Consider the following 72,089-nt stretch of genomic DNA (forward strand, 5'->3'; position numbering starts at 1 on the left):
TGTCTCTTTCTCTTGCATCCTTTCTCTTGTCTGTAGCCATATTATGTATTGCTGCCATGCGTAGAGTACCTTTAAGGCTGCCACCCTTCTCTGAATGCGGCAGAGCAAAATGTCAGAAACTATTAATGAGCATAAGGTCCAATTGAGTATGGTAGCCCTGTTTGAGTGTGTGTTTCTGGTTGTAAACCACTGTAACCTTGTTTCACATTGGAATTCAACCAATTTCACAATCTGTCATCAATTGTAGATTCAATAATTTTTCGGGGTACTCAAAATCAGTTCAGTTTCTAGTTATGCATATCCAAGTGGGTGAAAGAGAAAAGAGGTATACTGTACATCGGCTTGTTGAGATCTCTGTCGGCATTGAACACATCTGTGCTAAAGATACAGCAGAGTACTCACCAGCACTCACCAGAGTGCTCTGCAAAAGAATTGTGAATGATATGTATTCGTAATAAGTAAATTATGGAGGATATTGGATGGTGCATTTCACTGCCTTTCTGTTTAGTAGATTGCCGATGACTAATGCACTCTGTGTCATTCATTTAATGCACTGGACTTATTATGTGATGCAGATCAACCATTTTCAGCTGCTTTGTTAATGATCCCTCTTCCATCATAAGGTCAGAAGTGAAAATGTTTGCTAATGATATTAATTTCCATTCACATCCTCTTGATAAATGAAGCATATTGCACTTGCACGCAGCATGACCTAGGTAGTGGAATGCTGGAAAGTCTCAGCGGCATCTGTGAAGATCAAAGGCGCACGTCAATGTGGCCCTGCATGAGGGCTGCTTTTGCTCTGAATTCTATCATCTGCAGTCACGTTTCATCTAAGACCTAGGCAATTTTCAGATATACGCTGATAAGTGGTAAAAGGTGCCATAAGATGTTGTCCCTAGCAAGAGAGAGTCTAACTACCTATCCCGAACATTCAGTAACAATATTGTAGGAGCCATGAGTTCTGTGTTGTGTGATTATTATGTTTATTATGATAACTGGTCACATCAGTGGGGCTGCGGTAAAAGCAAAGGGAATAAGTTATGTATTCTTGCTTATTTTGTGGCAGTTTGTGTCTTCGGGTCAGTGGAGTTAATATCTTTGCTGACTGCTGAGACAACACTCAATAATGCTCAACTTTATGTTTTCTCATTGCTAATAAAGGACTGAAATACGGAGTTTGACTTTTGGAGCAGTCATTGGAGTGATGGGTGTTTCACGTAAGTATCAAAGATCTGTGGGGTCACAGGCAATTGTTCTCTTCTGATTTTGGATCATTTGTTGCCGATACAAATATCTCTCCTGCATCAGATGGCCGCTTTCTGTGAAATTCCTCCAAGTGATCAATGAAGCGTCCCTTTTTTAACTTGAACTAGACTTGAATCAGGTAGCAAAGATGCAGGGAAGATAATGAACCCAATCTTCTTTTATCCATGCAAGTGCTACTAAGATTAAGGAGGGAAGTTCAGTGTAGATGTTTAAATAATGGTTACAGATGGGTGAGTGAAAAAGAGCCAATGATATTGTGGATTTTACACTGCTTCAGTTAGTAATATCCAACCAATGTAACATCACAGAATTTGTTATACTTTAATGTTATGACGCAATTGTCTTAGTCCATAAACTCTAATATAGCAATTCTTGACTTTGCCAGTCCCTGAGCAAAAATCTCAGCCAAAAACAGCATAATGCTACCAAGCAAGAGAATGCCCAAGAATTTCCAACATGTTGAGCCACATTTTTAGAGGTCGATCAATCGAACTTTAATCTGAAATCCAATTGTTTTGTCGAGGCTTCAGGAAATTCTATTGCAGTCCCCTATGACACATAACTGCACAGAAACACCTGGAAGTAGGCAGTAACATCACTTGGTGTGAGTATGGAACAGTATGAGATTTTTTAGCATGATTCTGAAGTTAAGGAGCATCACACATTTCAACTACTGGAGTAGACCGAGACTCATTCCTTCATTATTTAAACTAATGTCAACCTATCAGCTATTGATTAAGTCTGTCAATGAAGATTCTGCTCCATATCTTCATTCTTAATTCTTTCCTGTTCCCAGATTCCCAACAACATTCCATCCCCAATCTTATTCCCACTCCACTCAGAGTCACATGCCAACCTACCTCAAATATCCTAACTCTTCACTCCGGCTGCCTCACTCACACTATTCACTCCCCTAAATTACTGCCTGTCACTCCTCTCCCTGTCCAATCTTTCACCATTATTCTCAACAGCTTCTTTGACCTAATGGATGTGGAAACCATAGAAATGGTGCAGAGGAGATTTACAAGGATGTTGCCTGGATTGGGGAGCATGCCTTATGAAAACAGGTTGAGTGAACTCGGCCTTCTCTCCTTGGAGCGACGGAGAATGAGAGGTGACCTGATAGAGGTGTATAAGATGATGAGAGGCATTGATCATGTGAATAGGCAGAGGTTTTTTCCCAGGGCTGAAATGGTTGCAACAAGAGGATACAGGTTTAAGGTGCCTTGGAGTAGGTACAGAGGAGATTTCAGGGGTAAGTTTTTTACGCAGAGTGGTGAGTGCATGGAATGGGCTACTGGCAACAGTGGTGGAGGCGGATACGATAGGGTCTTTTAAGAGACTTTTGAATAGGTGTGTGTCAGGAATGGACAGGAGGAGGAGTATAGGAAACTGATACAGGACTTTGTGATATGGTGCAACTCAAACTACCTGCGTCTCAATATCACCAAGACCAAGGAGATGGTGGTGGACTTTAGGAGATCTAGGCCCCATATGGAGCCAGTGATCATTAATGGAGAACGTGTGGAGCAGGTTAAGACCTGCAAGTATCTGGGAGTACAGTTAGACGAGAAGCTTGACTGGACTGCCAACACAGATGCCTTGTGCAGGAAGGCACAGAGTCGAATGTACTTCCTAAGAAGGCTGGCGTCATTCAATGTCTGTAGTGAGATGCTGAAGATGTTCTATAGGTCAGTTGTGGAGAGCGCCCTCTTCTTTGTGGTGGCGTGTTGGGGAGGAAGCATTAAGAAGAGGGACGCCTCACGTCTTGATAAGCTGGTAAGGAAGGCGGGCTATGTCGTAGGCAAAGTACTGGAGAGTTTAACATCGGTAGCTGAACGAAGGGCGCTAAGTAGGCTACGGTCAATTATGGATAACTCTGAACATCCTCTACATAGCACCATCCAGAGACAGAGAAGCAGTTTCAGTGACAGGTTACTATCGATGCAATGCTCCTCAGACAGGATGAAGAGGTCAATACTCCCCAATGCCATTAGGCTTTACAATTCTACCTCCAGGACTTAAGAACTTTTTAAAGCAATTAATGCTTTTTGAGACGGTAATTTAGATGCATATCATATTTTTTTTACTGAGTTAAGTATTGTATGTAATTAGTTTTGCTACAGCAAGTGTATGGGACATTGGAAAAAAAGTTGAATTTCCCCATGGGGATGAATAAAGTATCTATCTATCTATCTATCTATCTATCTATCTAGGTACATGGAGCTTAGAAAATTAGAGGGCTTTGGGTAACCCTAGTAATTTCTAAGATAGGGACGTGTTCGGCACAGATTTGTGGGTCGAAGGGCCTGTACTGTGCTGTAGGTTTTCTATGTTTCTATGTTAGCTTCTCCATCTCTGTTAATATTTTGTTTACCATATGAGGGATGAGCAGTTACAGGTTCCTGGGTGTCAATACCTCTGAGGATCTATCCTGGGCCCAACATATTGCTGCAGTTACAAAGGAGGCACCACAGCAGCTATACTTCATCAGGAGTTTGAGGAGACTTGGTATGCCACCAGACTCTTGCAAATTTCTACAGATGCAATGTGGAAAGTACTCTAACCGTGCATCACTGTCTGGTGTGCAGCGTCACTGCATGGGAAAAGCTGCAGAAAGTTGTAAACTCAGCCAGCTCCATCATAATCACTAGCCTCCCCATCAGCCAGGACACCTTCAAAAGGCAGCATCCATCACTAAGGGTATGCCCTCAAGGAGGTACGGGAGCCTGAAGCCACACACCCAATATTTCAGGATCAGCTTCGTCCCCTCCGCCATTGGAATTCTGAATGGACAATGAACCCGTGTACAAAACCTCACAACTGCCTTGCTCTCTTTTTGCACCACTTATTGATTTCCAGTGCCTTGAAGAAGTATTCAGCCCCTCAACTATATTCTTATTGTCCCGTCTCATTTTATAAATTTAAAATATATTGAAGTAGGATTTTTTCAGCTAATCTACAAAATATTGTACATCATGTCAAGTCAAAAGAAAAATTCCAGAATCTGTCAACAACTTAAATAAAAAATAAAATTGTGAGGCTGAAAAAGTCTTTGTAATTATTATGCTAACTTTTCTCAAGCGCAATACTGTACGTTACTTTACCAACTTACCAATTTGTTGATGTATAAAATTGGAGGATCGCCTGTTTTCAATGAATTCATAAGCTTAAATAACCCCTTTTTCTGTAAGGTCCAACAGTATGGTAGATTTCAACAGAGCACACCAAAATGAAGACAAAAGAATACTCAAGACAAGTCAGGGCAATGATAATAGAGATGCACAATCTGGGAAAGGGTACAAGGCCACCTCAAAGGGTACTGAACCTACCTTGGATCTCAGTGCAGTCCGTTGTGAAAAAGTGGAAAAGTTATGAAACTACAACCCCACTGCCTAGGTCAGGCCACCCCACCGAATTTAGTCACCGGAGAAGAATAGCATCTGTAAGGGAGGCTATTGCAACATCAGCAGTCACTCTGAGGGAGCTGCAGAAGTCAGTGACCGCAACTGGAGATCAAGTTCATGGCTCCACAATCTCAAAGGCCTTGCACAGAAAGGGTATGTGCAGAAGCGTGGTATGGAATAATTCTTGGCCAAAAAAAGAGTATCATTGCCCATAAAGTCTTTGCAAAGCATCACTTACAAGATACTGTAAAAATGTAGAAAATCTTGTGGTTGTATGAGACTAAAGTGGAACTTTTTATATCTGATGTAAATCTAATACTGTGCATCAGCCAGGTAACACCTACGGTAAAGTATGGTGGAGGTAGCATCATGCTATGGGGATGATTTTCAGCGGCAGGCACTGGAAATCTGGTCAGGATTGATGGGAAGATGAATGTTGCTAAATACAGAGAGAGATCCTGGATAAGTGTCTGCAGAAGGTGTAAACTGGGGAGGAAGTTCAGCTTTCAGCAGGACAACAACCCAAAGCACACTGCCAGAACAACCATGGAGTGGCTTCAGATGAAGAAAATTGATGTCCTTGAATGGCCCAGTCAGAGTCCTGACCTTCACCCGATTGAAATCTCTGGTAAGACCTCCACTTCCCAACTAACCTGCCACAGCGTGAGCAATTTAGCAGGGAGGAATGGGCAAATCATTTTCCATCACATAGGGCAAAGCTAGTAAAGACTTATCTAAAAATACTACTGGCTGTTACGGCTACAAGAGGTGGTTCAACTAAGTACTGAGCAAAGGAGGATGAGTACTTTTGAACTGCTGACATTTCAGTTTTTTAATTTTTACTTTTTCATGTTTTACAATTTCCCTGTTTTTGGGCACTACTGTGAAAAAAGGAGCATGTGATTCCCAAGTAAAGATTCTCAGTTAAATTGATCAACATCTCTGGTTGTAATACTCATTTATGTGAATAAAAGATTGAGGGCTGAATACTTTTACAAGGCACTGTGCATGTGTGTGTATATATGTAATATGGTAATTTATAGCTTTTTATTATGCATTGCCAAGTCAGCTACCGCAAAACAACAAATTTCACGACATACGCCAGTGATATTAAACTTCATTCTAATTCTGGTTCATTGCAGCAGCATAGACTGGCAATTGACTTGTGTAAGGGTCAAAATTGTTGTTTCAAACACTCTGGAAGTGATGTATTGGAATGTTAGCCCCCTCCCCAGAACCAATTGAACATGTATGCTTAAATGTTGAAGAATCTCTCATCCCAAGTTTCCACAGATGATAAATTTAATAGTAATCATAGTTAGCAAAAATACCTGATAAAAAAAATGGGGCCTAAATGGGTAGAAGAGTTTGAAAACTTTTTTTCTGATTTGCCTCTATCTTACTACTTACAATCTTTTCTAATATTTGCAATGTGTTAACTTTACGGCAGTAATACAATTCAATAAATAAAAAAAATATATATTAAGTATATATATATGTCTATTAAATAGTTAAGTTAAAATAAGCAAGTCAAAATAAATAAAAAAGTAGTGAGGTAGTGTTCACAGGTTCAATGTCCATTTAGAAATCAGACGGCAGAGGAGAAGCTGTTCCTGCTTCACTGACTGTGCCCCTTCAGGTTTCTGTACCTCCTTCCCAATGGTAACACAGTGAAGAGGGCATGTCCTGGGTGGTGGGGATCCTTAACAATGGATGCTGCCTTCCTAAGACACTGCTCCTTGAAGATGCCTTGGATACTACAGAGACTGATACCCATGACAACTCTGACAAAGTTTACAAGTTTTTGCAACTTATTTTGATCTTGTGCAATACCAGATCGTAATGTAGCCAGTCACAATGCTCTCCGTGGTACATTTGTAGAAGTTTTTGAGAATTTTAGTTGACAAACCAAATCTCCTCAAACTCCTAATGAACTATAGCTGCTGTCTTACCTTCTTTACAGCTGCATCAAGGTCTTTTACCATTATGCCTTTGAGAATAAGCATATATCTACTTTTTCATTAGCATCTTGATTTACTTAAATTTAATTCTTTGATGCATTGGAGATTTTGTTTGATGATGTGCTTGCTTTACAGCATTTCTCTTAAACAGGGACTTTTAACTTACAGAAGAGAAAAGCATCATACACCTGATTTCATCTTAAATGTCTTTATTTGGCCCTAAAATTGGAAGGTTTATGAATTGAATACATGAGGTATGCAATGAGGTTCAGTCAGTCAGTCTCATTCAATGACATATTACAGAATATAGACCTGGAAACTTTCACAGATTAACTCAAATGTTAAAAGGGAAGAATGATTTAATTGGCTGTGATTGATTTTGATTATCTCATACTTCCAAAGACTCAGAACTGACAAATTACTGGTGTGGAGCAGGTCTTCAAACATCTTCAAATAGAACTTCATGGTAGATGAGACCTTCAACAACTTCAAACCAGAATACAAAATGTTTGTTCATAAAACACAATAAATTAAATGTAATTCTGTGAATTTTAAAAATAGCTTTTAAGCACATCAATGAAGTGTTAGCTCTGCTCTGGAATTTTCTCATCAATGCCATTGATTTAAAACGTACTAGATGGTAAAAGTTTATTTTTTTTAACCCCAATCAAAATTTCATTTGAGCAATCCTTGTTCTTCATTCTGGATCAGTCGAATATCGTACTGGAATTATTGAATATTCCATTGGGTGATGTGACTGCCTTGTTAACTACTGAAATGTGATTCCGAGATCAGCTTTAATGATATCAATACTTGCAAATAAAAACACAGAATTTTGTGTGTCTGCATCACCAAGATGTGTTTGTTCATACAGAAGAGGCTGATTTGTAAATATCACCTTCATTTTGGGTTATGTTCATTCACGATGAATGATATCAGAATATGCATTTACTACTGAGGAAATTGATTCTTATTGGCACTTTGTCCAGGTCAATAATAGGATGATTACACACAAGATCAGTCAGTGAAACCCTGCTGTGCATTTGTAAAAATATACACTCACTAAAAAAAAACTGCATGTATTCATTTACAATATAACTGATTAACATTTAAACAATATTACAGATAAAATTATTAATCTAATATAAAAAACTGTTCTTTTAATGCAATAATCCCTCTGCAATGAAATATTCCATTCAAAGTAGTATAAAATATGTTCATTAATGACAATAGTTTTTTTGGATTTCTGGTTCTTTGTTATCATTTCTGAAATCTCCATGCACTGTAACCACATTGATGTTTAACTATTGGCTAGCAATGGTCACGTGAGACAAGAGCACAGTGAACTCCAGTCCTGCAAGGCTGTTGCTACCCAATAGTCTTGCTAGCAGCAGCTCCAGTATAAGCAGGTCAGAATTAGCTGGCATCAGCCTGGTTAAATCCAGTATATAGCAGCATGACAAATCCTAACTAATAGCACTGGAAAAATGATGCTTTTGGAAATCTAATCAGCTTTCTAGCTTGAAGGCCCTCAGTGTTGAAGTAATCCCACTGAAATTACTGCATGGAATAAATAAAGGTCCTTCTATGGAACCTATCAACTTCCACCTTAAATACACTCCAGGACCTGGCCTCCACAGATTCACCACCCTCCAGCTAAAGAAATTCCTCCTCATCTCCATTTAATAATAATAATTTAAAACCTTAACTAGTCAGGGCATGAAAGGTTATGGAGAGAAGGCAGAAGCCTGGGGTTGAGAGGGAAATGGATCAGCTATGACAAAATGGTGGAGCAGACTCGATGGGCCGAATGGCCTAATTCTGCTCCTGTGCCTTATGACTGTCACACTATGGGTTGTCCTGGGCCATTCCCATTTATTCACCTTCAGCTCTGAATTCAGCAAAGAGCCAAAATTTAAGAGAAAAAAATAAAATCCCATAGTGATCAAATGAAATCTATGGAATGCCCCAATGGCCATTTCCCTCAGATTTTGCCTTCACCAGGTCTAAGGGAATGAAAATAAAATAAATAATAATTTAAGGTAACACAACTATGAACCACGTTAAAGATAATAAAATACTGCTGATTTGTATGGATGAACAGTTTGTACGTGAGTATGGAGCAAGGTGAACTCTTGTAGAAGTTTAGCCATGAACCCACTGAGTTAATGGGACACATTGAAGGTGCCATCTAAGCCACTACAGATTCTGTTCCTTGTCTTTTCATTCCCAACTAACTTCAAGTGAACAGCTGAGAGGGAAAGAGGATAAAAGCAAGGACATAGAAACACCTTTTCTAAAAAAAAGACATAAACAGGCAATTTAAATCAAGACACAATAAATTGCAAATGCCAGGAATCTAAAATCAAAACAGAAATTGATGGAAATACTCTGCAGTCCAGGCAGCAGTAGTAGAAAGGGAAACAGAATTAAAAGGAACAATAGCAGAGACTACCTGGCCAGGAGTATTGCAGCACTTCCTGATGTTATATTGACATGATGTGGAAGCATTATGCTATTACAGCACCAGCAGTCTGGGTTCAATTCATGAGCAGTCCGTACGTTCTCTTCGTGACTGCATGGATTTCCTCTGGGCGCTTCGGTTTCCTTCCCCATTCCCAAAAATATGGGTTAGTAGCTTAATTGGTCACATGGATGTAGTTGGGCAGCACGGACTCGTTGGGCAGGAAGGGTTGTTACTCAAAATTTTTAAAAAATGGTAAAAGATTGGTTTCTATAAATGATGGCACAGGTTATGGTGCTGTTCTTTGTACCACCGGTGAAAGTGGTGGGAGCTCAGTTGGTAAATGTTCTGAATGGTGAGATGTGGCGAGTGAAATGCAAACTCTCAAAGAGCACCCTGTATACACCAGGATGATAAAGAGCACATACCACAGTTATTCCTCCTTCTGTTTGTCCAGGTCTAACGCTGCACAGCCATTCAGAATTTCATTCTAATCGTGACCTTAGGTAACGTGCTTCCTGCTTACAATATCTCTTTAACCGCTGCACTAATCTACCCTGAAGCACCAAACAGCTCCATTGTAAATGCAGCATAAAGGGGAAAGAGCAGGGAAAGGTCCAGCATTCTTTTTTTTAAAAAGCAAAGTTTTGAAAAGAAAAAGATACCAAAGACATCAGTCAGTCAGAGGCTGAGGCACCTTCAGTAACATAGTGAAGACAGGCAATAAGTTTTCAGTCTTGTGCTTACAACTGTTTTGCCCTTCGATAAAATTGTCCATTTTATTGTACACAAATACTATAAATCTCTGTCCTGATAGACCAAGTACCAAGACTCTCCAACCATGATGGGGAAGAAAGGCATCTCATCATGGTAGCAGTTTCAAAAGAGAAATAATTTAGAAAATGCAACAATTTTTTGCAATAAACATGCCAATGTAAGATACTCTGTACAGCTACATAAAATTCAATCCTATTTACAAGAAATGTGATTGCCAGAAGAGGACAATAATACAGGCATTGTAAACTCTGCTGGTCACATAGTCAAGAGTCCTGAGGTCATAATATGACAATCTTTCTTCCTCAGGTACACGGCACATTATTTACAAATATTGCAGAAGACCTTACTTTTCATCACTCAACAGGTTTTGGAACCCTGGTAGAGGAATTTGAGATAATGCATGAACTTTACAATTACCAGCAGTTCAGCACCTAACACCAACACCGCTTTTAATTGTGTGGTCTCTGCTTAGACGCAATGTTGATGCTCACCGAGAATCCCGGTTCCATGATACAAGCCAACTAAGAATATTCCTGCCTTCCATAACCCTCAGAAAAACAAGGAAAGGTGTTTCTGCTGAAACATTTTACAGCTTTGACCCTGGCTGCTGTACCATTGGGAGATTGATCTGCTATTCTAATATCACCTGTCCCCCGCCCCCCACCATTCCTCATAAATCGCTAATCTGAATCTCTTCACTATATGGAGCAAAGCTCAGAGAACCCCCGTAGTAGGAAAAGTGTAAAACTGGAGTGAAAAGTAATTGCACTCTTGGTCTGGTTGTTGCCCCTTCTCATAGTGCAAGAGAGCAGTGAATGGGCAAATTAACAAAAGGCAATTACATGCAAACTCCAATTATGTTCTGTGGAGGTCTCCAATAGCAACTGTAATTAATCTTAGGTCACAAAAATATTGGCACTAATAACCAGAAAAGGAAGTGTGACTGCCAAAAAATTTGGATATGGTACTTAAAGAAATGTTCAGATACAAATCTGTATCTATGCTATAACTTTCTGCAGGGTATAAAACAGTAAACCAATTATTATCTGGATAACCGTCGCTACAAACAGCTGGGCCAGCTGTTCCCAAGCTTGTCCATTCACACAGTAAAATTAATTCAATTTTCTACAAAGAACAGTTGCTATGGTAATTGCTCGTGAGACTAATTGCTGTGTTTATAGGTGAAAGTGGATACAGTTACACAGTTGGAAGATTGATTTTGCTATTACATTGCCAATCGTGTATGGTGCTCCAGATACACTTCCCTTTTTAAAAAAAAGCAAAGCAGTTTGAACTATACATACAAATCATTTTCGGGGCATTTGCAATTAACTGGTCAGTGGATTATTAGACCAGGCTGTTCCCTGAATACACACCCCGTTCTGTAGACTGGTAAACATTAGAATGATAAAACATTTACTTTGATGGCTATTGACTTATCTTGATGCAAAGATATTTTTAAAATGGGATATCAGGTCACTGCATCGTTTGAAGAGCTTTGCACTGGATTCCAGGCATTCCAAAATTGGTACGTCATTCTGCAATTTGCTTATTGTAGAATTTCCATTTCAATAGAGGCTACATATGTCTGGTTGAAATATTCTACAAAGGCTAGGTAAACCAATCAGGTAAAGTACTCTACCTTCTCCAAAGTTTGGTTTTCCTGCAGAGAGCAAAAATTGAAACTTATTAAGAAACTTATTACACCAAATGATATGATCTTATTAGGTAACAAACAAGTGTAGTGAATGGTGCAGCTAATAATATTATCGCCAGATGATAGTTTTGATCCTTTGACCAGAGATGCAAGTCCAGGATTTTCCAGCAAATCTTTAACTTCATCTGTTCCAATCATGGAAGCTCTTTCTTGACAAGTTAGATTCTGTTCCAAATAACTTACAGTTGCTGGTGTGGTTCAGTTTATGCTCCTTCACTACTATACATTATCAAGCTGTGATACACCACCTCCTTTGATAATGTCACATGGTAAAGAATTAATAGAATTGCCACAAAAGGTGGTATGATGTTTCGATGACAGGGAGCTCTGCTGTTACCCGATGCCTGAATACAAATATGGCTTTTATTGCTAGTCATCAGTCTCAAAAGGCAAGAATTGTGATAAGTCTGAACCGATGAAGGCATTAATGGTTTTAAATTCCTCGCCACACCGCCTGCGTTACTTCCACAGAAGGACATTTCATACCTTTCAGGAAGAAGCAGGTCTTGGGGAAAAATCAGTCTCAATCCAGTTTCCGACCTTCCCCAGTGTACGACCTTGGTAAATTACAGGGCAATTAGCAACGCTGAGCCAGTTGCAGAATGACATTTTCCTCAAGTCCTGCTTCGAGTGTTACAATCACGGTAGTTGAGTAAGCACGGGTCTTCGGACAAAGGTTCGTGGGCAAAGACAGAGTCATTAGAAGAACATGTACTGTTGCTGTCCTCGCAGGAGGGAGAATATTGCTCAAAGGGAGTCGAGAGGTCCAAATACTGTTGAAGGAAAAATTTGGAAAGACATTTCATCAAAAAGCATCACATTTTTTAATAAACCCAGTTTACCATAAGATTGAATTATCATCTGATTTCTAAGCAATTAGTTAAGATGAAGGCTTGCTTTGCTGTAAGGGGAACTGGGTGAAGTAGTTGGTTAGTACATTCACTTTTTATACTTTGGGTTTGAGCTCTTGTGCTGAATTGTGCAGAAGATTGCAATGATCATGTAATAAGTTCAGTCAGTTGCAATCCAATTTTGAATGGATATCAACTTGCAACAAAACTCCCAAAATTAAGATAAACTTGCACTATCTGGCAATCCCAAGAGAGGCAGCTAAAGGAGTGGTGTGGTCAAAGGAAGCTTTCATACTGGTGTATCAGAAATGAAGTCACAGTTCTGGGACATTGTTAGGGATCAAAATATATCAGTGAGGAATTATGATAAAGCTTCATGAATCTGACTTGGGAATGAGTGTATTTTCAATTATGGCTATCTCCACCCTCTTTTTCATGTAAGATCAGAGAAAAAAAAGAGAGTCAGGAGCACCCTTCTGCTTCAAATTTCCTTCTGTTTGCCATATTTAATTTGTATTATAACATTACACTTACTTGGCTTTTAACCACATACAGCATTGACATCTATCTCAAGCAGATAAAAGATTTTCTTTGTGTGGTAATCTGGCAAGTCATGGACTATCCAGGTTTCTGATCCAAGAAATTTTAATGTCCTAATTCTGATGTTAAACTATTCAGAAACCAAGGGGGCCAGAAGGAAATGTGGATGGAGGAAATATGAACATATTGTCAGTGCACTGACCTCATCTGATATAGAACTCAAGACCTTGTCAAGCTCTGCCACCAGCTGTTTGAATGTTGGTCTTTGGGAAGCCACTGCATGCCAGCACTCCCTCATAAGCAAATATCTGAAACAGATATATAACAAGTGAGATTCAACGACAAAAGTTTCACACAAATTACATATAATACCACAGATATTCTAAGAGTGAATTTGCTATGTTTAAAAATCTTAATGAGACAAAGTAAGTAGTTCCAACAATCCTCAGACAAAGTCCTGACAAAGGGTCTCGGCCCGAAACGTTGACAGTACTCCTCCTATAGATGCTGCCTGGCCTGCTGCGTTCCACCAGCATTTTGTGTGTGTTGTTGTTTGAATTTCCAGCATCTGCAGATTTCCTCGTGTTTGACCCTCAGACAAAGTTAGGCATTTAAAGGTGCCCCAGACAATCCAATCTATCAGTTTGTGCTTTAAACTTTCAGGACCCTCAAGTATACAATCAAGGCCCTGACACTTTGAAAGAATGTGAGAAATATATCACAATGGATTTGGCTGTAATTACCTTCAGTTAGCTGACATTAAGTGTTTGCTGCTGGAACATATTCAGGGAGAACAAATTCCCTAGCTCTTTATTGACGTTTCAAGGATATAACATTAAACATTCATAGCTAGAAGTATCACATCTTCTTTAACTTCTCTTCAGTCTGTTGGTACCAGGGTGAATTTTATTCTGCTGGAAGGGAACAATGCTCACAGCCTATTTTCTAAAATAACTAATGTCCAAAAGCGAGAAAGCAAAGGTTCGCTGATCTGCGGGGGCTACGTGTATAAATCAGCCAGATGCTGATGAGTAGCTTACAGTTCATGTGTACAGTTTGACGGCTTGTCCATTCGATGGCCTTCTTTGAGGAGTTTGAAGAGTTCCTCCACAGGGATTCCTGGATAAGGAGAGCCACCTAGTGTGAAGATTTCCCACATCAAGACTCCAAATGACCATCTGCATCATAATGAGAAGCAACAGCAAAAGATTAGCTGATAGGACCAACAAAAGTTTGCAATACCCATCTATGAAAGTGATGAGGATATCATCCGAGTTAGTACATTTTTTATCATCCAATGCAAATTGAAATAAACATTATTTTTACAAGAACACAGGATAATTATGGAGAGAGTTATTTGTTCAATCCAGATTCAGTTTTGCTTCCACTATTTGATCTTGATTCCACACATTGAACACTTCCTTTGTGAAGGAATTGTTGCTAATCCTAAAAATTCAGGTCTTCAGTTAGAATCCAAAGTGAACACATGTTAGGATTTTATCCTGTTCAGGTAGTTTGTTAAATACTACTGCATATGTCCTCTGTTTTTGATCAATATTTTGAGTTCCATTATCAAGTGGACCAATACCTTGTTCAAGATTGTTATATTTATGGTGATGGTGACATTGGGTCGTGAGAGGTGAGATATGGAAAATAAGTATTTGGGTGAGGTCACGCACTTACACCCAAACAAATTAACTGTTATTCAACCTCTCCTGCCCCGTGCCCCCTTCTTTTAAAATGTCTACCTCTATCTATTATCCATCTGCCTTTGTCCCAAACTTTCACCCACTCTCCTTCCCAAGGTCACTTGATCTACCCATCATCCCTAACCCTCCACAATCCATCCATCACCTCTGGTTCCCCGTCCCACCACTCCTTGTGGTAAACTATGTATACCTGTCTGGATACGCCCCTCTGCTGACTGCTCCTGTGGCTCCTCCCACAGACCCTTGTATAAAGGCGATTGGAAGCACTGCTCCTCCCTCAATCTCCAGGATGTCGTGGTCTCGTTTGCTGCTAATAAAAGCCTATCGTTCACCTCCCGTCTCCAAGAGTTATTGATGGTGCATCACTCCTCCTCTGCTATCTTTCAGTCCTGATGCAGGGTTTCAAACCAAAGCATTGACAATTCCTTTCCTCTCACAGATGCTGCTCAATCCACAGAGCTTTCAGCACATTATTAGTTGAACCAGATTCTGTCATTTGCAGTTTCTAGCACCTCCAAAAGTACTGTTATGGTTTATTCCAATAGTTTAAATATTCTGGCTACTCATAACATTTTCCTTCATGTGTTCCATACAGTTCCAATCAATTGAAATTGAAACAGATGTTCCAATCAATTATACTTGTAGATGTCACCATCCTTTCCTGTACTAGATCTATGACACTGGGATTGGTCTCGTGGGGCTTCTTTGCACCATCTATAATGCTCAGCCATTTCCCTTGTTCCACAGCAAAGCACTTAACACACACACCCAAGGTGTAGCACTTGAGATCATAGAAATTCACTGACCTTGGTGAGGACTGAGAATGCAATCTGAGTGTGGGACTCCTCAAACTGTTTGATTTCATAGAAAATTATGTGAAAGCTAAATATTTTATCTATTGTTTTTCAGACCGCTGGAGATAAATTAATCAGCTGTACACTGTTGGGAGACTTTTACACTGGGAAAAATGAGCCAGGCGAACAAAAATCCTGCTTTAAAAGGATTGAAGTGATCCCTGTCATGGTGGACATCTGCCGCTGACGGCTGTGCATGGGTTGCAGTAAAGTCACATAATCCAGTGTTAAAGAGAAGATCACTAACAGGCTATACTTGGCATTCCTGCCCTTAAGATGGAAAAGGGCGTGTGGCTTTTGTTTTGAGTTTGTCTTTAACTTTGTACAGAATATTTCCTCCATGACCGTTAGATGATTGGTAAACATTGCTGAACATGGCACTCCCTGTGGCAGGGCAGGACTGCTAGGGATTTTGCTCATAGCACGTTGCTTGTGTAGACATGATTGAGACGTGGAATGAACACCAGCCCATGTGACAGTCCAGTGCTAAAGAATCACAGCATGTTGAGGTTATGTTTTGCAACTCCAAAACATTAAACTAATTAAAAGGAAAAGATGGGAGTCTGAAATGTGATTCTAACTTAGTTTTACTTTAAGTGAGGTGCCCATGCGTCATGTGGTAGCATCATAACGCATGCCATTTATGTACTTTTACATATAACCTGTAATGAATTACGTAAACAAAGAATGCTTAATCAATTTATTTATAATATTACTCAAATATTACTGAAATATTAAGTACACAACAGTTGACTACTGAAATAGGTGAATTAGTTTCAGATAGGTAGTGGTTCTGGCAAACCTTGGCTTCAGATCTTTATATCACAGCCTGACAAAGCCACGGTTGTATTTCTAGGAATTATTTTGACTTACAACTTCCATATGTGTTATCTGACCTCAACAAATGCATTTAGGCCAAAATCTCACTTGTTCTTAGTGATATTAAATTTGATGAGCAAACCAACCTACTGATCTCTTCTTCAGAGTGAAATAAAATGGAAGGATCCATGATATTGTTCTGTATAAAATGACCAGGCCATAATCCTGGTGATGTTTCAGGATTTGATGGTTCTTGAATGATTGTTCACTGGAAGCATGGGTTTCTTGGAGAGTTCGTAGTCTCAAGCAATATGCTAAATACTACGACACGGTATCCTGAAGTGGTCCGTTCAATTGAAGTGAATTCCATGGAGTTTATTAAAATATAAATATAATGAAGGTTAAATAGTAGTTTTAAGTAAAGAACACAAGATAATATTTTGACATTGTGTCTAACTTTGTCAATCCATTTAGTGCAGGGTGTAATGACACTGCTGGCAGGCTTCAGTAGGTAATCAACACTATAGCTTTCTTGCACAGCCTACTCAAATTGAGAAAGGGAATCTAATACCTAAAGAGTACTTAAATATGATCAGTACTTACACGTCACTTTGGTGTGTATACACTCTATCAAATAAGGCCTCTGGCGCCATCCACTTTACTGGCAAGCGACCCTGGAATGAAACATAAAAGCCATTGTCAGTGAGTCTTAATGTTCCCCTTTGACAAGTTCAACGTACTTTCAAGTTAACCTCCATGACAAACTGTCAGCTGCGGGCCCAAGTACTGAGGTTTCAAAAAGCACAATGAACTGTGTGCACAGGAATTACCCAGAGCAAATTACTTAAAGTGACATTATTATTATTATTTTTTTTTTTAAAAGGACTTTGGATATGTTTTATGTAGCGATACAGTTTGGAGCAGCCCCTTCGAGTCACGGTGCTCCTGCAACCCCGATTAACCCCTGCCTAATCACAGGACAACTTGCATTGACCAGTTAACCAACTCGGTTTGTCTGTGGACTGTGGGAAGAAACCGAAGGACCCGGAGAAAACCCATGCCTTCCACGGGGATGACATACAAAGACTCCTTACAGAATGGCGCCAGAATTGAACCCTGAAACACCCGAACCGTAATAACGCCGTGCTAACCGCTGTCAGGGCAAATGGTGCTCCAGCAGTTATCCAAGGACACAGCAACTCTTACTAAATAATGAAAATTAAACTAAGGTTTACAGCCTTGGGAGGACCTGGCAGTAGTCAGTTAAACATGTGAATCTTATAAATGGGCCAGAAGGTTTGGCATGGACCATGATGATTTATTTATTGAGGTACAGTGTGGACCAGGCTCTTCGAGCCAGGCCACTCAGCAATCACCCAATTTAATCCCAGCCGAATCACAGGGCTATTTACAATGACCAATTAATCTAACGACCAGTACCTCTTTGGAGTGTGGGATGAAAGCCACGTGGTTGAGGGGAGAACGTACCAACTCCTTACAGACAGCGGTGGGAATCGAACCCAGGTCACTGTGACTGTAAAGCGTTGCGCTAACTATTACACTACCGTGCCGATAATGTTTGAAAAGCTTCACGGTAAGACTTTACATACATTTTTCAGGGCACAGTCTCCTGCAAAACCAATTCCTTAAGAAAATTTATGACAGAGGAGCCCATCCAAAGAGTTCATTTTATTTATTTATTTATTATCAAAGCATGTATCCACATACAACTTGAAATTCATACTCTTGTGGCCCATTCCTTTATTTTCCTCCCACTGCACTCTTATTCTCCCTCATGTGTTTGATTCTTTTGCTACCACCTACTCTGGGAATAGCTTGCAGTGGCCAATTAACCTATCAGCAAATCTTTCGAACGTGCGAGGAAACAAGAGCACTAAGTTCCCACACGGTCACAGGGAAGACTCCATACAACAGTTCAAGATTGAACCAAGACTCCAGAGCAATAAGGAGGCAACTCTAACTACTCTGCCACTGTGAAAACTCACAGGACTGCAAAGGCTAAACAACAGAAGCCGTCTGCTGAATGAACTCAGCTGTCTGTGGGGGATGGGGCTGGGGAGAGAAGAGAATGTTGACAATTTGGGTCAAAACCCTGCGTCAGGAATTCTGCTGGTCTTCGACCAGAAATTGTTGAAATTTCTTTTCCCTTCACAGATGTTGTTCAAATGGCAGAATTCCACCAACAGATTTGCTTCCTTCAGCAAATCGTCCCTCCATCACTACGCTGTTCCTCCTTTTCCATATACCCTCCATCCAGAAGAAATGCTCTTCTTGCGCTGTGTCGACAGCAGTTGATTCATTTCCAATTCAGTATTTTGCGTGTAGCTTTGTAAACTGCTCAATGTGCAAGTCCCACAGTCCTCAGCAATTCAGGATTTTTGTTTTCTGCAATCCTGTCTATTTACAGGTTTTCCAGAGAAATCCCAAACCATTTACCTCTTGTCAGATCTCAGCAAGTTCCTCTACAATCCCCATCACCTCACTTAAACATTAGTCAGACTAAGTGAAGGCCAGGGGTCTAGCAGTAATATTATTTACAGAATACGCTTACTTAGTTACAAATAAAGATCTGCATCTAACTGCAGTTGCCGGAATGGATAGCTACTTACATTTGTGGTTTTCTTGTAATAGTCAATATTGTTCACACCTCGTGCCAGACCAAAGTCTGCGATTTTCATGACATTGTCTTCAGTTACTAACACATTCCTGGCTGCCAAGTCACGATGGATACACTGCAGAGAGAATTAAAACAATCTGCTAAGTACGCGCACATCTGTGTCACAACGGATGCTTTTGTCAGGACAAGTAAACAGTTGGGGGTGAGGTATTAGAGAGACAGTCAGTAATATGCCAGCCTCAGACAGTTCTCTTTAACACGGCACACTGCTGTTTGACTAGTTGGCAACGTGGACACTTTCGAAGATGTTTCATTGGCAAGATGAGTTTTTAAGCTGTCAGCGCAGCAGCAAGCTTTCAGCAACCAGATGAAAATCCTGCCATGGATGGCAATCTCATAAGCCCGAAAATGTTAATCCCTGCCCTTCATAGCTGCTCTATTGTAATGTGAGCCTCATTCCCCTCTGCTTGTGAACGATGGATGTTGTTTTTAAACCATCATCTTACTTGTAGGACATGGGAAAGTGAGACACTGCCCTTCCCACATTGTTCTGTTCACACGACCTTTCACCCATCCCAAGGGGCCAATGCACGTACCTAAACTCCCCCTACGTTAAATGAGCAATCCACCTGGGCCTCGTCCAGGCATGCTTTCCGCAGTGCTTCCCAGAGCTGGATTTGCCGATGGCTTACCTTTTTAGATGCTAAGTATTCCATGCCCCGTGCCACTTGATAAGCGCTGGACACCAGATCTTTAAACGTTAGTTGCTCTTCCGGCACCTTTGTGACATGGAAGTTGTAATCCATGCCGGGTGGCCGCCGAGCCCTGAGGTATTCCCGCAAGTTGCCTTTTGTGGCGTATTCCACAATTACATACAGCAAACCTAGGACAGCAACAGCAGCTTTAGCCACAGCACACTCAGCAAATACAAACAGCACTCCTGCTCTTTAGCTTGCCTCGCTCTCCGTCTGTCAACGTACAGTCAAAATTACTTCATGCAAAGCTTATACCTGTTCTGATACCACACTCTAAGGTATACAAGCAACATACATAAATGCAGCCATCTTGTGCCTGTTAGGTGTAAGACAATAGGCTGCATTCCTTTCCTGCTTCCTACTTCTGACACATTCGCTTTTGTGAGTAGTGTTGTTGACAGCAGCTCGCCAGTCATTCTTCTTCATTTATGTTATATTTTAATCACACGAAAGGTATCACACCCAAGCTTAGTGTCATTTTCACTTCAGATATACATGCTTTTCAGGGGATATCATTGGATGGGATTTCAATCAAGGACCAAATGCAAGACAACTCTCACAAAGAAGACAGTGGAAGCTAGCTGCTGGAAACACTGGGGGCAGAAAACAGTGCTGCACTGTCCCAGTGTTGTTACCACTGGCAGAAAACTTCCAGTTCCAAGGTAACCTGGAGATTCTCCTCTCATAGGTGGATAGTGGAGCCCATCGTATTCACTCAGTGATATATAGCACTGGTGGCTGCACCGATATATCTAAGCGCAGATAGTATATGAGAGTAAAGTTTCACCTGTTCAGCATTGACCATGCAAATTATTACACAGATACAATCATGTATACTGCCTTGTGTAATATAGTCACACAGCATATGTAACTTTAATATCCTCATGTAGTTCTCACTACAGAGATTGTGTAAAATAGGATCACGCAAAAGAGTTGATGTATGAAAATATTTAGGGCAGTATGGTAGCGTAGGTTAACATAATGCTTTACAGCTCAGTTCCCGCTGCTGTCTGTGAGGAGTTTGTACGTTCTCCCCGTGAACGCGTAGGTTTTCTCTGCGTGCTCTGGTTTCCCCCCACAGTCCAAAGACGTACTGTTTAGTAGGTTAATTGGTCATTGTAAATCGTCCTGTGATTTGACTGGGATTAAATCAGGGGTTGCTGAGCAGCGCATCTCGTTGGGCAAGAAGGGCCTATTCTGCGCTGCATCCCAATAAATAAATATTTAGTGCGTGAAAATAGTTTGCTCTCCACAGAAGTTCACCATAAACTCACCATCCTGTGTGCAGGCACCAAGCAAGTTAATTATATTTTTATGCTTATCCATCATCTTCATCATCTCCATCTCTGAGATGAGATCTGCCAGGTCTTTCTCCGTGGCATCATCTGGAAACAAGTTTTGAAAGTTGTACTTAATACTTTCCTTTGCACTGATTTCACCAAGTCCAACCGAGATCAATCAGAGAAGAACTGTATGGAATTACTTGGACTTGGACTGTACAACTGGATCAAACAACAGTTCAGTTCATTCTCTTACTGGAGTTAGTTCGAAAGTAGTCTGGGCTATTAGGTTTCCGACTGAACCCAGCAACAGACTGGACTACATATTTTCAAATTTTATGAAACCACTTCTTACTCACCTTTCAGTGACTTCACTGCCACGGTAACCGGCTTGTCTGGCTCGTCCTTGTTTATCCCATAAGCCTCCGCTTTAACCACCTGCCCAAAGCAACCCTCTCCAAGGGGTTTCCCCAATACCAGTCTGGAAAAGAAATACAAGATAAACTCTGAGCTGCAAACATCCCACTCTAGTTTAAGTCTGTCTGAATCCTTTATTTATTTTCTGTTTCTATTTCCATCTGGAGCTATTTATAGGAAAACCTAATTTATTAAAATAAATATGATAACAGACTCCAGTGCTAATGAATTGCTCTTACTGCAACTTACAATAGGGGAAGACAGTTTGATCCATGTTCTGTTTGGGTACACACACAGAATGCTGGAGGAACTCAGCAGGCCAGGCAGCATCTACAGAAAAGAGTACCTTTGACGTTTCGGGCGGGACACTGAAGGGTCTCGGCCCAAAACTTCGACTGTACTCTTTTCCATAAATGCTGCCTGGCCTGCTGAGTTCCTCCACCATTTTGTGTGTGTTGCTGTGATTTTCTCTCGTTTCTGTTTGAGTAATTTTTTTGTAAGCCATTTGTGCAGCTTACCAAGAGATGTGAAGTTTAATACTCTATATGCAGCATCTTACTAATATTACACTTACTTATCCCGATGGAATTCCCATTTTGGGTCCATTGGTAACTCGAACTCCACAACGCCAGACAGCATGGGTGTACCACTGGAGGACAGGCGCGTCACTCTGACAAGAGAGGCATTCGATTTCATTGAAGAATTTGATTCTCGTGAAAACTGAAACGGCAAAGAATTGAGTCATTAAGCTGCATGGAAATGAAGCATTTCTACAAACTCGCTCATCCCCAGCATCTTTGTGAAAATTAGCTTTACAATGGTTAATGTTAGTGCACTTTAGCAGATCTGTGATTGGCTTACGCTGTACTTTGACTAGTCTGTGATGGTGGCTTAGCACCACAATGTTGATGTTGGTGCAGCTTGGCCAGACGGAGATGGACATTGGGTGTAATGTAATTGTGTTGGCCTGTTCTAGTTATACTGGAATAATATTGGTACACTTCTGTTGCTATATGAAATCAAATGTGCAATCCAGCTGTGACAGTGTTGATGCAGTTTTATATATTATGAAGGTGCTGATGCGATTTGCCTGTGCTATGATATTGTTGGTGCAATTTATTGTGTGGGGATGATGCTGGCAGGTTTGATTGTATTGATGCTATATGATTCTATCGTAATAATGATCAAAATTAAATGCTCCCACAGAACAGTTAAAGTTTAACGAACTATTAGGTCATTCAAGATTCTGTTGGTGATTATTCTTCTGCTGTAGTTTTGCTCGTATTAATTCCTTTTTTCAGGTATTGACATTTATATATCACTGTTTGTGGATTGGAGACTACATTTCGGGAGCTCAGTGAAGGTTCAACCTGTATTCCTATTCCAAATTTGTATCTCATCACCCCAAACAATACTACACCAACACAGAGATACTCCAGGAATTCTTAAGCAACATTGACAAAATGCTGGAAGAACTCAGCAAGTCAGGCTGCATCTATTGAGGCGAATAAATGGTCAAGGTTTTGGGCCGAGACTCTTTATCAGATCAACCTGCTGAAAGGTCTTGGCCTGAGACTTCAACTGTTTATTCTCCTTCATAAATGTACTAAGAGTGTCAGCGAGGCTCTCACATACTGACTTCCACCATCATGATGGCAGAAAAGCTTGTCAAACTGTTAATTACCAACATTTGGGCAAGGTGTGAGTGGTCCATTGGTAGCCATGTAGCCAGTTATAAAAATAGGTTGTTAATTGCAGAGCTGAACAAAAGAGGTTAGGAGCAAGTAATGACAGGTTGCCAAGCACAGCCACTCAGCTGAACTGTTGCTGCATTTCTGTAATTTATTTCCAAACGCTGTGAGGTACCCAGGGTTTACCTGTCTTTTAAAAGGAAACTTGGAGAGTTTCTGCACAGGCAGTGGGTCAAAGGCCCTTTTGGTGGACCTTGCCTGCATTCTGCACAATATAATGATGACTACTGACAAGATGATAGCCAGAGATGTAGCAGCATAGATCAGGATATCAGTGTACTTTGTCCCAGAGGAGTCAATTATTTTCGGGGGCTCTTCCTCTGTGAAATAATGGAAAGAAGAATATCTATGAATATTTTCATAAAGATAGATATTACTGAGAAAATGGCTAAAGGTAAATGACATGCAAAACCTCAAGTGTCTTTGGCACCGAAGTTAGAGTCAGTGCTTAATTTACAACAAAGGTGCAATGTAGGCCTGTGATTAGCACTTCTCCGTTATGAAGGCACTTTGTTCTCAGACAAGAGGATATTTCACTCTGGGTGCCCAGTAGAATGGTGATGGCTGGCCATATCACATTCTCCCACATCTCACTTCAGACATGCCCGTCCCTAGCACTTACATTCAGAAGTCACAGATCAATATTGACCTCAGAATATAGATAGATAGATAGATAGATAGATAGATAGATACTTTATTCATCCCCATGGGGAAATTCAACTTTTTTCCAATGTCCCATACACTTGTTGTAGCAAAACTAATTACATACAATACTTAACTCAGTAAAAAATATGATATGCATCTAAATCACTATCTCAAAAAGCATTAATAATAGCTTTTAAAAAGTTCTTAAGTCCTGGCGGTAGAATTGTAAAGCCTAATGGCATTGGGGAGTATTGACCTCTTCATCCTGTCTGAGGAGCATTGCATCGATAGTAACCTGTCGCTGAAACTGCTTCTCTGTCTCTGGATGGTGCTATGTAGAGGATGTTCAGAGTTATCCATAATTGACCGTAGCCTACTCAGCGCCCTTCGCTCAGCTACCGATGTTAAACTCTCCAGTACTTTGCCCACGACAGAGCCCGCCTTCCTTACCATATGGTAAGAACTTGAAAAATTGCAGAGGGCCAAGTCTGACAAAAGGATGTGATGGCACTCAATGGTCTGACCACAATAAGTAGTTACATACGGGGAGAAAGCAGGAGATTGGGGCTGAGAGGGAAATGGATCAGCCATGATGAAATGGCAGAGCAGACTCGATGGGCCAAATGGTCTAATTTCCCCTATACCTTCTGGTCTTATGGTCTTACTTTTTTTTCCCCAAAAACAGCCCACCCCTTTCCAACTATACAGTGATAACTCTCTCCTCACCAGCCCAAATCCTGTCACTTTCACTCTACGCCAGTTTTGTTTGTATACTTCATTTCAGCACCAAAACAGACCATCCCATTGTGTTCATAGTATCCTCAGCCCTCTTCCCCAACCTCCAGGACCACTACTGTGATGGTTCTAACATTGCTCCCACTGGAGACAGTGAGTAAATGCCCAAGTCTAGGACAGAACATGGCCCAGGTCTCAGAACCCAAAGATGTTTCCCTCAATCTTATCTGCATCTTGTCTGGCTGGATAGGGTGTAGAGTTAATATAATCTTTTAAGCACAAAATTAAATGTTTAGTCCTTGCATAACCATTATACATCCCATAGAAAGAGTAGTACGCACCTGGTAAAACTGTCAGCCAGGCAGAATGGTAAGAGATCCCAATAGAATTGCCTGCCAAACAGGTGTATTTGCCTGCATCTTCAAATGTGACATTATGCAAGTAGAGTACTTCAATTTCAGTGCTGTTAATGTCAGCAGTCTGTAGAGAGAGAGAGAGAGAAAAACATATATAAACTGATTAAGGAATTGTGCTGTGCAGAGGACAACGTGTATAAACTGTGCTTTGCAGGTGCATAGTATTAGATTACACAGAGATAAAACAGGAAATAATTGGGTTATTCAAAGTTCCAACAGCATAGTTTTGTGCCAAAATAATAACAATAGCACCCTACAATAAAAGTTATGTGAGAACCAGTATGTCCACCTAAGTGTACTACAAGTGCACTAATCCGACTCGCAGTAGAGTGGTTATAGAATTTTTTGACCCACACACATACCTTTAACACTTGGACATATGGAGCCTCATCGGGTCCATATCTACTGCCGTTCACCTCCACGTGTTTGAGCCATTGGATGTGAGGCTGTGCGTCACTGAAAACTCTGCAGTGGAACTCCACATTGCTGCCCACCACGGCAGATTTGTTGGCTGGCAGGCCAACCTGCAGGATCGGCCGGTGAGGAGACCGTTCTGTGTGTCAGAGAAGGTATAATCAACCTAAATTCAGAATACTGCTTTCACCATGTAGTTTTGAAAATCCACGGATACTCTGGGGGCTACCAATCATTGAACTATTCTTTTAGAGCAAACACGAGGAAATCTGCAGATGCTGGAAATTCAAACAACAACACACACAAAATGCTGGTGGAACACAGCAGGCCAGGCAGCATCTATAGCGAGAAGCACTGTCGACGTTTTGGGCCGAGTCCCTTCGTCAGGACTAACCGAAAGGAAAGATAGTAAGAGATTTTGGTTAGTCCTGACGAAGGGTCTCGGCTCAAAACGTCGACAGCGCTTCTCCCTGTAGATGCTGCCTGGCCTGCTATGTTCTACCAGCATTTAGTGTGTGTAACTATTCTTTTGTTGATTTTCCTCAGTTATTCTCAAACTTCCACAGGGAGAAAATGGCAGAACTCTCAACTTTTTCTATATTATTTATCCAAATTACAAACTGCAACAGAAGCTCACTTATTTCTCATTCTTGAAATAACTTCCAGCAGAAATCGTTCAACATTAGTTCCTAATTCCCTCTGGTGGGTTGATATGATGTACAGATAAGCAAGCAATGCAAGATGGAAAATCAGAACAGCTCGTAATGGGTTTCATTATAATAGTTAACAATGTCGCGAACTTTGATGTTGCTTTGAAGTCTCAATGTACACAGATTGTGGTCAAGCCCTATACGGACTCTAATTGCACTGCAATAACATCTCAGACCAACCAGGAACATCAAATCGGCTCAGATCCAAAGTCAACCACTGCTAAGTCCAATACAAACACCTGGTTTTTGGGGAAATTTTTGAAGCATGTAGACTTCTGCTTCTTTTTGATTGTTATCAATTATTTGGTACTTAGACATAATTGAACCTGTACTCCAAAAGCAATAATCTTACATTATCAAAATTATAACAACTGACTCTCATTTACCTACAATTAACTTATTCTAATTCAAAGTTTTTTTAAATAACGTGTACAATTAGGTTCGTTCCATTTTGCTAGCACAATACTTAGCTTGAAAATAATGAGGGAAGCCAACTGCCCTCAATATGGCTCAATACTATGTACTGGCTTCTATTACGAGCCTATGTTCTTAGCATTCAGAAGATTCACGAGCCAGGAGTATGACAATCACCAACATGTACTCCTGGTGATCCTTAAGAATGCTGAAGACAAAATATTATGCATATAAACACACACAATAGACATCACACAATTGTTGTCAATGACAGTAGATTTTATGCTCATTTTGTTCATATGCCATGCCCAATTTTAATGGAGAATGATATTTTTGGGCAATACATATAAAGTTTTGAGCCATTTCTAGCTTTAGACCATTGAAAACTGGTTATCACAATGTACAAGGTTTGCTTCTATAAATATCATTTACACTTGACCTTTTTTTTTTATTCCTCCCAATATTTCTACCAACCTGCATCTCACTGAATCATTCAATTCTTACCCAGAACTTCCAATTGGTAACTGTGGTTAATGCTGCCATACTTGTTTTCCACCACACAGGTATAGTTGCCGCGGTCAGAAGGCACAACACTCTCCATTACCAGGCTCCAGCGCTGATGGCGTAGCTGAAAGATAAATGAAAAAATAACTTGCAAATCAGAAGAGAGGCAAATAAGCCAATGAACGGCACCAATCCATCCCAGTGAACTGATTACACACCAGAAGTCAAATCAGGACTTTCTGGATTCCACAACTTCTTTATATCTTCACACTGCATTCTAAGCCATTTAGAAGATCTGGAGATTTGAACTAGGACGCGATCAGGAGAGGATTGGACAGCACGGTAGTGCAGTCAGTGGAACTACTTCACACAGCTCAAGTGACACTGGCTCAACTCCTTCAATGTGCTGTCTGTGCGGAGTTTGCATGTTTTTCCTGTGATTGTGTACACTTCTTCTGGGTTTTCCTGTTCCTTCCCAATCCAAAGTCATGAAGGTTGGTGGGTTAATAGATCCCAATAAATTGCCCTCTGTGAGGTGGGCAGTAGAATCTGGGTGAGAGAACGCGATTAGTTTACATATGATTTAAGGTGATAGGTAGCAAACAAACTTTGACTATGTTTAATATTCCTTTAGACCTTTAAGAGATCAAGGTCACCATTTATGATGCTGAAAGAGAAAGGAACATAGTCCTTGATTTTACATAGCAGAGACTGGGGGACATGGTGGTTTCACACTCACCCCATCTCCACTTACCTGAATGCTATTCCTATTTTTAGTAGCTACAGAAACTGTACATTTCATTTCCTTTTCTGGTCTTGTTCCTCCATTGAGGATGTATACACAGAATGACTTGTCTCAGGAAGCAGTTTCTGAAATGTTGCCAGGTGCAACGGACAACTTGTGCAGAACAAGACTTCATAAATAATAAAAAGGTAAGTCATCAGTGATGTGTTTTGGTACTGTTGACTGAAAGAACTTGTTCTCCAAAAATTACTTGTTAAATTTATTGGACTAGCAGTTGGAGTTCTGGGCTGTCGATGCAGAGATGAAAATTCAAATCTCAGCCTGGCAGCTGGCGAATTTCTATTTAAGTAACTTTGAAGTTAAATGAAAATGCTAGTCTCAGTATCAATGGTCATGAAAGTAGTGGATTGTTGCTAGAAGTGTGGCTGACTGATATTGTTTAGTGAAAAAAAAATCTACCACCCTCACCCATTCTGGTCTAACCCTCGACTCCAAACAGCCACCAGTGTGTTTGACTCTTAGCTGCCTTTATTTGGCAATAGTTAGGGGTGGATTACAAATTCCAGCATTGCCAGCGACGTCCACAATGCAAGAAAAATATTTAAGAACCTTATTTGATCTTTTACTTTTCTGAACAGGAAGTTAGAAGTTGCTTACTGTTCATCTGAACTTAGGTAGCGTTGACAGTGATGCAGTTCTTCAGTACTATGGCTGGTGTGAATCCAGTGCACTCTGGTCTTGGTTATAACCAAGTGCCAAAGGTGCCAGGCGGACACTAAACAAACTACATACTTAATGATTAAACCTAAAGCTGCGTATATCAAGGCAGTATGCAATGACCCTGGAAGCCACCAGAAGTAGCAGTGCCAATTTTATCAGGCATATCAATCTTCAGCAGTAAACGCAACTAAAGGCAGATTCAATTCCCAAGAAAGAATTCAGGAAAGTTAAGAGAACCTGCTGGGCTCTCACTCTTTGTTGCTTATGGCTTCTCCTCTGCTGGTGGACCCCTGTATGTCAAGAAAGCATCATGTTTCATGTGTACGCCTCTGCCTTTTTCATAATTTATATTCACGTAAGCCAGTTCCTTTAACAAGTGATTCACAGTTGTACTGGCAATGTCCCAGACCCGTCTTTCAGTTACACAACATTTTATACCAAAGATTAGCTGTACGCTTCATCTGCAACGCCACTTTTAGCTTTGTAGTAACCTAGAACAATCGGCTGGCTTGAAATACAATATTAACTACCATGGTTGTGTTCCATTTTCCACAAAGCAGCCCATTCTACAATGCAGAAGTATTAGAATTGCATTGCTTCAATAGTCTTCACAATCATTTCCTTCAAGAATTATTGAGGGAGGGGGTGCCATGCATTCGGTCCTTGACTCTTGCGGATTGTCATATGTCGAATCCTTTGTGGATATGTAAGTAAATTTTTAGCAATTATAGAGGAATGGTCAGTGATCCTGATGAGAAGGTAGGCATATCTGCTTTTCTAATTGTGATGTACTGTATACACGTCAGATCCCTTGTACGGAAGTCGAGTTTATTGTCAAATGTGCGCACAGGTGCAATGCAAAGCTTACAGGGGCGTAACATCATATAAGCATTCACAAGCAAATCATAAATTAAATAATACACAATTCTTACAAGAGAAAATCAATTAGAATCACAAGTCCACTTTAGTGCAAAGTTTACCATCTAAGTTATTGGTTAGATGGAAAAAAATTGATCAGTCTTTGTATTTAAATTTCACTCTTCATGTTGTGATATATGAATATTCATATGAATATGAATGAACTCAATTCTTAGCAACCCCACGAGGAAGTGAGTGTGAATTTACCTTAATTCCTCCAATCCGCTGCTCTCCCCTGAATTCCCTGCCATTCTTCAGCCAGCGTATGGTGGGAAGAGGATTTCCAGCAGCCGGGCAGCGAAATTTAACTGTGTTTGCTGCTGGAACCACGTGCAGACGCTTCTCCATTCGCTCAAAGTGTGTCCAGTAGGGAGCTCCTGCGTGCAGAAAGAGAAACCGGTATGCCAAATAAGCTTTTGACTGAATTCTGTGCAATGCCACAGCATGTCTGATATGACCTTCTCAAGCTGAATCAATATCTTGGGACAACATTGGCCAGGCAAATCAAAATAACTGACTTTTGCGAGAGCTCTAACTGAGCGGAACAAAACATAGGGAAATGGCAAAAGGTGAAAAATCAAAACACTGCACTGTGAAACAAAAACAGAAAATTACAGCAGTTCAGACAGCATCCATGAAAAAAAATACAGAGTTAAAGCTGAGGAATCTTTAAAAGAAAATATGTTAACGTTGAATTGGCATTGAGTACTGTGATTAAAACTATAGGCTGGACATACAAACGTATTTGGAACATGGTTTCATGGTATAAATACACCTCAATAAAATTATCCCATCCTATGTGAAAAACATTATCGTAGTCCATCTGATTGTATTCAATTAGTTCTGTGATCTACATGACCTTTAGCAGGAAATAATCTGATTTTTGAGATACAATTTTTCAATTAATGTATATCAGCAGCAGTAAAAGAGCTGGCATATTTTATGGGTGTTAATGGAATTGTCAAGGCATCCCAAAGCACTTCACATCCAACAAATTACTTTAATTGGTTAAAAGAAGCAAACAATATATCCAGTTTGGATGTAGAAAGATCCAACAAGCAGCTTTTGAAGTAACTGATCTATTAACCAATCTTTCAAAGTGTTGACTGAGGGTTAAATAAATGAAGAGAACTCTTTTGCTCATAGAGTTAACAGAATCTCTCTGCTGTAAACCAACTATTACGAGAGGAATTTTTATCTTTTTTTTGTCTTTATCTGACATTAAGGGCACGGCCTTAGCTTAACATCCAAAAATATAGCCACTCTCTCATCACTACACAGAAATTTTAATCTTTACAGTATAGCTGTTTCTGAAAGGGTTGAACCTTCAACTCTGATTCAAGAGGCAGGAGTCCCACCATTGACTCAAGATGCCATTAACAAGCTTCTGTTACATCAGGAATGTCAATTCATGATGGAAAATATGACGTCTTTGTTTTATATATATATATTCTTCAAACATAAATTTGATTAAACTATCACATTAAAAAGTGTTATCAGCAAATTGAAGACCAATGGGAAAAGAACACCAACAGCTTGGATGTCAGTACTGGCTAAGGACAGAAAGGAAACTTGTAGTGAACGGCTGCTTTCATGCTGGAACCAGCACAATGTTTCAAATAGGTTAATGAATTGAGCAATACACAAAGTGCTGAAGAAACTCAGCAGATCAGGCAGCAGCTATGGTGGGTAATAAACACTCGATGTTTCAGGCTGAGAAACTTCATCAGGACCGAAGGACGTCAGCCTGGAACGTCAACAGATTATTCCCCCACCATAGTTGCTGCCTGACCTGCTGAGTTCCTCCAGCAATTTGAGTGTGTGTTGTGCCAGCTTTCCAGCATCTGGAGAACTTCCTGGGTCAAGGAATTGAGCATCCGGGGATGGAGCAGATTTTCAGAACTGTAGTAGGTGAATCTACACATGAAATGGCATTTAATACTTCAAAGAGACACAAATAAGCAGATTCATAGTAGATGACTTTCCAAATAGGAGCTTGAGCAGCAAAAGGAGAAAATACAAATTGAATGTCGTAGTTTAAGAAAGGGCCACAGGATCAGAACAGCTGCAGAAAGGTGTAAATTCAGCCAGCTCCATCATGCGAACGAGCCTCCCCAGCATCCAGGACATCTTCAAAAGATGATGTCATCCCCATCACCCAGGACGTGCCCTCTTCTCATTGCTGCCATCATGGAGGAGACACAGGACTCTGAAGGCACACACTGAATGATTGAGGAACTCCTTTGCCATCAGATTTATGAATGGACAAGGAACCCATGAACACTACCTCACTATTTTACCCCCTCTCTTTTTGCACTATATATATATATACACAGTAATAATTGTTATTTATAGCTTTTATTACTACATATTGCAATGTACTACTGCCACAAAACAACAAATTTCATGACATATGTCAGTGATGTCTGATTGGCCCCAGGTTGACCTTTGCTTCTAATTCAGGCTGGACACATTAAGAAGGGGCTGAAACTTTGGAAGGGATAAAGGATGAGGGATTACAATTACATTGTCACACTGGCAAAGCTATGGTTGTTCTCTTCAGAGAGAAATGACAGAGAGGAGTTTTCTCTGATCTGTCACTGTAACACAAGGTTTAGATCAGAATGCACAAGTTGTTACCTGTGGCCAAAGCAGTGATTATCAGAAGGGAAGGCTTTTGATAAAAGAACCAATGGTGATAAAAGGAAAGCCATTCTTCTACAGCATATGTTTATAATCTCTATCACAAGGCCAGGAGGCACTTTTAGATGTAAATTAAGCAATTAATTGAAGGAGAAAAGATTTCCAAGGGTTGGGGAGTGGGAAAGCTGCTGAAGCCTACACACAAACTTAGCAGAAGTTATTAACTGAGGGGACATTGGGCCATTTCTGGTATTGGGGGAGAAGTGGGCCAATAAAATGCCTGTGGTGAAGGGCAAGGGTTGGGACTGAATGTAAGAGTTGCTAAACTCCCTCCTACTGACCCAATAAAACTGGTTTCCCTTCAACACATGCGGAAGCAGATCTGGCACAATGTGAAAATCTGCAGCTGCACAAGTGACCTGAGATGTTCATAGACCATGCAAGCACGAGTTAATTACGAGTGATGTCTAAACACGTATTGACTGCAGTTTTACTCGACCACGTGTGTTTGGATGTCTCTCTGCTTAAATATATCATAAATACTGTTTCATCAGTGGAAGTTCCATGCCAAATGACTTTGGCTTAAATTCCATTTCATTGCCTGAAAAAAAAACTACTGCAAAATAATTTCAAATCTCATGATTCAAATTCTAGCTTGGAACACTATCAATGTTTACATATTGTCTTTAAAGTATTCTGAAAATGGCTATCAATGAACTCAAAAAGCCTTAGACCATAAGGAATGGTTCCTACGAACATCTGAAAATCTGCGATACTGGTCAACTTAAGTCAACTGTTGTACCCTGAGTTTATGAACCCTGTGTAAATGAAACTCCTCAGTTACATACCAAGCATCTATCATTTTGAAATTCTCCGAAGTTGTTACACATTCCTAAACATTCTTGTCTAATCGGCTCTGGAGTAATTGACCTAATTAGCTGGACTGGGAGTTCCAGCAGCAATTAGGCTACGCATTTAGCAGCAGACTGAATCTGCAGAGCTTGAACAATTAGAGAAAATGCAAACTGTTGCCCTAAATTACGCAAAGCAGTTTAATTGGAGAACTGCCTGTTTGCCTGAAGAACACACTTGCTTCCGTGAGCAAGAAACACATTTCCAATAGTCCTTAGAGTGCAACTTTGCAAATAAATGACTTCAATTTATAAACCATTGCTGCACACGAGGCCTACATGATGGGCTGGTTAAAACCAACTATTTACCAATGTACACACCAAAATTAATCATTCCAGTCCAGAGCACCTTGACTCCTACATCCAGCCAACACCGAGTAGCGTTGCCTGAGTGCATTTCAGCTGCAAAACTCAGGCAAATGTAACTAAGTCAATTACAGCCCAATCTGCCAGCTGACAGTGATTAGCATAGCAGTGAAAGCATTATTACTCATCATTAATAGCTTATTCCCTGAAGCTCTTCTTGGGCTGTGCCAGAACCATTCAGTTCCAAACCCTTCACAGACACGGCACAGGTACATTAGCAAGGACAGAATTAAAGATGAGAAATAAAGTTGCCATTAAAGCAACATTTTACTGAATACTGAACCATTCATACTGTGCGTTGTACACATCTATGCTTTGTGCAAACACTGCCCAAACTGCTTTATTCTCAAGTCCAAGTTTTACATACAGGCAATATTGCATATGCGAGAAAATCTGGAGATGCTAGAAATCCAAAGCAACACGCACACACTCACGATGCTGGAGGAACTCAGCAAGCCAGACAGCATCTATGGAAATGAGTAAACAATTGACATTCTGGGCTGAGACCCTTCATCAGGACTGGAAAGGGAGGTGGGGTGGGAAGTCAGAGTAAGAAGGTGAGGGGAGGAGCGGAGGAAGAAGTACAAGATGGTAGGTGATGGGGGAGGGGTGAAATAAAGAGCAGGGAAATTGACTGGTGGAAGTGATAAAGAGCTGGAGATTGATAGGAGAGGACAGAAGACCATGGAATAAAGGGAAAGGGGAGGAGACCAGAGGGAATTCCTGGTAAGCAGATAAGATGAGAGGGGGGAAACAGGCGCATTGCATGGTATGTACCTATGTGCATTGTAAATGAAAATATAACAACTTTGCTGGACACACGTTTAGTTGGGATGTGTGAGGAAAAAAAAGAGAAAATGCTGGCCAAAAGCACTGACCTTTCTGAGGAAACAAGCGACTGTCACTGGTTTCTGAAGCTGAATCTTCAGATCCACCATCTTCATCATCATCTCCAGAAGACAAAGAGTCTGAAACAATCAAAGAAAAAACTGGAATCTCACTTTTTACTCACCACCAGATGAATAATTTCCCCTTGCACTGAAGAAAATGCAAACATAAAGCTTTCTCATTTTGCTTGGAAATAAAAGTGGGCAAAAACTAAAGTGTTAGAGTGTAGTGCTCAGAATATGGTGTTAATTCTGCACAGCAGAAACACATCTGTCCCATTAAAAATATTAGTATTTGGGCCCAGAGATTAAAAGAATTAATAGACTCATTCATACCTGCTACAGTCACTGTGAAGTTTTTTAGAATCTCGCCTGTCCCATGCACCACACATAGGTATAGACCAGAGTCATTGTAAGTAGTTTCTACAATTTCTAGAACCTTCCGCACTATGTGCACTCTGTCACTGGGCAAGATCTGCTTATCTTCTTTGTACCAGTTGATGTTCTCGGTTCGATTGGTGCCACATATCAACTTGAGCCCATCATGAAGGTCCAGGAGAATGTGGTTCTGGGTTTCTGCTGCTTCACTGCCCAACAATACTGAAAGAGACAGTACAAGGATACTGTAAAAAGCTGGTAGGACGTGAAAGAGAACATGAATTAATCTTAGTTTGTTTCTGGCTGCGGACAACCGCAGTTTGGGGAAATGATTGTTAAGGAAGTCGTTACATAGCACTTAGAGAAAAAAAATAGGATTAAGCAGCTCATCCTGAATTTCCAAGAAGAAAATAATGTTTAATGAATTAACTTAAATATTTTTTGAGATTGAAAGAGAAGGTCATGCTGGATTTCGATTTCAAGGTCTAAGTAAGAACACAAGGAACTAGGTGTCCTGGACTGAAGTTTAGCTAATGGACTGAAAAGAGTGTAGGTATAAACAGGTAATTTTGGGTTACAATTAACAGTATGCCTCGGGCATTTATACAGGGATCCCAACTTCTCACATTTTACGTCAATGATTTGGATAAGAAGATTAAATGTAATATATACTGTACAACTTTGCTGGATATACAATACTAAGTGGAAGCATAGGCTGTGAAGAGGATAGTGAAGGATTTATTTATTTATTGAGATGCATCACAGCCCTTTGAGCTGCATTGCCCAGCTACCCTAGCCTAACCACCTAATTTACCGTACCCAGTTAACCCAACAACCGGTAACGTCTTCGGACTGTGGGAGGAAACTGGAGCACCTGGAGGAAACCCACATGGTAACGGGGAGAATGTAGCAACTCCTTACAGACAGTGACGGAATTTGAACCTGGGTCATTGGTACTGTGAAGCATTGTGCCGCTCCACTGGAGAGCTAAAGTGAGAAGGTGTGAACACGGAATACATCATAGGAAATGTGAGACCGTTCATTTAGTTAAGACAGAAAGGGTGATTTGTTTTGAATGGTGCTGGTTTTCTGATGGACCCAATATTCTGTTTGTGAAAATTGGTTCAACTATACCCAACTTATAGATAGTTAACGTACAGATAAAGCAACTAACTTGGATTTAGAAATTATATAACCACATTGAAAATAAAATGACCAGATCTAAGTCAACCAACTCCAAGTTAACAAACCCTTGCAATATATCTATATTCACATATTGTTTGTAACCTAGAGATTTTGCAGAAACACTATATCATCAACATTTTGGGCCAAGACCCTTCATCAGGAATAATGCATGCAATACCAAAGTAATGGCTTGATTGATTGTAGGGTTACCAGAAAGAGCACAAAACCATTTTTAGAAGATTGGCAATGAAATGCAAGATTGTGTTGATTGCAAAATGACGATTAGGATGCACCTTTTTTCACTTAAAAATGCCAAGATAATATTATGAAAGGCTATGCTCAAGGAGAAAGTGAAAATTTTATCCTCAGTCATCAGCAATATTCTGCATGTGAAAACTAGTTCAGTTGAATTCATTGCAATGAAAGTTCAGAAGTGGTGTATGGCATGGAGTTACTATAAAACTAAACATAAATTTCCCCTAAAGAGTATTTACAAAAGTGCAGAACAAACCTGGAGTCCATCAAATCAGGAGAGCAACCAATAAATTAGAATATTCAGAGGAAATGTCTTTAGTCCGAAGAATGAACAGAATGGGACTCGGTATTGGAGGATGTATTTGTGTCAATAATATAAATATACTTAAAAGTGAGAAGGAAATTAAGTACAATAAAGAAGCAAAGAATTATTCCATTTGTGTTAAATTGGGAGGTTTTGGGAAAAAATTCACAAGAGGCATTAATACCAGCTTAGACAGATAGATTTAAATTTCTTTGCTGCAACCAAAAAATTAAAATTCAGTAAACCACAAGAGTCATTTAAATGTGAATACAACAGACCCGGGACACTGTCAGCAACAAATGGGTTTACAAATTACACAAAAAGGCAACCCCTAATTAATTATCTGCATTTGTAAATAAGAATACAAGTTTAACAAAGCTACACAGAATCATGTATTAGCTTCATTGTTGTGCAGTTGCTTAATATGTTAAAGATATTTTAATTTTCATAATCTTTTAAATATTGTTTCTTAATTTCCTGAGAGGAAATGACAGGCAACAACAGCTGAAGATCCATGAATAACAAAACAAAGTTGGAAAAGAAAGTGAGGAAAGTGACCAGGGCAGAAATCAGGTCCATTGTGTAAAGGTGAACCAGACCAGACATAAAAGTGAGAAGTAACATTTTAAATAAGATTATGACAGTAGAAATGGACATGAAGTTATGAAATGGGTGGTACAAGGAGTGGTGGGACTGATTATGAACTTAATACATTTTACATGTGGACATAATAGAATATTTTGCAGTTGTATTAGCCAAGAAAGGTACTAACCATTACAGTAAAAGAGAAAACATAGTGCAGTTATGTCCCACTATTGGAAACATCCTCTCCAAATCCATACTATCAATATTTGATGGGTTCAATGAGATCCCCTCTCATTCTTCTAAATTCCAACAAGCACAGGCTCAGAGCTATCAAATGCTCCTCATACATTAACCTTTCATTCGTAGAATTATTTTCGTGACCCTCTCCAATATCAACACCTCTTTTCTTAGAGAATGGACCTAAACTTGCTCTCGATATTCCGTGTGCTGCAGTGTAACCAAAGCCTCAGCATCACATCCTTCTCTCATGCTCTAGTCGTTTTGAAATGAACACTGACATTGCATTTGCCTTCCTTACCACTGACTCAACCTGTAAGTTAACCTTAAGGAATCCTTCACAAGGACTCCCGAGTCCCTTTGCACCTCGGGTATTTGGATTTTTTCCCCAGTTAGAAAATAGTCTACACCTCTATTCCTTCTACCAAAGTGCATGGCCACACACTTCCCTGCACTATACTGCATCTGCCTCTTTCTTGCCCATTCTCCCAATCTGTCCAAGTCTTTCTGCAGACTTCCTGCTTCCTCAACACTACCTGCCCCCCTCCGTCTATCTTTATATTGTCTGCAAACCTGGCCACAAAGCTATCAACTCTGTCATCCAAATCACTGACATAGAACATAAAAAGAAGTGGTCTCAATACTAACCCCTGTGGAACACCACTAGTCACCGGCAGCCGACCAGAATAGGCCCACCTTAATTTGACTCTTTCTCTCCTGCCAGTCCGCCAATCTTCTGTCCATGCGTGAATCTTTCCTGTAATACCGTGAGCTCTTGTTAAGCAGACTCACGCGCAGTACCTTGTCAAAAGGTCTTCTGAAAATCCAAGTGAACAATATCCACTGGTTGTCCTTTGTCTATCCTGCCTGTTATTTCCTCAAAGAATTTCAACAGATTTGTTCGGTAAGATTTCCTGTTAAGGAAGCCATGCTTTGGCCTGCTTTATCATGCGCCTCCTAGTACCCCGAAACCTTATCCTTATAAAAAATGAACTCTAACATCTTCCCAACCACTGGTCAGGCTAACTGGCTTATAATTTCCTTTAATCTACCACCCTCCCTTTTTAAAGAGTGGAGTGACATTTGCAAATTTCCAGCCCTCTGAAACCATTCCAGAATCTAGTAATTCTTGAAAGATCATTACTAATGCCTCCACAATCTTTTCAGCTACTCTTTCAGAACACTGGGATATAGCCCATCTGGTCCAGGTGACTTCCCCACCTTTCAGCTTCCCAACCACCTTCTCCTTAGTAATAGTAACTACCCTCACCTTCTCCTGACACCCTCAAATTTCTAGCATATTGCTAGTGTCTTCCTCAGTAAAGACTGATGTTAAAAATACTTAAGTTCCTTCATCATTCTTTGTCTCCCATTACTACCTGTCCAGCATCATTTTCCGGAAATCCAAGATACACTTTGTCTCTCTTTTATCCTTTATATACCTGAAAAATCTTTTGGTGTCCTTGTTGATATAAGTGACTGGTTTGCCTCCATATTGCATTTTTTTCTCTCCATTTGTTTTTTTAGTTACTTTCTGTTGGGTTTTTAAAAGCTTCCCAATCTCTACCCTCTCACTATTTTTTGCTAAATTATGTGCCCTCTTTTGATTTTATGCTGTCTTTGACGCACATTGTCACCCACATTCTCCTCATCCTCCCTTTAAATACTTCATCTTTGGGATGTATCTATCCTGTCTTCCAAATTGCCCCTAAAAACTCCAGCCATCCATCATCCCTGCTAGTGTCCCTTTCCAATCAACTTTGACCAGCTCCTCTTTCATACCCCTTTACTCCACTGTACTACTGATACATTGACTTTATCTTCTGCTTCTCAAACTGCAGGGCAAATCCTGTCATATTATGATCCCTGTCTCCTAAGGGTTCCTTTACCTTAAGCTCCCAAATCAAATCTTGTTCATTACCCATCATCCAATTCAGAATTGCCTTTCCCCTGCTCTAAACAAATATCTTATAGGCATTCTACAAATACCACCCCTTGAGATCTAGCACCAACCTGAATTTCCGTAATCTACCTGCATATTGAAATCCCCCATGACAACTCTTACATTGTCCTTATTACATATAATAGATAGATATTGATATAGTTAGGGTGTCCAAGACTTTTGCACAATATGGTATTTGTCATCGAGGAGTGGAGAGTGAGCTTGTAAATCTGGCGGGAGCAAAGGATGTTGGAAATAGCAAGGGTGCACTGCTGTGGGAGGGGTGTGGGACAGGTGGCAGAGAAGGAGTGACAGGGGTCGGAGGTAATGAGGGTGCAGACACACCCAATCCTGAGACTCAGGGAAAGGTTATTTGATTCCATACAATTGGTTACAGAATGTCTCACTGGTGCTTCCCCCTCCTTCACCTTTTCCCAATCCTCTCCCTGCCTCCTTCCCACTCAGTCCACAATAGAGACCCATATCAGAATCAAGTTTATGATCATTCACATGTCATGAAATTTGTTGGTTTTTTGTACAGTGCAATACATAAAGTTACTACAGTACTGAGCAAACGTTTTAGACACCCTACCTATATATCTGACTAAGACTGTTGCACAGTATTGTAACTCCCATCAGGGTCTTTTAGTCCTTACAGTCTCTTAACTCTACCCACAAGGATTCTACATCTACCGATCCTATGTCACGTCTTTCGAAGGATTTGATTTCATTTTTTACCTACAAAGCCATGCCATTCCCTCTGCCTACCTGCCTGTCCTTTCAATACAAGGTAATTCTTGGATGTTATGCCCCCAACTATGATCTTCTTTCAGTATCCCCACAATGGCATAACTGCCAATCTCTAATTACGCTGCAAGATCATCTACCTTGTAGACTCGATGGGCAGAATGGCCTCATTCTACTTCCATCACTCTATTATCTCTTTTCTGTATACCATGCATTCAAATATAACACGTTCAGATCAGCATTCATCACTTTTCAATTCTGTCCCCATGTTATATAGGAATAAACTACCTGCATACCAAAAAATACTTGAAAAATTAAGTCCTCTATTACCAAATGGAGAAGGGACAACATACAGACATTGATCAATACATTCACCCTATAAAACTAGCATCAGTCATTTCAAATAAATATGAATGAGATGGCAACACAAGACAAATTTAAAATAATTGGTACAAAATATATCAGTAATTTTGTTGACACAAGTTAAAATGTGGGCCAATGTTCTCTTTCAAAGAGCATCAGATAGTTGTTCACTGATGAAAATTATGACCTAGCAAGATAAAGGTTTCAGAAAATAAGATATAGAAGCAAGCATAGACCTCATGTCTCAAAAGTCCAAATTACACGCAATAATCCCTTCGTATGCAAAAAGCTATTGGTTTCTGTCTCAAGTATACTCAGCAAATGACCCCAAGCAGCCCTGGATGTCGAATCCCATATTAAACAGTGATTTCACAAATATATCGGTTTCAATAGCCTATTTGTGTGAACATTCTGAGGCATTTTTAATAGTATTAATAACCTCATTTCTCTTGGGGGGAAAATGGCTACAAAGCAAGCGTCTTCCTTCAATTGTGTCAGCACAGACATTCATTTAAATGAAACAAGTTTCCAATTGACTTCTCCAAACAGTGATTTAATAACACAAAGGTATCAATGCCCATACCAGCACACTTCAATGCATATTCCACAGTGAGTGAGATGTTAAACATGTAGGGTAGTCTTACCCTGCAATAATTATACTCTAGTATTTAATGCCTTTCCAAAAATAAAAGGTTTATGATACTCATTCTGAAGCAATCCTATACACTAACATTTTATACACAGCTGTGGTCAAAGAAAGAGAAATCCCTTCAACTGTGTTTGATAGAGCAGTGTCTTTTTTGTCGAAAATCAATGTCTTTCTCATCATCAGGCATTCTCCCCCCCCCCCCCCATCAACTTCCACCAGGGTCATGACCCAATACCTGACATGGGAAGACAACAAGGAATGATTTGCTGCTTGCTGAGGCATGACCTTTCAACCTTAGCCAACAACCCAACAGTGACCAGGACAAAAGTACAATACTCCATAGGATGGGGTGCAGTAAGAGGCTGAGGCTCTGCAGGTGTCTTAGAGGAGCTCGGGGGCGAGGGGAGAGGAGGTCACTCACCGGGAAACCTGACAACTCCATTGACAAACATGTCAACCTCTGACAGAGCTTAAAGTCAATGCCTTTGGCTGGAATACTCGAGGGTGTGGCTTTAAAGTGACCAGAAGTCACATCTTGGTTACATTCTGTGCAAATCAGCAGATAGCTCAAACTGCAGGAAAAGATCAACCATTGAGAATACACAATAGGAAAAGAGACGTAACAAACTGGACTCAAAGCTAAAACCTGACAACAAACAAAAAACAACAGCCCCTTCTCTCAGAGTTAAAGACTTATTTAATGGAAACTGACTGTTGAGTGTAATCTTTCTGTCATTTTATTGATATGGTTTATATCAAGCAACCACAGTAGACCGTTTCAAAGTACAATAGGGAGCTTAGGCACTAGAAGTATTTTTTTTACACATTTAATCTGATGTTTAGTAAATTACATTTTTGGTGAGGCTTTTACCATATGATATGTTTAAAAAGGTGTTAACCTTGAAAAAGGCCTTTAATCTTGGTATTGAGTGCTTCCTCTGCCCACTGATAAATTGTTGGAAAATAACCATAGTAAAGCTCACCATTATCATCGAGCAAATCAACCAGTAAATGCAGGGATTAAGAATTTGCAGCCCTTTAGAAGGTGCTGGTCAATTTATGTCGCTCTGCATTATGTTTTCTGTAAATGGCACAGTACCTTTATCATAGCTATTAGCAACATGGCTTTAAACATTAACTAGCCATTGAGCTATCTAGGGGAAAGCCAGGCCTTGAATTGTTAATTGAAAATGCCCAGTTTCACTCTGCCATGTTGAAAACTGTTGACATATTTAAAAATTTAACATCTAATTATTTTTACAATTTTCCCCCGGAAATGTCCACGCTTTGTGTTTGCTAGTAAAGGACAATGATCGAAGAGTTAACAGTTCCCTCTACTTACAATCAATTTATTCCAATGCAATATTTCACCGTGAAAGAGATACAAATATTTTTTATTTGATATCATTTACAGACACAGCACGGAATATGCTGTTGCAGTCTCCAAGCCTCATCGCCTGGCCTCCCTGATAGCCCCAATTAAACCCCAACTTAATCATGGGACAACTTACGAACCAATTAACCCATCAGGTATGTCTTTGGAGTGAGGGAGAAAACCGGTGGACCTGGAGAAAGCCCACACATTCCACAGAAAATACGGACATTGACCCCTTAGAGAGGGCGTCGGGATTGAACTCTGAAATCCGATGCCCCAAGCTGTTATAGTGTCACACTAACCGCCACACCACCATGGCGCCCTATTTATGGAGCACAATGGAACCTTTATGATATAGCTGAGAGCGTACTTTCCTTGGTTTAACGTTACATGTGAAAGATACAAGTCAGCACTCTCTCAATACTGAAGAAAGCAACAGGATTAAACTAAACAATCAATCTTATCATTAGAGTTCAGGGCCCCAGAGCAACTGAGCACAGATACAGACCATTCAGCCCAAGTTGACCATAGTCCCAATTTCCTGCACTTGGCCCATATCCCTCTAAGTCTCACCCTTTCATGTACCCTTAATGTAGCCCTCCGTGTACCTATCCAAGTGCTTCTTAAATTATACTGTTATATCTGTTTCAACCATTATTTGTGGCACCTTGCACCTTTTTCCACATATTCACCACCCTCTGCATTAAAAAGCTGCCCCTTAGGTCCCTTTAAATCTTTCCTCCTCACCCTAAATCTTTGCCGCCTAGTTCTATACTCCCCAACCCTGGGGAAAAGACTGTTACCACCACATTTCCATAAGCTGATCCTCATTTCCCTATGCTCCAAGCAATACAGATCTAGCCTCCTCAAACTCTGCCTATAACTCAGGCCCTCCAGTCTGGGCAAAATCCTTGTACATCCTTTCTGCATTTTTTCCAGTTTACCACAGCTTTCCTATAACAGGATGGTCAGTTCTTTGTGGCCTCCCCTGCAGGTGATACAACTGCAACATAGTGTCCTTAACTCCTGTGCTCAATGCCCTGATTGGCCAGCAAGCTAAACACCTTTTTCCACCATGCTGTCTACCTGAGTCACAGTTCTCAATGAACTACACATTGAACAATGTTGATGGATCTCAGTATGAAGTTAATTGTACAGTATACGTAGACTAAATGGTTTAACAGATAAAGTTTAATTATTATTCAACCATACATGAATACAGCTAAATGAAACAGTGTTCTTCCAGGGCCAAGGTGTAAAATACATTACCAGCAGCACACAACACATAGCACAAACAGCACATATGGTTATGATTCAGAAAAATATAGTCACAAAGAACAAAAAATAATATAGCCAAGTCCCTGAGTGGGATGACTGTAAATTGCCCTGATCCAGCTTGTTCTTCCACTGAGCGAACACTGGAGGGCAGCACTGACAGGAGGGGCCAGACCCCCCCCCCACCCCCCACCAACTCAAGTTCATTGCAGCCCATCCTACAGGGGCTCTCCCACACTACCTTGGTATCTCCTCGCCTGCAACAGGTGACTCCCATGACCTCGACTTAGCCCTTGGCACAACCAAGCAATGCAGTTTCCCGCTGTCAATCTCACCAGTGTTCAACAGGGTCTTGCGATCAGAATAAAAATGTCCAAGACAACCACTACACCGCGCACTACCCAAAGGTACGCGCCAAGTTCAGGTGACAACACAACAGCGGTACGCAGCAAGTCTAGCATTATCGCTATAGAGCAATTCGCTGATTGGATGGTCCTGCAGAACATGATGTTTTTAGTATCCAGCAGTAACTTACAATCATAAAAAAGACATACAAGACAAACAAATACACCTTTGACTGGACCCGAAGTGGCTGCTACATCCAAGCACACCACCATCTTACTGGAAGAAAACGATCAAAGTAACAACTGATGAATCGGAGATCCTCACAATGCCCCCATCGTCAATGGTAGAATATGCTGGAATATCCTTCAGTCATACTATTTGCTGCCACTCTGCCAGGGACTTCAAATGGACAAAGTAGGAAAAGCAGCTCTAACCATGATGTCAATGCTTTGTGGAGTAGAGAATTCTAGAAGTAATTAATTCATTGCAAGAAAAGCCTTCATGTATATACTGTATACGCTGTCTTGTAATTTAGAAACATTCTTGATCTTCACAATTGTCCATCTTTTTCCTGCAACAATACTGCCTTTTGCTATATAGATTCAAATGCTGCTTCCTTCCTGAAATATTCAATAAATTGCTTTTCCAATTTCCTTTTGGTAGCTGCTGCATTACCCTTGCCTACTGCATTTACTTCACCTAAATTAAAGGCTACTACTGGCTTCAGTTTCTCTATCAGGCACCGCTGTCTTTACCATGCCTACTGTCCCAGCTGGCCACAAACACAAGACAATCCTGGGTCACAAAGTGTTAATCCTTGCCCTCTGGGAGCATGGCAACAACAAACACAAGGCTAGAAGCCAGACTGCCTTTCTCCACAGGCACTGGCCTGGAATTCCCTTATTCCTTCACAGAGACTGAGTCCCACACTGGGAAGCAGACAAAGCTATTTCATCTTCCAACCATGATAGATGAAGAAACTTATTAAGATGTTATTTATCTCCAGCTGTGTTAAAGAGATGCAGCCTGCTATTTAAAATAATGAATAAAATGCAACCTGCCCTTTATGCGTTTTAACTTGCCAATCAGAGATAGATCTTGGTCTGAAATGCTGGGTTTGCTGGACAGAGAGTGAGAGACAGACAGAGCACTCTATTTCAGATTGATAATTGAAACACCTCTAATCCTTACTACAAGGAAGAACTTGGAGTTGAAGAGAGTTAAATAAGTTAGCAAATATTAGAAATAAACCAAATGTGTAAAGCAGAATAGTATTCAATGTGGACCCTTGCTGGGCAAAAGTATTTGCTCAGAACACTACCATACATTGGGGTCATCGTAAAATTGGTTAATCTCCAACTTTGTGGTCCCTTGTTGCCCCCACTATCACGAGGTTTCTTTATGATAGTTTATTCAAGTTTATATACAAGAATACAAATCGAAATGGTGTTGTCTACTCCGTTAAATTTAACATCTGCAATGAGGCATCCAATGCAGTGATGCTGTAATTGACTTCTTGTAGTAGTTATTGTTACTCATTTCAGAATTATTTTCCTGGCAGTAAACACCAGGAATATAACAAAGACAAGAAAATCTGCAGTTGCGGGAAATCCAAGCAATACATACAAACTGCTGGAGGAATTCAGCAGGTCAGGGAGGATCTATGGAAAAGAATAAACAGTGAACGTTTCGGGCCGAGACCCTTCATCAGGACATCAGGCAGAATATAACATTCCTCTATTCATTATCTCAAATGTCCACTACCTTGCTGAACCACCAGCCTTCATGTTCTACACTGGCTCTAATGCAACAAAAAACAGACTTGTGGGCTTGCCTTCGTGGCTGAAGTACAGATTTTTGGTCAAATGATCTGTGACTTTAAGGCCCGAGTTCCCACAAGCAAAAGGATTGCTGGGAGAGGAATTTATCTTACAAAGTGGTTTCTCCCTTGTACACTTGGTAAACTGTATCTACTCTGTCGCGGTGATAATCCGTTTATTACAATGAGAGGGCAGCTTGTGTTTCTGTCTGCCTACTTCCAATTTCTTGCATTTATTTAATGTTCCCATGCCTTGATTGAACATCCTGGAGCATGAGGATATTTTAATTAAAGATCAGCTGGGTCAACAGAACAACCTGCTGACAGCACTAAAGGAATGCAGACCAGATGATTCCCAGGTTTGACCTCAGAACATTAATTCAAGGAAGTTTTTGCAGTTTTCCAATTAACTTTAACTGTCCAGAGCATTTGAAAACAAGCAAGTGGTATTTTGATTGAGCAGTGGAATAAATTGGTTTCTTATAGCTCCGAGTCATATCTGAGGTCTGGAATCACCAAATGCCACAATCTAGGAAGAGTTCATCTTTACAATGGAAGCAGACTGGCATTAAATAAGTGCTGAATAAACAACACAAGAAAACCTCAACATCTGAAAACACAATTACTTTAATATTTTCTTGGACATCTGGCAGTGCAAAGAAGTGTTTATCCTGATTCACCAGATGGGCTCTTTTCCGAGGGAACAGAATGACGAGTTAAAATGGTGCTAATTCCACAATAATCTTTCATTTGCTAAAGGAGGAATTTGGGCTGCTTTTCTCCCCCAGGAATCTTACTCTATGTTGCTCTTGAATGATGTTGCATTATTAATTAGCCCATTCTCTCATTACCTCCTACCGCACTCTGTAAACAACTTTTAATCTTCACTTACCACCTGTGTAGACAAGGCCTTCCACTGACCTCCTTAGCCCACTCACACTTTGTGTTGATCCTGGTTTAGTCACTGCTTTTTGCAGACTATAAAATTATAACTTTAACTATCATCCTTTCAAAGAGCCAGTTGAAACAATTAACTTTGTGTTTGAGCTGTCTCCACTAATACCGTAAGTAGAGTTCTGGTTAGTTCCAGTTTTGTAGTCCATTTATGGGACAAGTGTTAGCCATGATTCATGTCTCAGGGTCAAATGTTATGCTGTAAAGTCATGGATGGATTCCTAGCACTATTTTGAGGTGAAACATATAATTTTTGTCATATTGCTATTTAAGGTTCCTTGCTATTCTCAGTGTGTGTGTGGTGTTTTCCCACAGCCAAAAACAATGTTGCCCCATTTCTTCAGAAGTACTTCATTGTTGCAAGTACTTGCAAGAACAAAGCTCCACCGTCAATATTGCCCCTTGGCCACTCCTGCCCCACCTCACCTCAAACCTGATCTTCACCCCACATCAATCTCTCAGCTGCCCACCTTTCTAGCATCATTTGGGCTAATTGCCCCACTCCTGCTAACTATACCTTCAGCTGCCTGGGTGCCAGTCTCTGGAGGTCCCTCCTTGGCCCCTGCCACCACCGTCCACTTCTTGTAAATCTTGATGGCGGCTGGCAGGTCAACATAAGGTGCAGTACTGCCACCTACTGAGTTGATGTGTGGAGCAAAGAGACCAGGAAAGTATTACCGACTAAACTCCCCCCTCAAAAAAAACTCAGATAATATCAATATCTTCAGAAAGTCAAATACACACTTATATACATTACAATGGCAGTGATATCCTAACAAACTTTCCATGTTAAATGGTGTCTGTCCCACAGATCTCAATTTAATTAAGAGACGTTTTCTTTGCACCTCGTAGGAACTGCTTTCAAACAAAATATGCTGCAGTGTTTCTTGACAAATGCACTCCTTACAAATGTCCATATCACATTAAATCTGTACAAGGAATTATTCAACTTTGTATGTTCAATACGTAAACATGTAATTACAACTTCTGTCATTTTAAACCCATTTTCCAGTTGAGTTTTCACCGTCCTCTGAATTTTATATAAACGATGTTCTTTCTTTCCCTTATCCCAACTTTGTGGCCACAGTGACAGAACAGACTTTCTAATTATGGCTTTCACCTCCCCCTTACGCAAAGGCACCACTACATTTATATCCTTAATTTTAAGTGACTGCTTGGTTAGAGTGTCTGCTACCTCATTTCCTGCGACCCCAATGTGTGCAGGGACCCATAAGAACTGATAAAACAAATCCAGACCCTGCGACCTCAACAGAGCACGAAAGTACATAATCAGGGTGTACTTCTGCGACCCATTACAAGGCTCAAATGATAACAACCTTCTCAAATCTGACTTTGCCTGATAATACTTTCTTAACAGTCACCTCCTGACCCTTTGAAGCTGCAGCACCCAGTAACCCCCGACAACTCCAAATTTAAACCTTTCCTATATAACAGGATACAAGTCTCATTTCGCATGAGTTCACTTCTTGTCTTGCTGCTGCAGATTTGTTACTCCGAGTCTAGAGTGACTGGATCTATAACTGAACTTTGCTTTTCAGTGGGAGAACAAACTATGCATTGTTATTAATAACTGAATGCCCAAATGCTCAGGTGGTCAGTCTCAAACACATTCCATAGGCAAGGGGACTATTGAACTTGTAAACAGCAATGTTATCACAGAGACGCAGAACATAGAACACTGAAGTCATATGAGCTGTATGTACACAAGAATGTAAAATTGCACATGTTATAGGCAAATTCTGTATGGACTATAAAGGACATAAATGTTTTCATGCACATTTGATCATTAGAGATAGCTTGGTAGTCCTTTTACCAATTAGAGCACGAAGTGCAATTGAAGCAAGCAATACAAATTAGCTTAATCCAATGAAATCTGCATAACAAAAGTTTGACACCCTACTGATATCCTTCACATCAAACAGATTAAATTTTTTTTTAAAAAGAGTAGCTAGGAAGTGTACAGTGAAAGTTTTCACTAATAAAGTAATTGAACTGAGTTTTACGCGATTCCAAAAGCAAGTCATGCAGTACACCTCAAGGTGAGGAAGGATGGAGAGACAGAGAGAGATAGTTCTTCTGTGACCACAAAAAAAGCTAGCTATTCATTAAACAGGCATTCCTTAATTGCCTCTATGTCTGCAACAATTAAATATTCCTGAAAATTAGCCAAGCTCCTTGGCCCTCCATTCAAGAGGAGCAGAGCAGAGTTGCTTGCAGGCCGTGTGAACTCCACGCCTCGTCTAGGCTGCTATGTGTGAGACGTTCACTCCATTCATAATAAACTGACAGCTTCTGTTTCTGGTGCCACGGACAGCAGTGGGGAGGGGAGTTGGATTGTCCTTTCCAGAGTGGCAGGCTTGCTTCTTTTCCCTCCCCCTCCCCACTGCCACCCCTTTCCTTCATAGGATTTGGCCTGGGGCCACCATCCTCACATTAGAGCCCAGAATATTGAAGGATAGAGTGACACACAGAATTGAGCCTGAGCGGGTGCCCTTTATACACAAATGTACACAGTTCCCAGGGACAATAAATGGGCCACCACTCAAAGGCAGGCTAGATTACAGTGCACATTTATCTGGACAAAAGCCTCTCTCCGGGATGAGACTTTGGGGGCAGTGTGTGAGCCAGTCTAATGAGATCTCACGCAGAAAAATCCCTCTGTAACCGCACCACATCCCAGATACCTCCTTTAACCTTCGACACACAGAAAATATTTGAATATTACTATTCACATACCTTAGAAACGACAAGGCTCTTTTCTAACGAATCCATTTCATTTATGAGATTCTGTTTTTAGAAACAGCACACTTTTACAGTAACTTTTTAAGAATATACCCATTGACTTTTTACGTGTTTAGCCATAATTTTAAATAATTCAAGAACCTCTGAAAGTGCATTGTTAGAGCTTTTGGTGGCTAGGTGTAGAACAGCAAGTTAAAGGTAGAAATCTTGACCAGCAGACCCAAAATAGCAACAGTATCTTCACTCCTAAAATTTTCAATCATGGCGTGCATGCTGGTTAATTTTAAGTCAGACTGGAGGTGGTATTGCTAAGATCGGCTCATTGGTCATAGAGGGGAGTTCAATTTCCTGATTGCAATCTATTGATTACAGGTGGAAATGAATGTGTAGTTGTCAGACGACTGCAGAACAGGATTTCAGGATAGAAAAATAACAGAGGGATAGAGGGGTGTGGGAGGTAGAGGGGGAGGTGGGGGAGTGGGGCGAAGGGGGGAGAGTGGGGGATGTAGAGGGGGTGGGGGAGGGAGTTGGAGAGAGGGGGCCAGTGGAGAGGTGGGGGGGGGGGAGGACATTCTCCTTGTAATCACACGAGCTTCTCCGATTCCTCCCATCTGAAGAACTGAGGGTCTCAGTCTGTAGGTTAATTGGCCCGTATAAATTGTTTCTGGTGTACAAGTGAAGATACGAAAGTTAGAATTTGTTGGAAATTGTAGAAAATGTGGGGAGAGTAAAATGTTGATTTTGTGTAATTGGGTGGTCAACAGATGGTGTGGATGGATGGCTGAAGGATCTGTTTCTATGTTGCATTTTACAGCGAGCCCTGAACACAGCTAAATTTTCTTTAGCAGTCCCTCTGCCCTAAAGAATAAACTCCCATCCTGGGTTAACTACACAGACCACAATGGCTCCAAACGCCTCAGCCAAGTGACCATTCCAAAGATGTTTGGGGCTAATGAACAGAGACATCGGAAAAGCAAAGCACAGAAAGTTCACAAGAATGGACTTACAAGTTCTGGTGCAGACAGAATGATTTGCCCTCCCTACCCTGAGTTCTAAAGCTCCTTACAACTACCCAAGTCAAAGTTGAAAGTACATTTATTATCAAAGTATGCATACTTTATACAACCTTGAGATTTGTCACCTTACATATAGCCATGAAACAAAGAACCCCAATAGAACCATTAAAGACAAAAGACTGTTGAACACCCAGTGAGCAGAGAGAGAAAAAACAAATCGTGCAAACAATAAAGCAAGCAAGCATCATTCGGAACTGAAGTTCACAATGCCAAGCATCACTGCAGCTGATTCAGACGACCTCAGTCCCCAGCACAGAGTCGAGCAAACTCCGCGAAGCAGTGAGCTAAACCGGCCTGACTCTCAGCTCTGACAAACTCCCAGAGTTAAATACAGTTCCCTCCCCACGTGAGATCCTCAAAAAGGTTAATACAGCTAAACTTTCAAAACTAAACAACCTATCCCTCAATGTCACAAAAACAAAGGAGCTGATTGTGGACTACAAGAGGAGTGGAGACAGACTAGCCCCTATTGACATCAGTGGACCTGGGGTTGAGAGGGTATACAGCTTTAAGTTCCTTGGCCTAAAAATCACTGAGGATTTAATGTGGTCTGTATATACTGGTTGTGTGGTGAAAAAGGCACAACAGTACCTCTTTCACCTCAAATGGTTGACAAAGTTTGGTATGGCCCCCAAGTCCCAAGAACTTTCTACAGAGGCACAATTGAGAGCATCCTGACTGGCTGCATCACTGCCTGATACGGGAACTGCACTTCCCTCAATCGCAGGACTCTGCACAGAGTGGTGCGGACTGCCCAGCGCATCTGTAGATGTGAACTTCCCACTACTCAGGATATTTGCAAAGACAGGTGTGTAAAAAGGGCCCGAAGGAGGATTGAGGACCCGAGTCACCCCAACCACAAACTGTTCCAGCTGCTACCACCTGGGAAATGGTACCATAGTATAAAAGCCAGGACCAACAGTCTTTGGGATGGCTTCTTCCACCAGGCCATCAGACTGCTTAATTCATGCTGACACAACTGTATTTCTATGTTATCTCGACTATCCTGTTGTACATAATATTTATTACAAATTACTATAAATTGCACATTTAGATGTAGATGTAAAGTAAAGATTTTTACTCTTCATATATATATATATATATATATATATATATATATATATATAAAGGATGTAAGTAATAAAGTCAATTCACTTCAATAAAAGGTGCCAAGCAGAGGGCTGGTAGAGAGCAAAAAAACACCAGTTTCAAGAATCAGCAAAGATTCAGCAAGAAGCAGTGGAGGGCAAACAAGTGTTGTGGAGCCAGAGGAAGTGTGACATCCAGCTCACTGGCCTGCAGAGGAGCATTACTTGATTCAGAACCAATTCATTCAGACTTAATGCTGTATTGATCCTTCTTAATCTAAGGTTTAGCATAATACCACAGTCTAACCATTGATCCATTGGGAGAGCTCTGAAGAACAACTCTATCTACATTCCATTACAATATCAAATTCATCCCATTCTATTGACCTTACCTAGCTGTGAATTCTTTTCTTCAAATTGTGATACAGTGGGTCTCGACACGGTGAGTGTAATGAGAGTGAACACACAGAGACACAGTTTGCACAGCACGTAGCTCATTCCTCTTCCTTTAGTAGAAATTCAAAGAAGTTGCAAACTTTCCAAATCTTGATAGCTCAGCTGCTCCGGGCATTCATTGGTGGAACGGAATGGTGAAGGCACCGCAGTTTTCTTTTTGTACCTCAGCAGTTCTGTGCAGTCGCTGGCAAAGATCTGCATACAAGCTCTTGAACTGCTGGACGTTGGCTGGAAAAAAACACAAAATAATCAGATCAAAATAACAGCTCCCCAGATTTAGGAGTCTGCCAACTAGTAGCTTTATTGTGCTTTACCCAATTTAAGTAATGGCTTCTCTTGTCAATTGGGTATGAGTGATAATTCTGTCCAACAGTTCCTGTAGTTTATAGCCATATAGACAGATAGAGAGGAAAAGCATTAAAGAGTTTATGGTATTTCACATCCATGCTCATCTTTCTGGCATTAGACTTTAACTGGTTAATATCAGAAGGCATCAGAGTATTCTACCCCAAAGCCAATCCTCTTGATGCTGGTTGCTTTGTGAGGATGCCAAGTATGAGCATGGATAGTGGAAATTATCAGAAAGTCTGCCTAGTTCTACAGAGATATTTGTCACCAACTATTGCTTATCCTAGGAGCATCAGTGATCGCTCCATTTATCTTAACCGCAAGACATACTGAACCAAACAAAACCCGCGCAACTGATGCTCAGGGACAGTTTTCCAACCTCACTGTCCTGGCTGAATAAGTAGCTGACAGATCCTCCATCTTCTACAAAACTCACATTAACTCTTTCTTCTGAAATCAATAGGATGACAGTTGGAGGCTTTAGGGCTAGCAGAGGAGAAAAAGGTCTGGATAAAGGTCAAGAAGGGTAGTAAATTTGAGAATCTACTTTTCAGTTTCCCTCGGCTCTGGTGTATTCATCTGACAAACTTCGTTCAATGTATAATTCGAGAGTCTAGACACCTGCTATTATTATGACCTACACACTGCAGCAGGTGGGAGGTGGGGTGGAGATACGTCTCTACCAAAGTATGGTGCTCCTTCCCTCCTTTAGGCTGCAGGTCACCTCTGGTCAAGGTGTAGCACCTGCTTAGCCCCCCGATCAGGGTCACATGAGCCATGGAAGCAGATGGTGGATGGTCATATGAGCAGCTGGTGCGATATCACAAGTCCTGATTATCAACCACTGATGCCAAGCAGACAATCTCTGAAGAGTTTTGATAATGGCTAGGGTTACCCGTCTTGTAAAAACACTGCCCAGAAGAAGGCAATGGCAAAGGAAAATTTGCCAAGAACAATCATGGTCACAGAAAGACCATGATCGCTCATGTCATACGACATGGCACGTAACAAACAAACTACAGACAGAATAATTCAAGAGATGAACACGTCTATTCAGGAAGTATGAATTTTCTCCCCATTATTTCTTGTAATTCTAATCACTTCACCTTCAGTAACCTAGTACAAAGTTCATTTCATAACTTTAATAACTGGAATATTTTTATGTGCTTTATTCTTTTGGGTCTGTGCCACTATCATTAATGGCATCACCATCTGAGCTGCCTGCTCTATTACTCCTCTTGTTTAAAAAAAGAAACAAGATCAAAATGAGTCAAAATAAGTCTGAATCATGATAAAGTTTAATCCTTTGTTGTTCAACAAGGTTGGAGCATGCTGCTGAACGTCTATTAAATTTATATACCATGTATCTATATTTACTAATTCAGCTACTTAGCCGAGCACTGATAAGAGCTCGAAATGTTAAACTAACATCCAGACAACCCCTAAACCCCACGATGTGCCCACATTGTGTTTAACCAGTATACTGCTCATTACCACTGTCATTTGTCAGATGGCACAGAGAATTAATTGTCTTAGAGAATTCCTGATCAATGTGCACTGACACCTTCAGTTCATAAAGCAACTGGCACAAAATGGCATAAATCCCCATACTGTGCACTAATGCCCATAAAGGAACTTTTTTTAAACGCGTATGATATCACTAACAAGCTACTTTATTGCACTATTACTTAACAGGCAAACACGTCGCTCTGTGTGGTACTCAGCTACATACACTGGGAAGATCTCAAGTTCACTTACCTGATCTGTGCCAAATTAGTAAATCCCATCTGGGCTTCAAGAATGATTAAAGATGTTTGAATCCAGTAAGGAAATATTAGCCTGAGTTTCTGCATCTGCCCACAATGCAACTCCTCATGGGATTGCATTCAGGGTCTTATCAGTGAAGAAAGGAAGATTTTGGTTCTGTTGTGGTTGAAATCAACTTTTATTATAAAGTGACAAGTGCACATGATCCCATCAAAACGTGGAGGAGAAAAACTAGTTAAAGCAGGCACATCCCAAAAGTAATGCAGAAGGGACTGCCAGTCCATTACAGCTTGTTAAATAGATGCCGCCTCCCCCTATTAAAAAGCCCCTAATATCATATACAATGAACATTTCACTCGGACATTGTAATGGCTTCATGGAGTCAGCTCTGGTATTGAAAGGGACAACGTGCCTGCCTCCCCTTCCCCACCCCCTCACCTCCTGACTGCCCTCCCCCCTCCAAACTTAAGATCACAGGAAAAGATGCTGTATGGTTGATTAGTTTCTTTAACTTAGGAGCACAACAGCAAACAGTTGTGAAAGCAGCCAATCTTGACTAACAGCGGGCCCTCTGTTCACTGAAAAAAAAGCGTGTCCATCTTTCTCTGGCTCTCTCTTCCTGTTGTTTTAAACTCGGGATCTGAAAGGGCTTTGCTCAAGACAGGAGAGTGATTCTTCTTTTGGCCGCACTCACTTGTCTGGGCTATCAAGGGCCATCTGTTCATTCTGCTGCTATCAGTGTTGACAAAGAATCCTCTTACTTTCCAACATGGTTCAGAGCACAATTCCTCCACCCAGCTTCCCCTCACCCCTTCAACCAACACAGCCGTCCACTTACTGCTTCAAACCCCTTCTGAAATCCCAAAGCCTCCGGCTCCGCTATCTCAGCACTCGTTGTTTATCTCTTACGTTTGTCAGTTGCCTAACATTTGCCAAGTGTCAAGTGGAATAAGACCAAGGCCTTTCCTGTCAGCTTGTCTGCTGAATAATTAATAACCACCCAATTGGGCATTTTGATCTGGTTCCTTGCCACAACCAACGTCCTACTGCTTTATTCTGCCTAAAGATATATCACAGTGAAGTGGGCATTGACACCAGCTTTCACTGGAGTCAACTTGTGCCGCACTTAACAGTTCAGTATTTAGTCAGTCGGAGATCAGAACATACCGAGCGCTGATTCCCAGTCAGGCAAAGATACAGCACCTGGTTTCCATGTTTTGGAAGAATAATAGGTATTTTCAATCAACCAGAATCCATATCAGATGAAGACAGTTTTGCATTTGCAATGCCTCCTACTAGTATTGCTGCATAGGTCATGGATAGTGTGCAGGATAATGTCTTCAAGTAAGATGGGAGAAAATTGATAGGAAATGTAAAAGAATGTAGAATTGGAGCTTCACATCAGAAAGCTAACTCATGTGTTATATCACGCTGATAAAATGGTGTCTAACCGAAGGATGGGAGACAGGCAGGCTGACTGGCGCATGTACAGCAAGATAATCAGATCCCAAGATATTAAGTGAGATAAGCTGCATGTTAACACACAGGAGTGAGCATGAGAGACCCTGAGAGGGTATAGTGAACACATGGGACAGGCAGACTCAGATTAACATAGTGCCTGGATATCCAGGCTCCAGGGTGATACAGATAACAGTGAAATAAACAGAACCCAAGCTGATACACTGTGTAAAACATGGATAGGCCTCAGATTAGCATACAAAAAGAGCAGTCTGAATTCCCTGTCCTGTCCACAATCAGTCAGGGCAAGCTTTGCAGGCAACAGAATTATTTATCCAGTAATGGAAAGCATATAATGGTTAAACTTTTGAATTAATACCTAATCCCTATATTCACTTGGAAAACGGGGATATGTATATTACCTCTATTATACTCAAAATGAAGCTAGCATAAGGCATCAATTTAACTTGCACATCTTCTTCATGCAAATACTGATTAACAACTGAAGTAAATTTCCTAATAAAAACTGTTGTGGCAACAAGCCTAGAATTATTCATGAAACAACTGGGTACTACAACATCACTAATCACTAGCTGATTCATCCTGGCAGATCAGTAACCGCCAAGCCGTCTTGCGGAACAGCCTGAAGAGATTCGCATGCCATGGTGTTACAAACTACTCACTCAGATCTTATATCTTGATCTCTTGCTCATCACTCAACCACATTGCTCCAATTTTGAAGAAACATACAAGCTAAATAAAGCAAGCCAAAGGGATTGCAATTGGATTAAATGTGAATAACATTACCCAGTTACCAGATTACAAACAGAACAGTTGAAGAAAAGCATTGGATGTTAGTTTTTGAGCCTTCTGGTTCATGGAATCAAACTTAAACAAGATGCTTGCAATGTATTCTGATTTTTTTAAAAATGGTAAAGTGATATGGCTGATGTTCATCTATTCCCCACATTCGGTATAATATGAATAGACATTAGCCTAAACTTCAACACAACATGAATGGTGTCTTAAAGTACCTTGCTATGTTATCATTTCCCCATCATTCACAAATGATCCTGGCTGAGTTTGAGGGAACTGAAGTTGGCAACAAGAAACCTTCAAATGCCCTATCCCTAGCTTAGACCACTGGAACTGAATAGTTACTCATCCACAATCAGGAATGAAAAGCAAGATACTTCTGATCTGGCAACCCATAAATATACAGTTTGAAGAATCTTTGGATGGTGGGGGGAGTTGTCCGGGGGAAAACAGGCAGTGTAAGGGAGAGTAAACTACAAAAACAATACATAAACCTCAAGGTGCAAAGCAATGCACAAATATCGACAGCAGGATTCCTCTCCTTTCACCCAAGACAAGTGCTTACCCAACTTATTAGCTAATTTTGTGTTCTTATTGAAAACTGCACAGTAAACAGATCATGCAAAGTATTTCTCTCATATCTTAGGGCAGTCAGTGCTCGCATTAGGTACTGATCTAAAACCATGAGTGGACTTTTATTTCCATCTGGTTATTTAAAAAGTCCATTTGGAAAAGGACAGGCTAACCTCAGCAGGAACAGCCTCTCCCACTACACTGCTCAGGAGCATAGATAAGAGCTGTATTTGCCTCTCCACTGGAGGTAGCTTAAAAAGCAATTAATATGCATTGGAAAAAGCTTCATTCAACACCAGCTGGAGCCGCCTGGCCTCTGATGGAGACAATCCATTTCCTCTGAGGAAGTTGATTTTCTGCTAGTCGTCTGAAGGATATGACTCTTTTGATTTATATCCACCTCCTCATTAAAATCTTAATGATAACTACCCCAGAGTTTATTCTGATCATATGGAATTAGTTTTTCCAGGCAAGGCAATGACTTCTTTGAAACTGCACTGACAATTCCTATTCATAGTACTAGTTCTGAAAACCGATTTGGAACTCTCCAACAGAAACATGATGGTTCATAGTTTGGTGCAAGAACAAGACTAGAAAGCAGCAGGATCTGAGTCCTCATGAGCTCGTGCTAGAAAGGGAAATATATATGCAAGCAAGTTATTGAGATTTCAGTGGAGATTAGCACACGGAATGGAAACAGCATTACTTAACGAATGTTGCAATGAGACCTATTCATGGAGTAGTATTCAAATTACTAGATAATAGCTTTTGGGATAAAAGCGCGGGGAGGAAGTATTATTGCTGAGAAGTCAGGGTAAACAGGCAGTTTACTAGCTAGAAACTAGTCATAGAGATGGAAGCAGAGCCAGGAAATTATATTTTGATGTAATCAGAGTAATTGCACATGATGCAACAAAAATCATAAGATTGATAGCAGGAAATTGTAATAATAATTAACTCGTGAAGTAAGTTTCTAAGTAAAACTGTGGAGGCAAAAACACTGGAATCATTCAGGAAATAACAGGATATTACTACGGGATGAAGTTAGGATCTCTTGTAATGAATGGACTATGATCACTAAAACAGCTTTGTGATTATCGGTTAGAACTAACTCTACTCTGCCAATCCATTCAAACTGCCCTTGAGCGAAAGAGTCCGGTGCTTTCAAACTAAATCTGTACTTTCTGAAAGACCAATTTTAGTGACAGAAGGGGGATTATTTTGTTATACTTCGTAGGAATTTATCTGTAATTACATTTCTTTCCAAGGCATAAATATTCATTTTATTTGGACAGTAAATTCTAACCTGTCTTCTGATACGCACTCATAGCAGCTCCAATGTAATGCAGTCCGGTCTATTTGGATTTCTTGTTGTACTTCCCGGTTTGAGGTACATCAAGCCAACCGGAGGATGAAAAGCAGCCTGTCATACTGCTTTCATTACTTCATGCCTGGGTCGTGTAGTTTTAAGATATATTTTTTAAAAAACACTTGTTGCTTAAAGCCCAGTTTAGTTGACTGTTCGGATATGGATATCGCAAAAGGTTGCGATCTAGATCTTTAAACCATGACCCCTGCTGCGTTACCGTGCTGTATGACACATCTCCTACAAGCGCCTAAAATGCGGACTTTGTGATCTGTTCTTTCTTAGACCAAACTTGTATCAGCCCCAAAACCACGTAACTATGGCAATATAATTTGCCTATTCCCATCCACACAGCACCAATTGTTTATACACTTAAAACTCAAATCTTCAGGAGTTGGACTGGCTCCCCTGACCATTTCGGCGGCAGTGTTGGCGGAAGGCAGAACGTAATCAGTAACAGAAACATTCTGAATTAAAAAAAACTTTGGATTTTCCATCTGGTCGATGCACCCTTGAGAATTATGTAAGCACGGCACATTCGCCAGTCTTAATCTGTTATACAACACTGTCTTCTGTAGTTTATAATGCTGCCATCACGTACATTTACAAACACGGCACTCAAATATACACACACGGACGTTTAAACACACGCACCTTCAACACGGTCAAAAGCCTACCTCTGAGAAGTTGCTGAGCAATCCCAGGACAATTCCAAACTGTCGAAGCAGTACCTCTGGGCTTGCTTAGAATAGCTGGTCGATCCCACACAGTCTCACTCCATCAAGGTACTTGTGTGACGATTCAGTCAAACCCCACCACCAACTATCGCTCCCCCCTCGGGACGCCGTGACGAGATGAAGGTTTCCAGGAAACTTCCAGGTGTCCTTGCATCAGGCGGGACGAGTTACAGTCTCAAGCACATCTGGAGTCACCTGTGTGAGTGGGACGTTGATGCCACCATTGCACGGGGTGGGGTGTAGAAAGCACGAGTAGTGACCAAGAAATTACCAACCCCTCTTTCTAACTCTCCAGGAAAGGTTCGATCTGCTTGGTGCTGGCTGCTTGCTCCCAGAAAGGTTCCCTCTCTTTGGCCGTGCCAGCAATCCCGGAGAAATACAACTACCGCAAATGGAATCTGTAAACCGTTGGCAGAGTCAGGAGCGGGCGGTACCTGATAACAGTTCCTTGAAGCCTTCAGACTGCATACCTTGGCCGTCACGAATGTTCTATACAGTTAAATCCAAAGTAAGCAACAGAAAGATCTTGGCGGGAGAGGAGGGATGTTTACACAATTGTAACAGAGAAGAAAACGCTTTTTCTGAGTCTAAAGCCGTTCTGGTGTTGGCAATGGGACTGATCTGCCGGTGGAAAGTGTTCAGCACTGTACACAGGAGGTAATGCAGGGCGCGCAGGCTGGCTGGCTGCTCCCTCCTCTCTCTCTCTCCCTCTCCCCACGCTGTCTGCCTGAGTCAGAGTCGCCAGATCTTGTGCCCTTAAGGGGTCAGCAGCATTAGAAATCTCAATTAGCAGCTCTCGCGTTACACCCACTGTTTGCTGGAAGGTTCTATCTCTCACGCACTCTGAGTTAACAATAGCCCTTAAAGGGAGCTGAAAGAGAGGGGTGGCTCCAATCCCCTGGCACCTCCTCTTACCCCCCAGCTCCGCACTACAATCCTTTCACACACCAGAAGGAGAAAAGGTAGCGTTTGTCCTATCTATGGAGAATAGGATTAACCCTTTTCAATACAGGCTCCTCTCCGCAACAATGACAACTTGCTTTCTGCTACAGTACATAGTCATTTATAAAACACAGTGACCCTCCGAGAGGCTGATAAAGAGAGAATTCTTTGCATATCTTTAGTACTCTAGGAGAGTTGCGGGGGGTGGGGGGGGTTCATGCTTGCAAAGTGCATAAACCTTCAGGCCAATTTTACCTCAGAAAAATCACACTGTGCAAAAAAGGTCAGTTTACTGATTTGGAAACAGAAGATCTTTGGACTGAAGAGACCTGCTCCCTCTTCCTGATAATCTGGAAGTATGATCACACATATTGATTTGGTCATCTGTATCTTTATTTTCAGTTTTCTCCTAAATTTCCCTCCTGCTACAGTGGGTGCTGGTTCTTTTGCTGGCTGCTCTCCAGTACCTCCCAGAAGGGGAGGTGTGCATTCGGGTTACTGTTTCACTGAACTGGTTGCCTCGAGATGTCTCCTCAAAGTGACTATTCTTTCCGGGAGCCAAGAAGGCAAGCACCAACAAGCTGTTGATTGCTGGTTCCATGTCTGGGTTTTATCTGGGATGGAACTCCTCTGATTTATTCCTCTCCCAAAGACCAACAGCACCAAAGATTCCTAGGCCACCCGAGTTGAGATCACCTAACATCAACAGGAAATTATTCTTGTCTACATGCCTCAGTCCCCACACATCAAACAAAAAAAAATCAGTTTGTTGGTAATGCATCTTATTCAGGAATATAATTTTCAGTTTATACTGATTGTGAAAATCAGCACCAGCATTAAATTACCTTTATACCACCTTTATTTCAGTGGTTCATCCCCAGGTGCATCACAAGAGAGTTAGCAAAGAACAAAAAGGTTATACATGTCAGTTCCATCCATTCCATCTGCTAACAGTGGAACTTCCTGATGCATGTTAACATGTTAACAAACATGTTAATTCCAATTCCCATTCCTGTCCCAACATGTCGGTCCATGGCCACCTCTTGTGCCACAGTGAGGCCACCCTCAGGTGGGAGGGACAACTCCTGATGCCTCCAACCTGATGGCATGAATATCGATTTCTCCTTCTGATTAAAAAAAACTCCCTTTCCCTCTTCTATTCCTCACTCTGGCCTCTTACCTCTTCTCACCTGCCTATCACCTCTCCCCAGTGCCCCTCCTCTTCCCTTTCTCCTACAGCCTTCGATCATGTTCCTTCTGCTCCAGCCTTGGATCTTTTCTGCCCACCTGCCTTCACCTATCACCTTCTTGCTATCCTCCTTCCCCTACTCCCACCTTTTTAGTCTGATCTCTTCTCCTTTTCTTTCCAGTCCTGAGGAAAGGTCTCGGCTCAAAACGTCGACTGTTTGTTCATTTCCACGGGTGCTGCCCGAAGTGCTGAGTTCCTCCAGCATTTTGCGTGTGTTGCTTGGATTTCCAGCATCTGCGGATTTTCTCTTGTTTGTGTTTTCAGTTTGGAACTTCCATGTGTTTTTGAACCCATGTTTCTTCTTCTTCGACTGTCCATCGATTTTCGATGGTGACCGAGGCCTGGGCAAGGTTGTATGGAAGACCTGCAGTTGCTCATGCTGCAAGTCTCCCCTCTCCACACCACCGATGTTGTCCAAGGGAAGGGTATTAGGACCCATACAGCTTGGCACGGGTGTCGTCGCAGAGCAATGTGTGGTTAAGTGCCTTGCTCGAGGACACAACACGCTGCCTCAGCCAAGGCTCGTATTAGCGACCTTCAGATCACTAGACCGATGCCTTATCCACTTGCCACATGTGCCAAAGCTGTGTTTAAGACAGGTTTGTATACAATCTTGCTCTCAGAGCCTGTGTGCCCTTGCTTGTGACAGTGGAAGAGCAGGGTGCATGGTGTTGCTAGTAGAACTGCTGCCTTGCAGCACCATAACCCGGATTCAGCCCTAAACTTGGGTACGGTCTGTGAAGAGTCACTCCCCGTTCTCAGCTGTGCTCCCTGAGACAGTGTGGGTCTCCTTGCATGATATGGTTTTCTTTCATATCCTAAAGACATGCAGGTCAGTAGGTTCACTGGCCACTGTAAATTGTGTTGGGAGAATTGTTGTGATGAAATGATGGGTATGTGTGAGAGATGGGGGTCACATGAAATTAATTGGATTGGATTGTTGGGACTTCTCCGAGAGCTGGCATTGATTTGATTTGATGGGCCAAATGTATTCCTTCTTTGTCATTCATCAAGGTGACAAAACCATTCAGCTCTGCAAAAAGTTACAAAGTGACAGTTAATGGAATGGTTGCTGATGAGCAACACCCTCTGCCTACACTCCAACAATTCCCAATTTACAAAGATGGCTGTCTCGTGTCTTAGTGCACCTACTGAGAGCAGCATATCTTGATCATTAAAACCTAGAAGTGACCTTCCATGTATATTAAACCGCCGTGTAGTTGCCCGGTGCTGTCGTGGCATACACATTGGACTTTGAGACGAGTGGATGTGGGTTTGAATCCGGATGGCTCCTTCATGCTTTCCATCTGTGCTGGGTTGGGCGTTGAGCTAGCAACTCGGCCTTGTAAAAAAAACCAGACAAAATGATAAAGAAACACCAAAGTTACTACCTGATGTGCCGCAAGCATGGAAGGGAACAACAACAAGCTACCATATGGGGTGAATCAACAGCAAAAATATGCAAAGTAATTATAGGCAAAATCTTGCAGGGAATTATTTGCTTGTGGAAATTACGATTTTCTTGTTGCAGTAGTCAAGTAGTAAGGGAATCTCTAGATATTTAAGGAAGGGCTTAGAAGTTCAAATCATTGTCACGTCAAGTTTAAACAAAATAAATCAAGAAGCGGGTAATTTATTTTGGTCTGTGTGTAGGTGTAGATAGGCTGCAGCCTGTTTAAAAGTGAGAAAATTAATGCCATCATCAGAGCCTAAAAGACCAACAATATTACTCAGCTCAGGTCACAATCCAACTACCTATAATAATCCTCTATTCCAATTTGATCTCACCAGTATTGATACCTCCTCAGCAATAATTAAAAGTAAAAGATCAACTCCGGTCCTAGATGTCATAAGGGGACAGGAAGCTGGACCCAACCGCAGGACAGGAACAACTAAACGTGAGACAAGATGTGGAGACCATGGTGTGCGTGAGGGACGTGATGTTCAAGGTGATGCTGGGGTTCCGAGAGAGTCTTGGAGTTCAGGCAAGGCAGGAGGATCCCAGAGTTCAGGCAGGGTCTAGGAGTTCACTGGGCAGGCCACATAACTCCTGGGCAGGGCCCAGACCTCCCAGGCAGGAACACGGTGTCCTAGGCAGGTCATGAGACACCTGGGTAGGTAGCAGGGCACAACCCGTCAACAACAAGAGATGGGTAGGGGCGGAGACCTCTGGGCGGGCCGCATAACTCCTAGGCAGGGCCCAGACCTCCCAGGCAGGAACATGGGGGCCTGAGCAGGTCATAGGGCACCTGGGTAGGTTGCAGGGCACAACCTATCAGCAGCAAGGGATGGAAAGGGGCAGAGTCCCCCACCAGGCAATAGCAGTCCAGCCAGGCTTGCCCAACAGAGGCAAGGGATAGGAAGGGAACTAGGTCCAGGGTGACTGCCAGACTTACTCAAAGAACTCATCTTTAACAAGGCAAACTCCAAGCCAGGACAACCATGATAGGGGGAGGGGGCCCCTCCCACTCAGTCCCAGAGCCCCCTATATACACTGCCAGCCAATGGGCATCAGGTGCGCCTCCTTGAGCCCCAACAAGCCACGATGATTCACAGGTGTGACTAATTGGGCTCAAGGGTGAAAGGAGGGACAGCTACAAGACCCGGAGTCCGGAGTCCGTGGGCCGGATCAAGAACCGGAATGCGGGCTCCGGACCGGACCATAACACTAGACCCAATAACTAGTGCAAAAAAGCCTCAGTAGTGAGTTTTTGTACAGTGCCAAATATGTGTTGAAACTGACATGTGATATTTGAAATTTTTGAGTTTGATAAGCATTGACGGTGGATCTGACAGGACTATTCTGTACACGTCCCTTGTACCAATGAAAGTGTAAAGCACGATGAAAGTGGCGTTGGCACTTGCTGGGGAGTCTGGTCACACGGATTGCTGTCTACAAGCCTGTTCTCAGCTTTCTGAGTCCAAAATCAGCCATGACCATAATAGTAGCACCATCAGTGCAGAGGTGGGCCACTACATAAACAACATTCACCTTGGAAAATCAAAAACAAATATTCATGAGTTCACAACGACATGGTTACAACAGCCAGAGAACAATATTTTTTTCCTTACTCACAGCAGTGGGAATATGTGGAGCTATGTGAAAAGATCTGATTGTGGAAAACCATAGGAATACACTGTTTGAGGACAGATCCAGACACAGTCTGAGACACAAAAGCATTTCAGCACAGATGATATAAATTATTTACTAACCAGGGTTGTATAACATAGGAAAACAGGCCAAATGGTCCTGAATAGAGGTAGAATAAGATTATGGAAAAATTGCAAGCATAACGGATGCGACCTGGTACTGTGGTCGTTAACTTTATGTTATTACAGTGTCAGCAACCCTGGTTCAATTTTTCTGCTGTCTGTAAGGAGTTTGTATGTTCTCCCCGCGACCTCATGGGTTTCCTCCAGGTGCTCCGGTTTCCTCCCATATTGCAAATATGGACAGGTTAGTAGTTTAATTGGTCACATGAGTAAAATGGGCTCCATGGGCCCTTTCAGCTGGAAGGGCCTGTTACTGTGCTGTATCTCTAAATAAAATAAAAATTTAATACTTGGGTACAGGTTTCATGAAGGAGGGGACCAAATGATCTATACAAAGTTAAAGACTTAGCTAGCAGATATTGTGTCTCAGGACTGCAGAGTGCAGACTCCTACAGTACTAGTCCAGGTGTGGATGTGACCAGCAACATTGTCTTCAGAAAGACAACCTATTCAGCAGCTATTTGTAATGGCTGAAGGTCGGACGTCAAGACTCATTCACTGCAACCAACAGTACGACTGAGGAATTATGATCTATCTGTCTGCCTGAAGAAGCCAAATCACACAACGGCTTATACTGCAGATCCACTCATAGATAATAATCAGTCTATAAAGAGCAATGGAATAATCTAGAGGTGGAATCAAGTTTCATATCACCGGTATATGTCGTGAAATTTGTTGGAATAATCCAGCAACATCTGGAGAACCAAGGAACTCTTTGCAAGCTGAACCATACTACTGAGAAAATCACGGTGGGAGGGAGGGAGAGAGAGAGAGTGAGAGAGAGCAAGAGAGAGAGAGAGAGAGAGAGAGAGAGAGAGAGAGAGAGAGAGAGAGAGTGAGAGAGAGCAAGAGAGAGAGAGAGTGAGAGGGAGAGAGAGAGGGGGGTGAGAGAGAGAGTGAGAGGGAGAGAGAGCAAGAGAGAGAGAGAGAGAGAGTGAGAGCAAGAGAGAGAGAGTGAGAGGGAGAGAGAGGGGGGTGAGAGTGAGAGGGAGAGAGTGAGAGAGAGGGAGAGAGAGAGTGAGAGAGCAAGAGAGAGGGAGAGAGAGAGGGGGTGAGAGTGACGGAGAGAGAGCGAGAGAGGGAGAGAGACAGAGAGGGAGAGAGAGCGAGAGAGGGGGAGAGAGAGTGAGGGAGAGAGAGTGAGAGAGCAAGAGAGGGAGAGTGAGAGAGGGAGGGGGGGTGAGAGAGAGGGAGAGAGAGAGTGAGAGGGGAAGAGAGCGAGAGAGGGAGAGAGAGCGAGAGAACTGCAGCTTAGTTAAATTAATGAAATCTGCAAAATGTGCATATTTTAATTAAACATTTCTTTGTCTTTAAACAAAGTAGTGTGGAATATGAAATGTTGGTGTGAAAAATAGTTGTTGTTTCAAGGATTTCATCTTGTGACTACATCTTCCCTGGAAAACAATAATGTTTATAAGAAGTTGCAAAGGGCAGTCTGTGAGAAGCTCTTGAATAAAGACACACCTTGTTTAGTACTCCAGGTGTGACCTCATCGCAGGCTGTATAAACTCAGGAGGACTTCGTTATTCTTGCACTCCAAGCTCCTCGCAGCGTTCATTTGCATTCCTGAATAAAGCTGTACCTCCATGTGTATTATTTGTAGTTCATGAACTGATACACTACAATCACTCTGAACAGCAACATTTACTACATAATGCCATTTAAAAAATGTTCTGCTTTTCCATTCTTCATACCAAAGTTTATAACCTCCCATTTGTAATCTGCCACCTGTCACCCTCTTGCTTTCATTCTTAAGCTGTTTGTTTCCTTTGAGGACTTCCTGCATTCTTCTCACTGCTCACTTTTTCACTTATACTTACGTCATCTATGAAATTTCATACTGCACACTTTTCATCTGAATCTATTATAACTTGTAAATAGTAATGAATGCCCAGTACCGATTCCTGTGGCTTCCCACTAGTAAACCCTATAGTAATTTGAAAAGGACAATCAGCTCTCAATTATTCAAGATAATATGAGGGGTGATTGATAAGTTTGTGGCCTAAGTAGAAGGACACAATTTTAGAAAACCTAGCACATTCATTTTTCCTATATTTACACACTTAGTCCAGCGGTCATGGAGCATACGGATCCCTTCTTTGTAGAAGTTGGCATCTTGGACCTCCAGAAATGGTCCACAGCAGAGGTGATTGATAAGTTTGTGGCCTATGATAGAAGGAGATGAGTTATTAACTTCAAACTTCCTGCATTTTCACTCAAAGAGTTGAACTGCACGTGCATGTAACGAGAGCTGTATAACTGATCTCCTTCTACCTTAGGCCACAAACTTATCAATCACCCCTGCTGTGGACCACCTGGAGGTCCAAGACGCTCTCGTTACATGCACGTGCAGTTCAGCTCTTTGAGTGAAAATGCAGAAAGTTTGAAGCTAATAACTCATCTCCTTCTACCTTAGGCCACAAACTTATCAATCACCCCTGCTGTGGACCACTTCGACAAAGAAGGGATCCGTATGCTCCATGACCGCCGGACTAAGTGTGTAAATGTAGGAGGGGACTATGTTGAAAAATAAATGTGCTAGGTTTTCTAAAATTGACACTTTCTACCTTAGGCCACGAACTTATCAATCACCCCTTGTATGTTGCCATAAACCCAGGGAATTCTTATATATTGGCATCTTGTGAGGAATCTTAACTGTGTTTTGAAAATGCAGGTTGATCTCATCCACTCACAAACAAGAGACAATCTGCAGATGCTGGAAATCCAAGCAACACACACAAAATGCTGGAGGAACTTAGCAGGCCAGGCAACATCTATGGGAAAGAGTTAACAGTAGATACTTCGGGCCGAGACCCTTCAAGACTGGAGAGAAAAAGATGAGGGATCTGACTCCTCATATTTTTTTCTCCTATCTTGATGAAGGGTCTCGGTCCAAACATTGACTACACTCTTTTCCATAGATGCTGCCTGGTTTACTGAGTTCCTCCGGCATTTTGTGTGTGTTCACATCCCCTGGTACCTCCTTATCTACTCTTCTGTTACATTTGCTACCTTCCAGTGTTCTGGAAATATTGCAGAATTTCAGAAATTTTGTGATATCAGAAGAGAAGAGCTGACATCATGAGAGAGGAGCTGGCCAAAGTTCAGGGATAATGGTAGAGCAGCAATGGCTAGAGTTTTTCGGAGTTATTGGGAAGATGCAGGGTTGGTTCATCCCAAAGAAGAAGAGCAGTCTAAAGGGAAGATGAGACAAGGGAAGTCAAAGGCAGCATAAAAGAAAAAGCGTAGGCATACAATATAACAAAAAATATATGGCTGTGCCAAGATAACAACCTCTCCCTTCAATCTCCAAAAAACGAAAGTGCTGATTGTGGGATTACAGGAGGAATGGAGATAAACTCACCCTAATCAGCATCAATGGGACTCCAGTGAGTAGCCCTGCAGAACTGCAGTGAGTAGGGGCGAGTAGTTTAAAGTTCCTCGATATACACATCACTGAAGATCTCACCTGGACTGTACACACCGACTAAAAAAAGCACAACCCAGCATCTCTTCTACCTCAGGCAACTGAAGAAGTTTGGCACAATCCCCCAAATGCTCAAGACCTTATACAGAGGCAGCATTGAGAGCATCCTGACTGGCTGTAAATCTGCCTGGTACAGGAATTGCACCCACCTTGATTGCTGGGCACTGCAGAGAGTGGTACGGACAGACCAGCATATCTGTAGACATGAACTTCCCTCCACTGAGGACTTTTACAGCGGCAAGTGCATAAAGAAAGCCTGGAAGATCATCGAGGCCATCAGTCACCCCACCCATAAACTGTTAAATGGTATCGCAGCATAAAAGCCTGGACCAATGGGACAACTTCTTTCTACAAGCCATTAGACTTATGAAATCATATGCCTGTACATTGTGATGGAGTCATAACACAAAGATTTTTACTCCCTCACATTATGGGATGGATGTAAGAGTGAAATTTCAAATTCAAATTCAAAATCCGACAGAAGACAACAAGGAGAGAAAAGATAAAATATAAAGACATAAAAGAGGATACAAATAGATATTTTCCAACATATAAAGAGGCAAGAGTGAATATCAGACCACTGAAAAATGACGCTGGAGAGCTAGTAATGGAGGTCAAAGTAATTAGTATTATGAACAAAGCAGATGAGCTTAGAGCGTGGATCAGTACTTGGAGCTATGATGTGGCCAGTACAGAGACTTGGATGGCTCAGGGGCAGGATTGGTTATTTCGAGTGCCAGGCTTTAGATGTTTCAGAAAGGACAGGGAGGGAGGCAAAAAAGTGGGTGTGTGGCACTGTTGATCAGAGATAGTGTCACGGCTGCAGAAAAGGAGCAAGTTATGGAGGGATTGTCTACGGAGCCTCTGTGGGTGGAAGTTAGGAATATGAATGGGTCAATAACTCTACTGGGTGTTTTTTATAGACCACTCAATAGTAACAGGGACATCGAGGAACAGTAGGGAGACAGATTATGGATAGCAGTAATAAAAACAGGGTTGTTGTGGTGGGAGATTTTAATTTCCCAAATATTGATTGGCATGTCCCTAGAGCAAGGGGTTTAGATGGGGTGGTGTTTGTTAGGTGTGTTCAGGCAGGTTTCTTGACACAGTATGTAGAACTACAAGAGGAGAGGCTGTACTTGATCTGGTACTGGGAAATGAACCTGGTCAGGTGTCAGGTCTCTCAGTGGGAGAGCATTTTGGAGATAGTGATCACAACTCTATAACCTTTACCAAACCATTGGAGAGAGATAGGAACAGACAAGTTAGGAAAGCGTTTAGTTGGAGTAAGGGGAGATATGAGGCTATCAGGCAGGAACTTGGAAGCATAAATTGGAAACAGATGTTCTCAGGGAAACATACGGAAGAAATGTAGCAAATGTTCAGGGGATATTTGCGTGGAGTTCCGCATGAAGAGCTTATGAAAGGATCAAAAAACTAGGTCATGATAGAGATCTAGAAGATTATAAGGCTAGCAGGAAGGGGCTGAAGAAAGAAATTAGGAGAGCCAGAAGGAGCCATGAGAAGGCCTTGGCGGACAGAATTAAGGAAAACCTCAAGGCATTCTACAAGTATGTGAAGAGCAAGAGGATAAGACATGAGATAATAGGACCAATCAAGTGTGACAGTGGAAAAGTGTGTATGGAACTGGAGGAGATAGCAGAAATACTTAATTAATACTTTGCTTCAGTATTCACTACATAAAAGAATCTTGGCGATTGTAGGGATGATTTACAGCAGAATGAAAAGATGATTTACAGCAGCATGTAAATATTAAGGAAGAGGATGTGCTGAAGCATCATGTTGGGTAAGTCACCACAGAGGAGATGTCAGGGGTAAGTTTTTTATGCAGAGAGGGGTAAGTGCATGGAATGGGCTGCCGGTGACAGTGGTGGAGGTGGTACGTTAGGGTCTTTTAAGAGACTCCTGGATAGGTACATGGATCTTAGAAATATAGAGGGCTATGGGTAACCCTAGGTATTTTCTAAGGTAAGAACATGTTCTGCACAGGTTTGTGGGCCAAAAGGTATGTATTGTGCTATAGGCTTTCTATATTTCTAATATTTCTAAATGGTGGCTGAACTGAATAAGTACACTGCATCAGTCTTCAGAAGATACCAGCAATATGGCAGAAGTTCAAGACTGGCAGAGGGCAGAAGTGAGTTACTAAGGTGAGGCTACTGAGGTGATTACTATTACTAAGGTGAGGCTGCTTGGGTAGCTGAAAGGTCTGAATGTGAATAGGTTACCTAGACCAGATGGATTATACCCCAAGGTTCTGAGAGAGGTTGCTGAAGAGATTGTGGAGACATTAGTAGTGATCTTTCAAGAATCAATCTATTCTGCTAAGGAAGCAGGGAATCTACAGGGGTCTTAGACAGATGAGGAGAATGGGCAAAGAAGATGCTAATGGGATACAGTGTAAAGGTTATGCTCTTTGGTAAAAGCAGTACAGGCATAGACTATTTTCTACATGGGAAGCAAATTCAGAAATTGGAGATACAAAGGGATTTGAGAGTCCCTCCCAAAAGGTTAACTTGTAGGTTGAGTTGGTAGTAAGGAAGGCAAATATGATTCATTTTCAGGGGTTTGGAATGTAAAAGCAAGGACGTAATGCTGAGGCTTTATAAGGCATTAGTCATACCACACTTGGATTATTGTGAGCAGTTTTGGGCCCCTTACCTAAGAAAAAATGTGCTGCATTGGGGAGAGTCCAGAGGAGGTTCACAAGAATGATTCCAGGAATGAAACGGTTAATGTATGAGTAGCATTTGATGACTCTGGACTTGTATTCATCAGAGTTTATAAGAATGCAGGTGGGGGGTATCTATGGAAAATTGGAAGTCTAGATAGAGTGGACATGGAGAAGATGTTTCCAATAGTGGGATTTTCTAGGACCAGATGTCGCAGCCTCAGAATAAAAGAATGTTCTTTTACAAAAGAGACGAGGAGGAAATTTCCTTACCCAGAGGGTGATGATACTGTGGAACTCATTGCCACAGACAGCTGTGGAGGCCAAATCATTGGGTATATTTAAAGTGGAAGTTGATAGGCAATTGATTAACATTGAAGATTATGAGGAGAAGGTAGAAGAATGTGTTTGAAAGGGAAAATAAATCAGCCATGTTTAAATTGTGGAACAGACTCAATGTGCCAAATGGCCTAATTATACCTTTACATCCTATGGTGTTCTGGTCTAATGAAACCATTACCTTCACAGCCTTTGGAACTCCTTGAATTCTGGCTGTTGGGTGCATAGGACTTAATTGATTTTGGTCCCTCTAATATCTCCTGAGTGTTATTGAGTTAAGTTTCTGAGTTTGTTCAGAACCTTGGTTCTTTCTATTTCTGCTGCATTTATTATGTCCTCTAGCACGTACACAGATGCAAAATATTTGCTTAATGTCTCAGCCTTCTGACTCAGAGCAGAGTTTGAGACCAGTTTGGCCACAGCTAATCAAAATTACTCACCACACCATCTGAGAGCATCTTTTACAAATTTCTCTCTGAATTCCTTCAGTCCAGACGTACAGCTCTCACCATTTCTACACTTCCATAACTACAGCCCTTGTTACATTCCACATGCTTTACGAGGGAACTACAACAAAGTTCAGACTCCTTGCCCAACACAGTTATGGAAACGGATTTAACACTTTCCAAGCACTTTTTAAGGTACAATTCTGTTCTCTTGTTCTCTTCAGTGGTGGTGCTATTAGGATGCCATATCTTTACCAGCAGGAACATGAATCCCATTGGTTACCTGTCCCTGATACCTCACTTTCTGTGAGAAATTAGCTGAAATCTTGTTAGCAATTACTCAGCAAAGGATAAAAGCTTCTCGCTGGTGTTCTGTGTATTCACAGAATCCACTATTTTCCAACTAATATCTCACTCAAAGAGGCTGATGGTTGATGCAACCAAAACAAATGGTATACTATAAGAGTAGAAAGTAGGCTTCTGACATTGGGATTTCAGCACACTTTTGGGGAGAAGGAAGTGGAACCTACCTTTGATTTTAACTACACTCTACCTAATGATTG

General features: G+C 41.3%; 1 protein-coding gene across 1 annotated transcript; it reads right to left on the reverse strand.

Moving 5' to 3' along the window:
- Positions 1-6,829: 6,829 nt before the first annotated feature.
- LOC140739450 (fibroblast growth factor receptor 4-like) lies at positions 6,830-59,997 on the reverse strand. Its single transcript, XM_073067757.1, has 18 exons — positions 59,039-59,997; positions 51,970-52,261; positions 34,574-34,837; positions 34,229-34,318; positions 29,638-29,807; positions 27,048-27,171; positions 25,368-25,558; positions 24,931-25,069; positions 23,336-23,529; positions 22,033-22,178; positions 21,401-21,522; positions 21,036-21,146; positions 19,699-19,889; positions 18,999-19,121; positions 16,972-17,042; positions 14,027-14,164; positions 13,189-13,294; positions 6,830-12,368 (listed from the first exon to the last, which is right to left on the reverse strand). Exons 2-18 carry the CDS (start codon positions 52,073-52,075, stop codon positions 12,210-12,212), a joined length of 2,445 nt encoding a protein of 814 aa, XP_072923858.1. The 5' UTR covers positions 52,076-52,261; positions 59,039-59,997; the 3' UTR covers positions 6,830-12,209.
- Between the last annotated feature and the right edge of the window lie 12,092 nt (positions 59,998-72,089).

This window comes from Hemitrygon akajei, chromosome 15 (assembly GCF_048418815.1).
Source record: "Hemitrygon akajei chromosome 15, sHemAka1.3, whole genome shotgun sequence".
NCBI lineage: Eukaryota > Metazoa > Chordata > Chondrichthyes > Myliobatiformes > Dasyatidae > Hemitrygon > Hemitrygon akajei.

Coding starts and splice junctions, on each gene's coding strand:
- LOC140739450 (XM_073067757.1), bottom strand. CDS start 52,075: ATGAGCTACGTGCTGTGCAAACTGTGTCTCTGTGTGTTCACTCTCATT. Junction 23,530..24,930: donor CTGGCTGACAGTTTTACCAG/GTGCGTACTACT, acceptor ATTATTTCACAG/AGGAAGAGCCCCCGAAAATA. Junction 12,369..13,188: donor TGAGTTCTATATCAGATGAG/GTCAGTGCACTG, acceptor TTCCTTCAACAG/TATTTGGACCTCTCGACTCC.